The 71,769-nt window shown below is 48.2% G+C and overlaps 1 protein-coding gene across 2 annotated transcripts; it reads right to left on the bottom strand.

Moving 5' to 3' along the window:
* Positions 1-46,520: 46,520 nt before the first annotated feature.
* On the bottom strand, positions 46,521-71,508 carry CDRT4 (CMT1A duplicated region transcript 4). 2 transcript variants are annotated; one of them, XM_086358747.1, is made up of 4 exons: positions 70,830-71,508; positions 56,988-57,069; positions 50,485-50,559; positions 46,521-48,512 (listed from the first exon to the last, which is right to left on the bottom strand). In XM_086358747.1, the coding sequence occupies exons 2-4, from the start codon at positions 57,055-57,057 to the stop codon at positions 48,058-48,060; spliced, it is 600 nt and encodes a 199-aa protein (XP_086214873.1). In that variant the 5' UTR covers positions 57,058-57,069; positions 70,830-71,508; the 3' UTR covers positions 46,521-48,057. The 2 variants fall into 2 exon arrangements, with proteins under 2 accessions (XP_086214873.1, XP_086214874.1); XM_086358748.1 differs by having other exon boundaries at positions 46,521-48,509.
* Between the last annotated feature and the right edge of the window lie 261 nt (positions 71,509-71,769).

Below are 71,769 nucleotides of genomic sequence, written 5' to 3'. Positions count from 1 at the left end.
AACACAACTATATTTCAAGAAAGGTTTTCAAAAAATAAAACAAAACAAAATAGAAAAAAAGTACTCTATCTCATAACTATGAAATGTAGGACAACATTGCAGTTGAGAAAGAAGAAATAAAAACTACAAATAACTAGAAATAAATAACTAAAAATCATCATGAATAATCAATCCCGGTACAAACTGTACAAATTCATTAGTTAATTTTCAGTGTACCTTAATCTGAAAAAAGCAGAATTATCGATAGTATCAAAATCGTGTAAATCACCAATGTAACCAAGCTTATTAACATCTAAGCTGTCCCCAAGGTAGGAGGAGAGCAAGACAGCTTGGAAGACGGCACAAGGGTTGTGGTGGCTTCAGCACAGGGACAGGAAAAGAGAACCATGTTCAACCGGAGCTTGCACTTTTATTGTTTGAAATGACACCATCAGAGCATCTAGCGCAGAGATGGCAGATAAGAGAATCTGCCGTATCAGCTCCAGTTCATGGTGGGGGTGGTCCCTCAGAGCCCTGTTAGGGATGATTCTGCCATCAAGGTTAGTGGGAAGCGGGACCACACATGCAGGACATCCACTCAGACTTCATCCAGGCTCTGTGCTAAGTGCCTTCTACGCACCGGCTTGTGGATTCCTCCCAACAAGCGCCATTAACATAGCCATTTATGGATGAAGGAACTTGTACAAGATCCATCGGCGAAGAAAGCTGCCCGGGGGAATTGCCAGAACCCTCTAGCTGGGAATCAGTGCTTTTATGTGTACAGCACTTAGAAGCAATGAGGCTGTGGGCATTTCTTCAATCTCTCTATGCCTCCATTTCCTAAGCCACCTCATAAAGGTAGTAACAGCACAATAGCATCATATTACAGGATTGCTATGATTGGGAGAGTATCCGGCAGACAAAAATATGAGATATTATTACTGTTGTTAAAAGTCTGCCAGCGAGCACTGTCCATGGTGACTGGGATACTACCCCCCCCCAGCCCCACTCAAAGAGTAAGTCTCTGGTGGGAAAATTATATATGTGCATGCTAAGTCGCTTCAGTCCAACTCTGTGTGACCCTGTGGACTGCAGCCTGCCAGGCTCCTCTGTCCATGGGATTCTCCAGGCAATACTGGAATAGGTTGCTGTGACCTCCTCCAGGAGATCTTCCTGACCCAGGGATTGAACCGGCATCTCCTGCATTGCAGGCGGATTCTTTACCACTAGGGAAGCCTAGGAAAATAATGTAAATTCATCCAAAAAAGGATGAAGCTGCCTCTTACCAAATCGAATTTGTTCTCTCACTAAATAAAAGAGATCGACTAAATAAAACTGCCCGGCAGGTACTCTGCCTTTATGGCAAATCATCAAACTATGCCAGACAGTACACAATCCTTTTCCAAATACCCTAGAAGTGATGCCATGTATGTAATCTGAATCTGTTTTTATCACTTCAGTTGTGTCCAACTCTCTGCAACCCTGTGGACTGCAGCCCTCCAGTCTCTTCTGTCCATGGGATTCTCCTGGCAAGAATGTTGGATCAGAGATGATTGTAAGACCTTGTAGGAAAGAGAAAATGCCAATGAACAAAAAGACGAAACTAAAAACCACCCACCACATGCCCCCGGGACAACTGCAACCAACAAGTTTGCATATATCCTTCCAGACTTTTCCTACCTCCATATGTGTATTTATTTTCATACACACACACACACACAAATGTGATCATCCGGTTTTGATTTAATTTGCTGTATTCCACCTTTTTGTGTGACTCGATTGCGCCTGCCTTTTGGGGGCCCTGGCAGCCTGCCAACAGCCATCCCAAGCTCCAGTCAGATTTTCCTGACCCAATGAGGTTAGAATCATTAAAGTCACTCTCAAAGGGGAAAATTAATGTTTTGAGAGCTTAAGTAAACTCGTCAAATTCCACAGCGCCGGCAGGCATCAGCGCCAGGCTTTGTTGCCAGCACCAGGCCTGTTCCGCAGCCAGTCTATGCTTCCACAGGGCCTTTGCAGCCCCGAATCCACCGGGACAGAACCAGACTTTATTTGACCTGCCTCCACTACCTTCCAACCCCTTCCGCACCCCTGCCATGACTGTGCACATAGAATTGTTGTCAGTTCTTTTCACTGTGATGAACAGTGTGGCACAAAAATATCATTATACCTCCTCTAGTTATCTCTTTGAAAAAAAAAAGTTTCTGGAACTGGAATTGCTGGATAGAAAGGGCCGAATGTTTAAGGCTACTAATTCATAGTCCTAGGTCAGCCTCCAAAATGCTGCACCATTGAAAACCCTCATGGTCTCTTTGCCATGTGATTCATGTCATGTACCCCTTTCATCAACAAGTATGTATTAAGCACCTATTAGATGCAAGGCACTGATTAAGCACCATGTATTTATAGTCATTCAATTTTTATTATTTAATAATGTAACACTGGTCTTTCCAGGTGGGTCAGCAGACAAAGAATCCACCTGCCAATGCAGGAAATGCAGCTTTGATCCCTGGGTCAGGAAGATTTCGTGGAGGAGGAAATGGCAACTCGCTCCAGTATTCTTGCCTGGGGAATCCCATGGACAAAGGAGCCTGGCGGGCTACAGTCCATGGGGTCGCAGAGTCAGACATGACTTAGTAACTAACAAGAACAATAATATAACATAGCTGGAAAGGTATATATTTGTTCCCTGGCCCCGACAATAATCCAGGGGAGAGGCAGAAAAGGGAAAACTTCAGAAGAGGAAATGTTAATACACACCCGCGGAGTTTCAGGAGCCCACCCAAGTCACGCAGCTGGCGAGGGACAGAGCCAGGACCAGGGCCAAATCCATCAAGCCTCAAAGCAGAAGTCTTGCCTTTCTGCCACTGGCCAACCCCAGACAGCGAGGCTCATCTGAGGGGTTTTGTGCAATTTCCTGTCTTTTCCCCACAAGCTGCATATTTTGAGCAAAAATCATGAAAGGGAAATGCAAAAGAGCTGACTGAAAGAAAGTTGAAAATGGGTGACACTTCCTGAACTTGGAGGCTGCCTGGCGTGGGGAGGTGTGCCCCGGTTCTGCCCATCAGAAGAAAGCCAGCAGAGGTGCAGGGCAAGATGACAGCTACACACACCAGGTGCAAATAATGTTGACCCTGGAAGAGACCCTAGCAATCGTCTGGATGAGACGCTTTGTTTACCTCCTTAGCCGGCAGCCCTGCTCTCTTCCCATAAATCTTTTCTCAACAAGCCCAGATGGTTCTGAATCCTTTTCCCCAGGATCCAGAACCTCCTCTCATCTTTGTGGACCACAAGTACCAAAGGAAAGTGTCTGGAATATGTGCCTTCATCTCTCACCCTTCATAATGCTGCTGGTAAAATTTTAAATTCCTACACAGACCTACAGAACAGACTTATGGACACGAGGGGCAGGGAGGAAGGAGAGGATGGGACAGATGGAGAAAATAACATGGAAGCATATACATTACCATATGTAAAATAGATAGCCGGCGGAAATTTGCTCTATGACTCAGGGAACCTTAACTGGGGCTCTGTGACACCCTAGAGGGGCTGGGATGGGGTGGGAGGTGGGAAGGAGATTCAAGAGGGAGGGACATGTGTATACCTACGGTTGATTCATGTCAGTGTATGACAGAAACCAAACAATATTGTAAAGCAATTATCCTTCAATTAAAAATAAATACATTTAAAAAAATTTTAACTCCTATGTGAAAAAACCACCAATAGAACCTAATAACAAACTGGCAAAAAAAAAACCTGCGCTTCACATGCAAATATATATGTAAATATTAGCTAACAAACAAGATTGTACAAATCAACAACAATAAAAAGACAAACAATCCCATAGAAAAATGGCAAATAAAAATGTACAGGCGTTTCAGAGAAAAGTGAAAGTGAAAGTCACTCAGTCATGTCCGACTCTTTGAGACTCCATGGACTGTATAGTCCATGGAATTCTCCAGGGCAGAATACAGGAGTGGGTAGCCTTTCTCTTCTCCAGGGGATCTTCCCAACCCAAGGATCAAACCCAGGTCTCCCACATTGCAGGAGGATTCTTTACCAGCTAAGCCACAAGGGAAGCCCAAGAATGCTGGAATGGGTAGCCTATCCCTTCTCCAGGGGATCTTCCCAACCCAGGAATCGAACCAGATCTCCTGCATTGCAGGTGGATTCTTCACCAACTGAGCTATCAGGGAAGCCCTGAAAGCTTTTTCAGAGAAAAAGAAATACAAATGGTCAGTCCACTTAAAAGATGTTAAATCTCACTCATAATTAAAGTCAAACCAAAATAAAGGCAACTATTTAATGAATAACAGCAAAAAATGTAGTGAAAAATAAAATGATGGCATTTCATTTCAAATGAACTAGCAAATGTTTAAACACATTTCTCAATCTTTGGCTTATCCTTACTTTTCTTTTTATCATCCCAGTAACAAGGTGGGATGTTTCCATTATTTGCTATACTAACTGAACAATTTTTTTTTAAAGTTATACTTACCACATGACCCAGCCAGTCTGTGTCTAAGTATTTATCCCAAAGCAATGAAAGCATATGTTCATACAAAACCATATACCTAAATGTATATAATAGCTTTATTTCTAAGAGCCAAAAATCAAAAACAACAGAAGTACCCATCAATAGGTGAATGAATAAATTAAATATGATCTATCCATCTGATACAATGCTGCTGCTGCTGCTGCTCCTGCTGCTGTTGCTGCTGCTAAGTCACTTCAGTCGTGTCCAACTCTGTGCGACCCCATAGACGGAAGCCCACAAAAAGGAGTGAACAATTGTTAAATATAGTGATATGGATGAACCCTAAGATAATTGTCTGGCAAAAAAAAGACTACAAACTGTACTGTAAGATTCTCTTTGTATAAAATTTCAGATAATGCAAACAGATAGGTGATGGCACCCCACTCCAGTACTCTTGCCTGGAAAATCCCATGGATGGAGGAGCCTGGTGGGCTGCAGTCCATGGGGTCTCGAAGAGTTGGACACGACTGAGCGACTTCACTTTCACTTTTCACTTTCCTGCATTGGAGAAGGAAATGGCAACCCACTCCAGTGTTCTTGCCTGGAGAATCCCAGGGATGAGGGAGCCTAGTGGGCTGCCGTCTCTAGGGTCGCACAGAGTCAGACACAACTGAAGTGACTTAGCAGCAGCAGCAGCAGGGACAGGTAGGGGCAGGGAGAAATGAGAGGGAGAGGCAAGGAAATTTTAGTGGTCCGTGAATATGTTCATTACCTTGATGGTGGTGATTGTTTCATGAATATGCTATACATACACAAACACACACACACAAACACACACACACACACACACATATATACAGTGGCTCTATCGGTAAAGAGTCTGCCTGCAATGCAGGAGACTCGGGTTCAATCCCTGGGTAAGGAAGATCCCCTGGAGAAGGAAATGGCAACCCACTCCAGTATTCTTGCCAGGAGAATCCCATGGACAGAGAAGACTGGCAGACTACAGACCATGGGGTCACAAAAAGTCAGACTTGACTGAGTGACTAACACACATACACACACACACACACATATATATATGTATGTGAAAAAACTTAAAATTGTTTATATCACACTTAGAACTATAATTCAAAAAGATACATTCATCCCTGTGTTTGTAGCAGCACTATTCATAAGAGCCAAGACACGGAAACAATTTAAATGTCTATCAACAGAGGCATGGATAAAGAAAATGTGGTACATACCTAAAATGGAATACTACTCAACCATAAAAAAAATAAAATAATGGCATTTGCAGCAACACGGTTACACCTAGAGATTATCATACCAAGTAAAGTAAGTCACTAGATGAACCACAAGCTGGAATCAAGATTGCCAGGAGAAATATCAATAGCCTCAGATATGCAGATGACACCACCCTTATGGCAGAAAGTGAAGAGGTATTGAAGAACCTCTTGATAAAAGTGGAAGAGGAGAGTGAAAAAGCTGGCTTAAAACTCAACGTTCAAAAAACGAAGATCATGGCATCCAGTCCCATCACTTCATGGCAAATGGATGGGGAAACAATGGAAACAGAGACTTTATTTTCTTGGGCTCCAAAATCACTGCAGATGGTGACTGCAGCCATGAAATTAAAAGACGCTTGCTTCTTGGAAGAAAAGTTATGACCAACCCAGACAGCATATTAAAAACCAGAGACATTACCTTGCCAACAAAGGTCCATCTAGTCAAAGCTACGGTTTTTCCAGTAGTCATGTATGGATGTGAGAGTTGGACTATAAAGAAAGCTGAGTGCCGAAGAATTGATGCTTTTGAACTGTGGTACTGGAGAAGACTCTAGAGAGTCCTTTGGATGGCAAGAAGATCAAACCAGTCCATCCTAAAGGAAATCAACCCTCAATATTCATTGGAAGGACCAATGCTGAAGCTAAAGCTCCAATACATTATCCACCTGTTGCGAAGAACTGACTCGTTAGAAAAGACCCTGATGCTGGGAAAGATTGAAGGCAGGAGGAGAAGGAGACAACAGAGGATGAGACGGTTGGATGGCATCACTGACTCGATGGACATGAGTTTGAGCAACTCTGGGAGTTGGTGATGGACAGGGAAGCCTAGCGTGCTGCGGTCCATGGCGCAAAGAGATGGACATGACTGAGCGACTGAACTGAACTGAAAGTAAGTCAGAATGAGAAAGACAAATACCATATTATTGCACAAATGAGCTTATCTATGAACAGAAACAGACTCATAGACATAAAGGACAGACTTGTGGTTGCCAAAGGAGAGAGGAGTTGGGGAGGGGAAGACTGAGAATATGAGATTAGCATATAAACTACTATATATAGGACGGATAAACAATAAGGTCCTGCTGTAGAGCACAGGGAGCTGTGTTCAATATCCTGTGATAAACCATGTTGGAAAGAATATGAAAAAAAGAATGTCTATATGTGTATAACTGAGTCACTTTGATATACAGCAGAGGTTGGCGCCACACTGTAAATTAATTGTAAAAGCAAACATTGTACAATTTAAAAGTTTAAATTTGTTTAAATCATACCTCCATTAAACAAAGGTTAGCTCTTACATGACATGGTAACTCGCCTTGACGTTCTCTCTGGTATACGGACCTACTTCTTGCTCCTCTGTGATTTCTAGTTTCTCCTCTCATTCTTAGGGCTTCCTTTTTTTTTTCTTTTTTTTTTTTTTTACAAATGTTTGCACTTCTTCTTTATTTGTTGTTTGAATATTTAAATACTCACTGCATGGATTTTCTTCATGTTCCTATATTTTCCCATCAGCTTCTGTCTCTTAGGAATTTGAACCAAGGAAAAAAAAAAAAAAAACCTGTAAATAACAGTAAGATCATCATAACACTGGAAAGGTGAGGAGAGCAGACAGGACTCTCAGCTATCCTGGAGAAGGAGACTCAAGTTCAGAGCAATTCGATCATCCAAGTAAGATCCTGGTGAAGTGCCATTTCACGCCACCCACACACTTAAATGCTGGCAATAAAGGAAAATACTTTGTCCTTATACTTCAGTCTCAGCCCAGAGGTCAAAGAATCATTGAAACCTCCAGCTTAGATCTGACAATCCCCAGGGGAGGAAGCGTTGATGGTCTCATGAGGGAGAGTCTGAGCAGTTCACTGGGTCAAGTTCAATGGGGGAGGTGGAAATGCATCCATGCTCTGGACTTTCCATTCCCAGTTCTCTGGCTGGATGAGTAAGTCCAGTCTGGTATGCTCTGCATGGACCACCTCAGACTCCTAGTAATCAGCGTGGCCTCCTGATGAAAGGTACAGCCACCCTTTCAGCTTCCCCAGAGAGCTCTGTCCTGGGACGGGGGCGTAGCTGCCATGTCCCTCCGTGTTTCACTCTGTCTCAGAGGGGAGACAGCATTCATCAGAATTCAAGCACCAAAACCAGTTTGCAGAGGCCTGACTACAATCTCCACCACTCTGCCCACCCCTACCTCTTCCAAAAGCCCAGTCTTGACACCTTCAGCTCAGCATTCCTGCCTTTATGGGGCAGGAACATGGAATCTTAAGCAGTGATAATTTTACAATAAGATGGACTCCCCATGAAAAGAGATTTTGTCATTCAGTCACTACGTCATGTCCGACTCTATGTGACCCTGTGGACTGCAGCACACCAGGCTCCTCTGTCCTTCACTATCTCCCAGAGTTTGCTCAGATTCATGTCCGTTGAGTCAGTGATGCTGTCTAACCGTCTCACCCCCTGCCACCCCCTTCTCCTTTTACCTCCAATCTTTCCCTAGTGTGGCAAAAAAACGCAGGTTGATCACATTACCATCCATTCTCCCTTCCCTCCTTGGTAGAGGAGCCCTAACTAGTACATGGAAAAGATTGGAAAAGAAAAACGACCAAGTGTCCAGCCACCCTCACAGTTAGGTACCACCAGGAGACAGGAGCAGGAATGCCATGTGGGACTTCCCGGAAGGAAGGCTGCCTAAAAGAGCTGCCTGAGGTGAGAGGGGCTTGTTTTTCTACCGGGAGGACAGCCCCAGAGGACCAGAGGACGAGGAAGCCGCAGATTGATGATGACAGAGCGCAAGACAAGGGCCTGGGTTCCTGATGCCCAGAGCCTTCACACCAGCTCTAAATTACCCACTTCTGGGCATGTTTTATGTGCAGGAGAAATACACTTCTAACCAGTGTAGGCCACTGGTATTTTGAGGGTTTCTGTTCTCAGCATTGGACCTTGAGCTAACCGATGTAGTTTGTCTTCTCTCTGTGTGCCCACAGCACTTGGTGACTTATTGAATTCTACTGGGGTGATCACCCTGTAATAACATTTCTCCACTAGACTCTGACTTTGCTAAGCGCTCAACTCCAGATGCCTGTGTGTGTTAGCCACTTAGTCATGTCCCACATTTTGCGACGCTATGGACTGTATGTAGCCCACCAGGCTCTTCTGTCCATGGGATTCTCTAGGCAAGAGTACTGGAGTGGGTTGCTGTGCCTTCCTCCAGGGGATCTTCCTGATCCAAGGATCCAACCGATGTCTCTTATGTCTCCTGCATTGCAGGCAGATTCTTTACTCATTGAGCCACCCGGGAAGCCCCTCTGGGTGCCTGGTACCTCCTTATGGAACACAAGGCAAGTACCTGGGGTATCTTTTTAAATATGTGAAGGGATGAATGTCCAAGATAAGATTCAAAAGCCACCTAGAGCTGGAAAGCTCTGTAATCTTCACCCCTGGGTAACTCCAAATCCTCTACGGATGACTCACACTGTCTGGCCCCAGAGCTTTCCTCCCTGGCAAACTCCACTCCCTGCAGACCAGAATATGGGTGTAAAAAAAGCCATTGTCGGCTCCCCTCCTCCTCCCCCAGCATCCTCCCCCTCATTTGCAGATGACAAAACCAAGGCTTTGTTTAGGCAAAGTACAGTGTTACATTTCTGACCTCTCAGACCCCAAAACTTCAGGAATGGAGAAAAAAACAATTTTACCAACAGTCCTTGTATATCCAAGCCAACATTTATTTAAAATATTCAAACACTGTTTTAGTATATTTTTCTCTGTCTCAGATTTCTATCCAGTTATTGAATCCCACCCACCTACTCTTCTATCAGTGGCACGTTCAACATTTCTGTCTCTTTATTTATTACTCCCCTTTTCTTCTGTAAATGAGTTAAGAAAATATATTTGGGATTTCTCTGGTGGTCCAGTGGCTGGCTCCACACTCCCAATGCAGGGGGCCCAGGTTCAATCCCTGGTCAAGGAACTAGATGCCACATGCCACAACTAAAGATCCCACATGCCACAAGGAAGATGGAAGATCCTGTGTGCTGCAACTAAGACCTGATATAGCCAGAATAAATAAATAAAATAAAATATTTTAAAAAATATTGATTGGGCATCCATATATACTGAACACTGTGCAAGGTTCTGGGGAAACGAAAACAGATGTGACTGCAAGTTGGGTTTCTCCATCAGGTATAGACAACAAGCCACAACTTGGCAATCGATGTGATGAGGTGCCAGACACAGCAGTAAGCCTCGAGGAATGACCACCTCAGTTTTCCCAAGACAGTTGGGAGAAGCTGGACACCATGGGTTTGGGAGATCCTTGAAGGATAAGCAGGAAGTCAGCAGAAGAGCAGAGAGGGCAAGTATTTTGGGCAAATGTGAGTTGAGTGAGAAATATTCTAGACAGGACAAACACTCGTGAGGAGTGAGGCGGATGGTGGCACGGCAGGAGGGCACCTTCTCCACAAGCCATCTCCCCATTTCCTGAATTCCTAGAGTAGTTTACCTGGCCCTCCCTCCCAGCACACAGCTCTTCCTACCCTCTTACAGCCATTTGTGTTCTTTTATTATATCCCCGATGAACTTTGGTCACCCACAGGGCAGTATTCCGTGTTGAACTCACTGGAATTTCTCCTGTCCACACCAGCAGTGGATACAGCTGCGGCAATGTTCATCACAATAATCTGTGGTCCCCTGACTCCTGACCAGCCTCCTAACTTTGACCCAGAGTCTATGAGCAGCTTCTATGATGATAATGGTGATGATGGTGTTTCGGGCGTATATCACTGTAATTGCACATTTGTGTACACGAAACTGATCACCTCTAGTCTCACCATCCACCACCATAGGGTTAACCTCTTCACCCATTTCTCCCGCCCCCAACCTCCTTCCCTTCTGACTTTGTTTTTGTTTTGTCAGTGTGTCTTTGCTTTTTTTTTTATTCCACATATGGATGAAATCATACAATATTTGTTTTTCTCCATCTGACTTATGTTCACTTAGACCTTTAGGGTCCATCCATGTTGTCGCAAATAGCAGGATTTCGTTCTTTCCATGGCTGACTAATATTCCAGTGTGTGTGTGTGTGTGTGTGTGTGTGTGTGTGTGTGTCCCATGTCTTCTTAATTCACTTATCCATCAATAAGTCCTTAGGTTGTTTTGATACCTTGGTTATTATAAATAATGCTGCAATGAATACAGGGCTGTAGCTGTCTTTTTGAATTAGTGTTTTCCTGTTGTTCAGATAAACACACATGAGTGAATAGCTGGGTTCATTTGGGTTCTTTCTTTTCCTAATAGTTCATTATTAGTATATAGAAACACCATAGATTTCTGTATATTTATTTTATATCCTACCACTTTACTGAATTTATTTATTACTTCTAACAGCTGAAGAATTGATGCTTTTGAACTGTGGTGTTGGAGAAGACTCTTGAGAGTCCCTTGAACTACAAGGAGATCCAACCAGTTCATTCTGAAGGAGATCAGCCCTGGGATTTCTTTGGAAGGAATGATGCTAAAGCTGAAGCTCCAGTACTTTGGCCACCTCCTGCGAAGAGTTGACTCATTGGAAAAGACCCTGATGCTGGGAGGGATTGGGAGCAGGAGGAGAAGGGGACGACAGAGGATGAGATGGCTGGATGGCATCACCAACTCGATGGACGTGAGTCGGAGTGAACTCCGGGAGTTGGTGATGGACAGGGAGGCCTGGTGTGCTTCGATTCATGGGGTTGCAAAGAGTCGGACACGACTGAGCGACTGAACTGAACTGAACTGAACAGCTTTTTTGGTAGTCTTTAGGGTTTTTTATATAGTTTCATGTCATCTGAAAATAGTGACAGTTTTCCTTCTTTCTTTCCACTTTTGATGCCTTTACTTTCTTTCTTTCTTTCTTTCTTTTTTTTTTTTTTTTGCGTAATTGTGTGGCTAAGATTTGTGTTGAATAAAAGTAGTGACAGTGGGAGTCCTGGTCTTATTCCTGGTCTTAGAGGAAAAGCTTTCAGCTTTTCACCATTGACTATAATGTTAGCTGTGGGTTTGCCAAATATAGTCCTCTTATGCTGAACTATGTCCTCTCTATACTGACATTGCTCAGAATTTTTATTAAAAATTTTTTCAAATGCTTTTTCTGCTTCTATTGAGATGATTGTGTCATTTTTACCCTTCTTTTTGTGAACCACATTGACTGATTTGCATATACTGAACTCTCCTTTCATTTCTAGAATAAATCCCACTTGATCATGTTACATGATCATTTTAATGTATTGTTGGATTCTGTTTGCTAGTATTTTGTTGACAATTTTTGCATTTATGTTCATCAAGGACACTGGCCTGAGATTTTCTTTTTTGTGGTGTCTGGCTTTGGTATCTGGGTGATGCTAGCTTCATAAAATGTTTGCAAGTTTTCCCTCCTTTTCTACTTTTTGGAAGAGTTTGAGCAGGAAAGGTATTAAATCTTCTTTGAATGTTCATAGAATTTGCCAGTGAAACTCTCTGTGCTGGGCTGTTGCTTGTTGGGAGTCTTGTTTTGTTTTGTTTTGTTTTATTACTGTGTCAATCTCCTTACTAGTAATCAGTCTATTTTCTATGTCTTCACGATTCGGTCTTAGAAAACTGTATGTTTCTAGGAATTTATCCATTTCTTCTAGGTTGTTTAATTTGTTGGCTTATAATTGTTCATAGTAGTCTCTTACGATTTCTGTGGTATCAGCTGTAACATCTCCTCTTTCACTTCTGCTTCATTTGAGTCCTCTTTCTTTTCTTGGTTAGTCTAGTTAAAAGTTTGTTGATTTTGCTTATCTTTTCAAAGAACCAGCTCTTAATTTCTTTGATCTTTTCTTTTTTTTTTTTTTTTTTAGTCTCTGTTTCATTTACTTTCACTCTGAACTTTTTTATTTCCTTCCTTCCATCAGCATTTTTAATACCATATTTTTTTTTTGTTTTTGCTTTCAGATCCTCACTTTTCCTTGAACCCAGAAGTGTGTTCAAATACTGTTGTGTTCTGGGGGTGGTTTTGAGTGACACCCACACAGACTCACCCTCCCTCGAAATGACTAGACAGATCCTTATCGTACTTGGCTGCTCCTGCCGGGGGACCTCCCAGCATGCCCTTCACCCTCTGGTGAACATGCAGACTCCAGGGTCCACCCCATCCCCCTTCCACAGACACGTCTGAATTCCATCTCAGGCTCCTAAGCTGTTACATAATCATAAGCTGTTACAAAATAATCATAGTCGTTTATGTAAGCAATACCCAGACCCTCTAATTCTGTGCAAAAACACAGTGTTACGAACATTCGATGGGTGGGTGAGTATTGCCTCTGATTTACTGACTCTCTGAATCATTTAGTCCAGTTTAAGTGCAGAACTATTTTTGAAATGCAGATGGATAACCATAGACTCTCAGTTGGATGTAACTCTAGTGATAGTGGAAGGGGCCAGTTGCAGATTTTGTTGTTGTTGTTCAGTTGTGTCCTACTCTTTGTGACCCCATGGACTGCAGCATGCCAGGTTCTTTCGCTGTCCTTCACTATCTCCCAGTTTGCTCAGATTCATGTCCATTGAGTCTGTGATACTATCTAACCATCTCGTCTTCTGTCACCCTCTTCTCTAGTTGTAGATAAATAGACATTTCATCACCTGAGGGAAAGAAGGGAGCCCTGGGGATGTGAATGCAGGGAAGTCTTTTCTATCTTTAAACAAAAATGATGTCCAGAGTTTCTCGTGTCTCATGAATGATGTTGGATGTTTTCTGTGCATCATTTCTTAGCCTCACAACAACTTAAGGGTAAGATCCCCATTTTACAGAAGAAAAAACTGAGGCTCAGAGAAAAGAACTGATTTGCCCTGGAGCCCATCAATAGATTTTTAGATTGAAACTCAGATCCATCTGGCCACAGAGCCAGTGGGGTTTCTGCTACTGCATGCCTTTTCAGATATTTGACAAACTCTTGTAGAACAGGGAAGAAACTCCTGGAATGTGCTTAAATCGGCAGAGCAGGGGTCTGTGGGCAACAGTACAGAAGGGCCAGCCAGGCTCGCAGGCACAGGGGTGACCAAGGAGGAAAATGGTTGAGCTTCCTAAGTGATGAATTTCCATCAGAGTGGGTCAGAGAAGAGGTCTTGAGACCAGATCAGAAGACTACAAAGAAGGTTACCTCGGGTTGGAGGTTGAAACTTGATTTCTAAAGCTCTACCAAGTTCAAGACTGCAGCTAAAACGAGAGTTCTCCATCAGGGCAGAGAGAGTTGGCTGCTCATAAAGAATGTGGGCATGAGATGAGGCTTAAAATGCATGAAATAGGTTGCACAGCGATGTGAATGCACTTAATACTGCTGAACCGTACATGCAAAATGGTTAAAATGGTAAATTTTACATTGTGTGTATTTTACACAATATCAAAGTCAGTAAAAGGGAGGAAAAGGGACAGATCCACAACTAGACTGAAAACAGGTTCAAACACAGAAGGTTCCAATGTTATTGTAGATGTCATGGGCTCCCCGCTAGACTGGCCATATCTTGGAATTTTAATAAAGAGGGATGACCAAAAAATTAGTCAATAGCATTCTTTTTTAAAACTTTTCATTTTGTTTTGAAGTATAGGAGAAATATCAATAACCTCAGATATGCCGATAACACAATCATTATGGCAGAAAGTGAAGAAAAACTAAAGAGCCTCTTGATGAAAGTGAAAGAGGAGAGTGAAAAAGTTGGCTTAAAGCTCAACATTCAGAAAACTAAGATCATGGCATCCGGCCCCATCACTTCACAGCAAATAGATGGGGAAACAGTGGCAGACTTTATTCTGGGGGGCTCCAAAATCACTGCAGATGATGACTGCAGCCATGAAATTAAAAGATGCTTACTCCTTGGAAGAAAAGTTATATCCAACCTAGACAGCATATTAAAAAGCAGAGACATTACTTTGCCAACAAAGGTCCATCTAGTCAAGGCTATGGTTTTTGCAGTGGTCATGTATGGATGTGAGAGTTGGACTATAAAGAAAGCTGCTGCTGCTGCTGCTAAGTCACTTCAGTCGTGTGTCACTGTACGACCCCATAAATGGCAGCCCACCAGGCTCCCCCATCCCTGGGATACTCCAGGCAAGAACACTGGAGTGGGTTGCCATTTCCTTCTCCGAAAGAAAGCTGAGTGCTGAAGAATTGATGCTTTTGAACTGTGATGTTGGAGAAAACTCTCGAGTGTCCCTTGGATGGCAAGGAGATCCCACCAGTCCATCCTAAAGGAAATCAGTCCTGAATATTCATTGGAAGGACTGATGTCGAAGCTGAAACTCCAATACTTTGGGCACCTAATGCAAAGAACTGACTCATTGGAAAAGACCCTGATGCTGGAAAAGATTGAAGGCAGGAGGAGAAGGGGATGAGAGGATGAGATGGTTGGATGGCATCACTGACTCAATGGACATGAGTTTGAGTAAACTCTGGGAGTTAGTGATGGACAGGGAGGCTTGGCGTGCTGCAGTCCACGGGGTCGCAAGAGTCAGACACGACTGAACTGAACTGAACTGAATAGCCAATTAATGACATTGTGATAGTTTCAGGTGGGACCAACACCTGAACAGCAAAGGGACCCTGCCATACATAAACATGTATCCATTCTCCCCCAGACTCCCCTCCCATCCAGGCTGCCACATAACATTGAGCAGAGTTCCCTGTGCTATACAGTATGTCCTTGTTGGTTATCCATTTTAAATATAGCAGTGTGTACATGTCCATCCCAAACTCCCTAACTATCCCTTCCCCTATCCTTTCCCCTGGCAACCACAAATTCATTAAGTCAGTGAGTCTGTCTCTGTTTTTGTAAGTTCATTTGTATCATTTCTTTTTAGATTCCACATATAAAGAATGTCATATGATATTTCTCCTTCTCTGCCTGACTTACTCCATTCGATATGACAGTCTCTAGGTACATCCCTGTTGCTGCGAGTGGCATTATTTCATCCTTTTTAATGGCTGAGTAATATTAACATTCCATTGCATATAGGTACCACATCTTCTTCATCCATTTCTCTGTCGATGGGCATTTAGGCTGCTTTCATGTCTTGGGTACCTGGGGAAGTGCTGCCCACCCACTTGCTTGTGGAATAGGCTATGTGATGTCCGGCAACTCCAACTCCTATTTCCCTTGCAGGTCAGAGGTTGAACCATTAGCGATGTCAGGAGGGTCCCTGAGGTTTAACTGTAATGATCAAAAATACCAACTGGCTTTATTGAGCACTTACTACCTGCAAGGTATATCGTGCCCCCCTTACGGAGACCTGGGTTCAATCGCTGGGTCAGGAAGATCCCCTGGAGAAGGAAATGGCAACCCACTCCAGTACTCTTGCCTGGAAAATGCCATGGACAGAGAAGCCTGGTAGACTACAGTCCATGGGATCGTGAAGAGTCGGACATGACTGAGCGATTGCTTGCCTTGCTTGCCTTACGGGGTCAGCAGTAGAGAGGAGAGAGGTGGGCCCAGAAGGAAGGAAGGCGGGAAAGGATGCGTCCCAGAGGACCTCATGGAGGCTTCAGGCCTCATGACAGCAAGTGGGACTTCACTGCCTTCTGGATGTTCCCCTGTGTGGACAGTACATCCAGTGCTCTGGGAGTGGACAAAGGTTGCTAACGGATTGAAAAATCTCTTAAGAGAATTTTTTTTTTCTGTCTAAAGTCGAGTTCATTTCCTTTTTTGGCTGGGATTCCTTCAAATAATTCAAAGAGCTGGGGTTTTGCTTTTACAAATCTAGTGTTCTTCCCTGCCAAAAACCTCTTTGCATTTATGAAACTCGGCAGGGTCTTAGGCGAGCTGATGGGCAGGGTCACGGGAATAGACAAGCCTTTGCCTTCTGGGTTTGTGGGGTTTTTTCTCACTCCCATCCCACCCCTGTCCTCACCTATACCCTCCTACCCCTTAGTTAGCATTTTCCTGGATTCCCTGCTTCCCCAGGCCCCAGCCTAGATCTTCAGCTTCAGAAAAGTCTTTCTGAAATCCCATGTCCATCATTCCGTGTCTTGCTTGCTAAGCCAGCAAGGATCTTTCTCACTGAATCAGAGTCCCCAGTCTGACAGTATCACTGCCCTGAGAGCCCGCTTCAACTTCCCATTCTTGTGTGCCCCGTACCATCCCTCTTTGGCTCCAGCCAAGACCATCTCCTCCACAACTGGCCTCCCCTGGCCTTTGTGCTAAATACCTCCATCAGTTCAGAGCCACCAGCTTCTGCAGGATCCAGCTCAACGCCTGCAAGAAGAGTTCCAAAACATCCATTTGCGTTTTGTGTCATTGTGTTTAGTGTCCTCCTGTCCAGACACCTGCAGCTGAAGCATTTCCAGAGAGAAGAACTTCTGGTTTTGTATTAGCCTGTGGGCCAGGCGGTTACCTGCCAAACAGAGCAAAGGAGGAAAGGGGAGTTGGGGAAGGAATATCTCACTTCTTCTTAAACAGCTTTTCAAGGAATGATGTACTTTGATGTCCACTTTTAAAGGCACATGGGGGCTGCCATTCTTCAGGCTTTGGGGACTTCTGGGCTGGAAACCGGGCTTCATTTTTCTCACCCAGGATTAGCAGTGAGCCTCCCACATCTGCAAAATCACTTGCTGTGTGTCCCTATCTTTTACCTTCCAAAATGTCCCTGCAGTTGACTCTTCTCTCATCTTCTTTACCCTTACAGATGTGAGCCTTTTTACCCCAGGCCCTCCTCAGTGATGTTCACAGAATTTTGTGAATATGGGTCCCATCTGCCTTCTTGCACCAGAAGTCCCAAAGGGCCATACTTTGCTGAGGGGTGTAGAGAGCTATATGTGATCCCAGATGAGGGGTCGAGCGAGGTGAGTGAGGTTTAGAGAAACAAAGGGGGCAGATTCGGACCAAGCCAAAGGCACAACTCAAACCACCACCCACACGGCCCGGGGCTCACACAGGCTTGGAGGTCACCTAACAGTTTGGACTAACCTTGAAGAACTGTGGAGAGCCCTGGGAAACTCCCAGGCAGGGGAAGGATTCACATTCTGGAAAGATGATCATGAGGGTAAGAAAAATCCCAGGGGAGGGATCTCAGGCCAGGAGGGAACCCAGCCCCCACAGGTCCCCAGGGAGAGGCTGGAGCCTTGTGCGTGGTCCTGCAGGGCCCACGAGGCCTGCAGCAGGTGAACTCACTGGGATCTGGGAATGCATTCGCTCCAGAGAAAGCAGTTCAGGAGTCTGGGCGGTGGTCCCATTTCCAACTGGGCATCTGTGTGGTGACATTTACCAAGACAGGGAGCCCTAGGGACTGTTCAGCCAGATGTGGTGTATCTTTCTTACTTAAAGGAAGTAGAAAAGCATATACGTGGATCTATAAAAATGGTACAGATGTACCTATTTACAGGACAGGAGTAGAGATGTAGACGTAGAAAATGGACGCGTGGGCAGTGGGAGAAGGGTGAGATGAATTGGGACAGTAGCATGGACATATATACACTGCTGCTGCTGCTGCTAAGTCACTTCAGTCGTGTCAGTCTCTGTCCCCATAGACAGCAGCCCACCAGGCTCCCCTGTGCCTGGGATTCTCCAGGCAAGAACACTGGAGTGGGTTGCCATTTCCTTCTCCAATGCATGAAAGTGAAAAGTGAAAGGGGAGTCTCTCAGTCATGTCCAACTCTTCGCAACCCCATGGACTGCAGCTTACCGGGCTCCTCGTCCATGGGATTTTCCAGGCAAAAGTACTGGAGTAGGGTGCCATCACCTTCTCTATACCACTGTGTGTAAAACAGATAGCTAGTGGGAACCTGCTGTATAGCACAGGGAGCTCAGCTTGGTGCCCTGTGATGACCTAGAGAGGTGGGATGTGGGAATGGGGGGGAGGTCTAAGAGGGAGGGGGTATATGTATACATATGGCTGATTCACTTCATTGTACAGCAGAGACTAACACAGCATCGTAAAACAACTTCACCCCCCCAACCAAAAAAAAAAAAAGATGAAGGACTAGATTTGGCCCATAGGCCTTAGTTTGACAACTACTTGTTTTGAGCATTAATTCAGATAATCCCAATAAAAGCTTTATAATAATTACCCACACTTAATAAACATTCAATAAATATTAGCTGTTATTATACCAAAAAAAAAAAAAGCGTCAGTCAGGACCCTAGATGAACCTCCCCAGATACTCCACTCAACAGACCTGAGGAAGGATCTGGGTCTACCCTGAGCTCATCAGCACTTTATCAGCACCGCCCTCTGCCCTTTCACAGCCCAGCTCCGCATCTTAACCTCTGATTGGACTTTCTGTACAATGAGGAGCCAAGAGACCCAGCCCCTTGGGCCAAGTCCATAATGTCCCAAAGCCAAGCGGCAGCCACACCTGGGGATGTCAGCTGTCACTCTCTCACCTTCACTGCCCTGTGCTCACACACAAGGGTGTCCAACCACACCCCCTCACTTCTGAGACCCACATGCAAGCTGTCTGCTCTACCTGAACCTCTCTCCCTAACCCCAGGACCTCCTGCAAAGCCCATAGGACCCCCAGGCCTCCTGAGACTCTCTTCTAACTAGAAGCAGAGTGGGTGACAGTGATGCTCTGATTGATGACACACGAAACATCCAGGTAAAAGCAAATGACGTCACACATGCTCCTGCCATGCACAGTGACCCTCAGGCTGTCGTGGTCCAAGGCCCAGACTTGCTCAAAATCTCAAGTGTCTCCTCACAAGTGCTGAGCGGGATTTAGCACCGAGAGGGACTCAGGGCTGAATCAGGGTAAGTATCACCTATACCACTGCAGTCTAGAATTGACCCCGATCCTGCAGCTGTGGGCTGAGTCATGTCCCCAGATTCACATCTGGACGTCCTCCTCCTGCCACCTACATATGTGATGCATCTGGAGATGAAGCCAAGAGGGAGTAGAGATAAAATAAGGTCACAGGGATGGGCCCTCATCCAATCTGACCAGTGTTCTTCTGACAAGAGGAGAGCAGGACAAAGATGTGTACAGAGTGAGGTAGGGGCGAGGGAACACTGTGTGTGTTACCAAGACCAAGGTCACTGTGCTTACTGCACAACGGGAGAGGAGGCGTTGAGGCAAGGAATAGCGACTTTATTCAGAAAGCCAGCAGACCGAGAAGATGGCAGACAGGAAAGTGGTCCACTCAGGGGCCACTCGTGTGGATTCCAGAGCCAACTGACTGGGTTCCAACTCCCTCACCTACCCTCCCTGGGGGACAGTCCCACTGGGTGTGGTTGTCTGCAGGATGAAGGAAAACAAATTGGTTACAGACTAAGCCCACAGTAAAGGGTCATGACTGTGGGGAATTCCAGGCCATAAAAGCTAAGAACACAGAGATGGGTGGGATTCCAGGGCTGGAAACTGGAGGAAAAGGCCTTTCCAGCAGAGGGGATCCTGGGCCAGGACACAGGGCTGGGCTGGATGGATTTGGGGGGTGTAGGGGAGGGGAGCCTGGGCTGGGGGAGGGGCCAGAGCAAGGGAGCACCCAACACCAGACCAGATTCTGCTCCGGAGAAGGAGAAACAGGTCAAGGTATGTAAGGCAAAGAAGCGACCAGCAGGGAAGGAAGTGATGACCGGCCAGTGGACTAGGGGTCTGCAGAGAGGACTGAGAAACACGTACAGACAGACATGGGTTTCTTCTAGCCCTTCTCTCTGCTCATCTTAAATATTTATTTCAATGTCTGCATGCATAAGCAAGAGCCCAGAGGCAGCCACCCCCACCTCCAGCTCTTAAAAGACTGCTGGAGGAGTGTTTCTGGAAGAGGTGGTTAATGCCTGTGCTCCCGGCCCTGAAATCCATTTCTGAGAAGCAGTCCAGGTGTTCACGGGCTGGCCGCCAGTGGGGTTTCTCAGATACATCCCCTCTCCTGGGTGGGTTTTTGATGGGACTCAGGGAGGTCAGGTTTCCAAAGAAAGAACTGTCCTCGGGGAATTCAGGGGGCTTTGGCTAATGAATAAATAAAAGCTCCCGAGATGCCCCTGACATCCATTCACCGACACTGTGCTATTTAATCTTTGATCTGAGAGGTGAGTGTCACCCCTAACCTGCAGGAACCGAGACAGACTGGGCCAACCAGCACTGCTTCCCAGTTCACCCACATTATTTGGGTAGCAGAAAGTGTTCGTCGCTCAGTCATGTCCGACTCTTTTGCAACCCCATGGACTATAGCCTGCCAGGTTCCTCTGTCCATGAGATTTCCCAGGCAACAATACTGGAGTGGGTAGCAGAGAAGTGGAAAAGAATTGTAGGAGGCTCAGATGTTAGCTAATTCAACTCCCCTGTTTCACAAAAGAGGAAATGGAGGCCCAGAGAAAGGATTTGCTCGAAGTCTTTTATTTGGGGAGGACCCATAGGTGATACATGAGTTTGAGTAAATTCCAGGAGTTGGTGACGGACAGGGAGGCCTGACATGCTGCAGTCTACGGGGTCGCAAAGAGTCAGACACGACTGAGTCACTGAACTGAACTGATAGGTGATACTGGAACTCAGACATCATGATGTCATAACACCCAGCATCCACCAGGCACACGCTGCCCGACAGAAGAAAGATATGAGTCCCAGTTGTGCTTTTTAACTTTCGAGCGGCCCCATTTAAAAAGTGAAATGGGCATCTAGATCACAAAAGCGAATTATGCCAAGTTAAAAAATTTTTGAAGATATGAAACCAACCTGAACACAAGCTTTTTCTTTTCTATGATTGAAGTCTGTACTGAGTTGTTGAGACTGTATAATAAGATTATATCCAAACACATTAGCAGAAGCAAACTATTACATACTACATATAGGATGGATAAACAATAAGGTCCTATGGTATAGCACAGGGACCTATATTCAATATCTTAAGATAAACCATAATGGAAAAGAACACATACATGTATAACTGAATCAATTTTCTGTATGGCAGAAATTAACACAACATTGTAATCAACTGTACTTCAATTTAAAAAATTATACCCCTAAAAAGGAGAAGGAAATGGCAACCCGCTCCAGTATTCTTGCCTGGAGAATCCCATAGACAGAGGAGCCTGGCAGGCTACGGTCCACGGGGTCGCAAGAGTCGGACAGGACTTAGTGCACTGTCTCTCTCTCACCTCTAAAAAATAAAAATAAACATTTTAAAAAGTGAAATGGGGATTTCCCTGGTGGTCCAGTGGTTAAGACTCTGATCTTCCACTGAAGAAGGCACAGGTTCAATCCTCAGTCAGAGAATTAAGATCCCACAGGCCACATGGCCAAAAAAATTTTTAATAAAAATAAATAAAAACTGAAATGAATCATAATATATTTCATCCGGTCGATGCAAAATATACGGACTCCTCTGCACACACCTCTCCTTCCACCAGCTCAAAACACGCTCTGCACCTGCCAGGACTTGTGGGGGATGCGGGCAGAGAGTAGGGGGCCGGGCTCTGAATAGCAGCCTCTCCAAGGAAACAGTAGAATGGAAGCCCAGTAAGCCACAAATTCTGCAGGAAATCTGCACTTCTGTCGGGAGCCTAGAGCAGAGCAAGAAATGTCCCCATTATGGAAGCGTGGGCAGTCGTGGACATTGTCCCCGCCCATGGCACACAGAAGACTTTTTATCCAGCCACCCATCTCCAGGGCTCTTTTTGCTGACACAGGAGGCCCGTGGGCTGCTGGCATTTCAGCCATCTCCAGAGGTGGCTGCATGGGGGCGGCACTGCCAAGTCCTGGGAGGAATGCTCCGTCTGGCCCTGATGCTAGAGGCCCGCAGGTCAGCCCAGAGGACTAATGCAGAATCCCCAGTCCCTCCAATCCAGGCCACTGGACCAGCTTCCAGAGCTCCACTCCCTTCCTACCGCCTGGAGTCCATTTCAGGTCCTTTAAAAGCTGCTGCTGGCTCTGCTTGTCCAAAGAGGTCCACGTGCATCTCGGGGCACGTGCTTCTTCCCTGACCCTCTAGACAAGCTCTGATGTGGGAGCCACTGAACAGGGTTGGGGAGGCAGCTGCTGACCAAGGACTGGTTCCCAAGGTCACAGAACCCTGATATCGAGGCTGGTATATCCCTCACTCTCAGCCAGCCCAAGGTGTGGCCCACCTGAGTGCCAAGGGGTGTGGAATTAGCCAGTTCCTTGGACAATAGGTTTTCGCAGAGGTGAGCTGTAAGGTTTGATTTAGGTCTGAACTGACCAATACACGTGGCCACTGAGCAACATGGCTCATCCAAGCCAAGATGCTGTAAGTGCAAAACACACACAGGTGTCAAGAGCTTAGTGTGCAGAAACGGTGTGAAAGATCAAATTGAAAACATTTATGTTGCTGCCATGCTGAAATGAGCATATTTTGCATCTATTAGGTGAAGTATAATGTGCATGCGTGCCTGCTAAGTCATTTCAGTCGTGTCCAACTCTGTGAAACCCCATGGACTGTAGCCCACCAGGCTCCTCTGTCCATGGGATTGTCCAGGCAAGAATACTGGAAAGTGTTGCCATGCCCTGCTCCAGGGGATCTTCCTGACCCAGGGATCAAACTCGTGTCTCTTTAAGTCCTCCTGCATTGGCAGGCAGATTCTTTACCACTAGTGCCACCTGGTAAAAGTCACTCAGTCTTGTCCGACTCTTTGTGACCATGGACTGTAGCCTGCCAGGCTCCTCCATCCATGGAATTTTCCAGGCAAGAATACCAGCGTGGATTGCCGTTTCCTTCTCCAGGGGATCTTCCCAACCCAGGGATCGAACTCAGGTCTTCAGCATTCCAGACAGTCTATTTACTGTCTGAGCCACCAGGGAAGCACCACCTGGGAACTGCCCGCCCCCCCCCAAAAAAATGGTTAAGATAGTAAACTTCATGTACATGTCTTTTACCACAGTGTTTAAAAAGTTAAAAATCAGGGCCTTTTAGCCTAAAGATCAATGTCTTTCTTTCACCAATCACCCTATTCAAGGCGGCAGAACCAACAAGCTGTTGGGCATGTGAGCAGGAGCCAGGCGGCCAGCTTTGGGGTGATCAGCCTTCGAGAGGAGCAGAAGCAGGGCGTGCGCTCAGCAAATGGGCTGGGCGTTGGGGCAGGTGGGGCCCAGCTCGTGCCAGGCCTCACCTCAGGCACGTCCCATCCCCAGACGGATCTCGTGTGCCCCCTAAAGGTGGAACTCAACCTGTTATTACATAGGTGGCTGTGATCAAAAATGTTTATACTGTCAGGGGCAGGGAGCTGAACATCCAGGTGGAAATATGCATGCCTGGAGTTGGATGGGGCTGGGAAGGTAGGGGATGAAACCTGAACTGGCAAATTAGATCTACTTTAACGTGGCGGTGGGGGAGGTGGTGGGATTGGCATTTGGGGGTGTAGTTTTTCATACCAGCTCATAAAGGTGCCAGGTTTGTCCTGTACAAACTAAGGGAGGAGCTTGACCTTTTGAGCCCAATTGTGCAGTTGAAGCAGCCATGTGCTTCCTGGGACAGGGCACATGTAATCCAACCTGCTGAGTCAGGCAGGGCAGGGCGGGGGGTCCCTGCACCCCAAGAAAGTGGTCACCCAGGGCTGACTTCAGTGTCAATGAGGAGGAGGAAGGAGCTGCCGGGCCGGGAATATCTTTCTTATCCAATCATGAATGTGCACAGGTATCAAGGGTCCATTTCTGGGAATGGGGGCGTCCCAGAAGGTGGATATTTCTTCCCTCTGAAATTCACCCAGGCTGATCCAGGGTGACAGATGTCTCACTGTTGCTCCTTTTCAGCCACTGGGGTGTTAAGACTGTCTGCCTCCATCGCAGCCAGTGGTCACACACAGTGCCAGCAGCAGTTTTGGTGGTCTTGCACCTGACCTTGGCAAAGGCAGGTGGGCATATATGCATGATTCTGCTCCCCGAGCAAAAGATTCAACTGTTTATGAAAAACAGTATTGTTTTCCCTCTTGGTCGTCTAAGTCATAGGAAATTTTTGTGTGGTGATGCAAAAATCCCAGAAAGTTTGGTTTTTAAAAGTTCCCTCAAATGTGGGTGGTTCCTCAAGTTTGCCCAGATTTATTGACTACCCTGCATCCATAAATCAAGCCTGACGCTTTCACCCCAACACCCTCCAGAGGCCCCTGGGATCCTCATTAGTGAGTTTTGGCAGCTGGCGGATGCATGCAGGACTTTTAAACTTGAAGTTAGAATGACTCTACAAGCCTAAATTAACAGTCAGCAGAGAATATGGTTTGAGTTCAGTTAAAGACAATGCTCCCAAGATTCAAAATCCCTCTAATAAAGGCATCGTAATTAGTCCCAAATAAGTTAGCTGTTTTCCTTGAAAAACTTGTCTTTGTTGTTTTACTCAATCCGTCACCTGTGCATGGTACTGTAGGAAGCCTACCCAACCCAATTCCTTCTCCTGCCCTCCCTGCCCCCACCTCCTCCCCACCCAGACAATGACTCCGCTAAGATGCCCCCTCAATGTCCAAAGCAGCCAACAGTGCATTGACACGGAGAGATGGGGGCTGACAAGGCAGCCCTCGGCCAGTGCTGCCTCTGTAAAAACATCAATGTTGTCGTGCTGTGTTCAGTCGCGTCCAACTCTCTGCGACCCCATGGACTGTAGCCCAACAGGCTCCTCTGTTCTGCAGGAGGAGCAAACAGTTGGCATGAAAACCCAAATTCCTGGGGCTTCCCTGGCGGTCCAGTGGTTAACACTCTGAGCTTCCAAAGCAAGGGGCACAGGTTCAATCCCTGGTTGGGGAAATAAGAGCCCACATTCTGCACAGTGTGGCCAAAACAAAGCAAAATAAAGTAGGCCTGGACTTCTCTGGTGGCCCAGTGGTTAAGAATCTGCCTGCCAATGCAGAGGACACAGGTTCAGGGAAGATCCTTCTTGCCACAGAGCTGCTTGGCCCAGGAGCCACAACTACTGAGCCTTCATGCTCTACAGCCCGAGCTCCACAAGAGAAGCCACCGCAGTGAGAAGCCCGCACACCGTAACTAGAGGGTAGCCACCACTCACAACCAAAGAAAGCGCACGTGCAGCAACAAAGACCCACCAAGGTCAAAAGAAAATAATTTTAAAAAAATAAAAATAGCCTATTTGTTCTCTCATAGTAAAAAAAAAAAAAAGGCAATATAAAGTTTAAAATAACAATTTTTTAAACCAAATTCCTGGTGTGGATATGGGTGGGAGGGGGTGATGAGGGGTAGTGTAGCTCCTGACAATAGCAATTTACATTTGGGAAAGGTTTTAAATCATGTGTTAGAGGATCGTAATTGTAGGGCTTCTTAGAACTGGTGGTTTGCCTACTGAGCTCCCAGCATGTGCTCAACCTCCTGCAGGGAAGGGGGTGAGCCTGACCAGCTCCAGAGCCCCTCCCTCCCCCTCAGCCCCAGCCTTCTCCCTGCCTCCAAGCAGACCACCCAGCTTTCACCTGCTTGATTTCACCCCAAAATCATTTCATGGGAAGAAAAGTCTCTATGATTACAAAGAGTATATAAAATAAATATTCTATATGTAATATCAATACACATTAATTATAATATACTACATTATATATAATGGTATATAATTAGTATAATATTATATGTTGTATGGGAGCTTCTCAGTTGGTGCTAGTCATAAAGAATCTGCCTGCCAGTGCAGGAGCCACAGGAGGCAGGGGTTTCATCCCTGGGTCGGAAAGATCCCCTGGTGGAGGAAATGGCAACACACTCCAGTACTCTTGCCTGAAAAACCCCATGGACAGAGGAGACTGGTGGGCTACTGTCCATTGGGTTGCAGAGAGTCAGACACGACTGAGCCACTGACTACCACCACATATATAACATAGGATAATACTATAACCCTGGAGGAGGAAATGGCAACCTGCTCCAGTATTCTTGCCTGAAAAATTCCATGGCCAGAGGAGCCTGGTGGGTTACAGTCCATGGGGTCACACAGAGAGTCAGACACGACTGAGCAACTGAGCACACATATAATAAATAATGTATATGTGTATTATATAGTATTACACTGTAATATATATAGCATAATACACTAATTATATATATACTTATAAATATGTATATATGCCACTGATTTAGCTGATTTTGACATGCATATAAAATTACTCAAAATACAAATATCCAACAAAAAGTTTCTATGGTGAAATACAGGGAACTACATTCAATACCCTGTGATAAGCCATCATGGAAAAGAATATATGTGTGCATACCTGAGTCACTTCACTGTGCAGAAGTTAACACAACATTGTCAATCAACTATATATCAATAAATATTTTTTAATTTTTTAAATATAAATATTCCTCTTGCCTATGATGCCTTTTCTGAATCACATGGATTCGACACGTGTGTCTACAATTCATTCCTAATGAGAAAGAGCTCTTCAGGCCAACAGGAAACTAACTCTGAAGGAGATCTGTCCCTAGGGAAGATGCTCAGACGTCAAAAACGAGGACTGTTTGGATGGAGATGATCTCTGGCAAGAATGCCTTTGGCGGGTCTTGTGTGTCCCAAATTAACGCTTCGAAGTCAAGCCAGCCGAGAGAACCGGCTCTTCCTCCCCAAAGAGGCCGTGAGCACCGAGATGTTGTACAGATGTGGCTGCCTCTGTGGAAGCCCCTCCTGGGAAAGGAAGGGCTGAGCTCGCCAGGTGGCTGCAGGGCCTGGCCTCAGAGGTGTGTTGTGCAAGAAGCAGGCCCTGGACCGTCATCCTGACTTAAGGTCCTCACGGGTGGGCATGGGGTGCAGCGAGCAGAGCGGCTCCAGGACAGACATGGGTGCTGCCTGCACTGTGGGCTCAGTCACTCAGTCTCATCCGACTCTTCGCGAGCCCACGGACAGAGGAACCTGGCGGGCTACCGTCCATGGGATTTCCCAGGCAGAATACTGGAGTGGGTTGCCATTTCCCCCTTCAGGGGATCTTCCCAACCCAGGGATCAAACCCGTGTGCCCTGCTTTGGCAATCAGATTCCTTCACCACTGAGCCACTTGGGAAGCCTGTACTGGACCTGCTCTCATTCTGTCCCCAGTCCTTAGTGGGGCCTTCTCTCTGGGAAGCATCGAGCTCCATGCTGAGGGGACTGAGGTGGGGAGGAGGGTTCTTATTGTGAGGTTGGGAGAGGGGCCCTACGTACAGGTGATGGAATGTCCTGTGTGAGATGTCTCTGCTCCAGGGCCCCAGGGTGAGGCAGGGCCTGACAGAAAACCCAGAGAGGCTTTCGGAGCTCCGGGCAACCTCGCCAGCACGCTCATTAAAGGACTGTCTTTATGGACTTGGGGTCTATAAATATCTTCCAGTCACAGCAAATGCACTTGCTCAGAGAGATAGAATTTCAGCCTTAGGAGCAACCCCCATCTCCATGAACCCACACACTGGTCTGAGGCAGGAAGCCCCTCCAGGATGCCCTCCATGGATTGGCATTTTTGATTGCCCTCAGGACGGGGTGCTCACTCCCACCTGTCAGAGGCTGGACTAGCTGGCATCCACTCAGAGGCACCTACTCTGTAGAGCCAGCATCCATTCTGGGGTGTGCAAGGCTGAGTTATGCTGTTCCCTGGGTGTCTGGCTTGCTTGGGTACGCCCAGGGCCCCAAGCTTGGAGATGCCAAGCCTTGGGTTACATCCCAAGTGGGGCGCCCAGCTGCCCACAGTCCCTCTGGAGGCTCACAGCTCCTTCTCCAGCATGCAATGTGCCTCTCAAGACAGTCGGTCTGGCCAGAGGTCGGGGGCACAGTACCTGATGCCCCCCTATCTGTACCCCTGCTCTGTACCCCTGCTCAGCCATGGGGCCTACAGTGACCTAAGCCTTCAGGGCTCCACCCAGCCTGGCGGCTAGCTCAGTTCATTCACAGTGCCCTGGGCTCCACTCGGATGTGCTGCCTTCCTGGGTTTCAAGAGTTCTTTTGTCTTTTAATGGGGATATAGCTGATTTACACTGTTGTGTTCATTTAAAGTGTACAACAAAGTGAATCAGTTATACATACACATATATCCACTCTTTTTTAGATTCTTTTCCCACGTAGGTCATTACAGAGTATTGGATAGGGTTCCCTGTGATATACAGTAGGTTCTATTATCTATGCACGCTCAGTCGCTCAGTCGGGTCCAACTCTGTGCCACCCTATGGACTGTAGCCCACCAGGCTCCTCTGTCCATGGAATTCTCCAGGCAAGAATATTGGAGTGGGTTGTCATTTCCTTCTCCAGGGAGTGGTATGTATATGTCAAGCTCAATCTTAGCTTTGGAGAGTTTTTTTAAAAAGCAAGAGAGTGGGGTTTGTTTGGGTTTGGTTTTTGTTTTTTTGTTTTTTCCCCATTTATTTTATTTGGCTGCATCGGGTCTTCATTGCTATGCGGCATGTGGGATCTCAGTTTCCCTACAGGAGACTGAACCTGCATCCCCTGCATTGGAAGGCAGGTTCTTAACCACTGGACCACCAGGGAAGTCCCTAGAGGGTTCTAACTTCCTGCCTTTTGTTTCTGCTGTGGCTCAGGGGTCCCTTTTCACTATCTCAAGTGCATCAAGTTCCCTGTGAGCACAGGGGCTGTCTCTCTTGTAAGCTCTCATCAGCCACGTGGCTGCCAGTTTCAGTCCTAAGTCCTCCACCTCAGAGCTTCTTCTAGCCCTGTCTGTCACCACCCGCTACTAACCTCACCCTTTCTCAGCATCTTCGGCACCTTCAAGCTCCACCTGCCCAGCCAGGGTCTCATCACATCCTGCCTCCGGTTTCTCTCTGACTCCTCCTCCCAGTGAGCTCCTAACAGAAGAATTCCATGTCATCTTCTTTAAATCCCCTTTGAAGCATGTAATAGGCTTTTAAGAATGTTTGTTGAATGAAGACATGAATACAATTTGAGCCCTGCCCTTGAAGAATCTCATAATCTGGGGATGGGGAGGGGAAATGATAACAAAGGACAGAAAAAGCAGCAGGAGGTGGGGCAGCAGGTTGCGATCACCCCAGGTGCTTGGCGAAAGTTCGGTTGCTTGATAAGATGTGCACACCGTCTGTCTCTTTCTTCTCTTAAGTCTTTGCATTCAAACCTCCGGTCAGCTTTATTCCTTACAACACACACTTGGGTTTGTGCTAAAATAAGGAGACCTGTTATCATGAAAATCGTGGTGATTACACTTGGGCGATGATTCACAGTCTTCAGAATTTTCTGTGAACAGAGAGTCTGTATGGAGCAGTGATGGGCTGGGTGCTTCTGGAGCTCCTTCTAGATCAAATTCCCTTACTTTACGGAAAAGAACAGACATTCCAAGTGGCTTTCCTAAGTTCCTGCAGGGATGTGGGCTCCCGGGCAGCATGTTTGCTTTCAAGGACCTGTTCAGAAAAACGTGTGGCAGGGCACCGTGACACCCACTTATCTGTCCCTGACATCACACCTGTACCTGGAGGTTCCCCAAACCGTTTGCCCCTGAGCACAGACCCCTCGAAGGTGTTCTCCTGCCCCTGAGGCTGAAGACCACAAGAGTAAAATTCTTTCCTGATTGAAATTTATCATCAGTATGATAAAGATGTTCCCACCACTTTAAGCCATTTAGGCCGGTCCCCTCTTTCAGTGCATTGATTTTCTCCAGGGGATCTTCCCGACTCAGGGTTCAAACCCAGGTCTCCTGCATTACAGGCAGATTCTTTACCATCTGAGCCAGGAAAGAAGCCCATATTGATTTTAGTAGGGGTCAATTCTAAGATAATTTCTAGGTCATAGGAGTATAATCTTAGTAAGTAGTCATGGTGCTGAAGCGGGCTCTTTAGGAAAAAAAACAAAAACCTGATTTGTAGTATCTGCTGATTTCTGTGGTGTGAACACTCCCACCCTGGTCCATTTCAAGCTGCCAACATAATGTCGCGGAGTCGGCAAGGGGCCAGCTGTTCTTGGCATTGGAAGTATTCATACAGTTAGCTCTTATGAGCCCCTGTGAGTGGCTGTTCCAGCCACATTAACCGAGATTTGTCTAGGAACTAGGCATTTCTTTAGGTTCACTGAATCCTAGCATTTAAACTATGATTTATCTATGACAATAGGAACAATTAAGAGTACTTACCTCTCTGGTTTTGTAAAGTCTGAAGTCATACAAGGTGACTAAGCCCTGCCTGGCTCATGGGAAGCTCTCAGTAAACAAACACAACCATAACTGTCCTTATTACTCCATACATCATTTTATTCACTCTTTTCAGTAGCTGAGTGCAGCCGATGTCTGTCTGTCAGGCACAGGGAAGATGATGCCACAGTTCCCCTTGTGACAGACCTCCTTGGGGATAAACTGTGACAGTGTCAGCTGGGCTGGGCTAAGGGATGCCCAGAGAGCTGGTAAAATGTTATTTCTGAGTGTCAGTGGTGAGGGTGTCTCTGGAGGAGATTAGCCTTTGAATCCATGGATAGAGTAAAGATCACCCCCGCCTGTGCAGGTGGGCCTCATCCAACATGCTGAGGGCCTGACTAGAATAAGACAGAGAAAGGCAAATTCTCTCTCTCTCTGCTGGAGCTGAAACACTCCTCTTCCCCTGCCCTCTAGCACTGATGCTCCTGGTTCTTGGACTTTGGGATGCAGACCAGCTCTTATACCATCGGTGCCCGAATTCCCAGATCTTTAACTCGGATTCAGTTACACCACTCAGAAAGTGAAGAGGAACTAAAGAGCCTCTTAACGAGGGTGAAAGAGGAGAGTGAAAAAGCTGGCTTCAATCGCAACATTCAAAAAACTAAGATCATGGCATCCAGTCCCATCACTTCATAGCAAATAAAGAGGGGAGAAGTGGAAGCATTGACAGGAGACAGTGAAGGACAGGAAAGCCTGGTGTGCTGCAGTCCACAAAGAGTCAGACGTGACTGAGTGATTAAATAACAACAGTTAGACCACAGGCTTTCCTGATTCTTCAGCTTGCAGAGGGCAGACCATGCGCCTTCTTGGCCTCCATCACTGCATGAGCCAAGGCCTATAATAAGTCACTCTGGAGCTGTCGAACAGCATGAAATTTTCTTAAGGGTAATCAGTTTTAGATGGCAGGTTTACAATTTTTCTACAACTTGTACTATTTATGTTAAAATGTTTTGTAATTACTTCTTTACATATTATGTTCATGCTTTCTTCTTAAAAAATTTAAAAATTGTTTTGTACAAATGTAACTCTAAAACCAAAAAACCAAAAGTCTCTAGCACCTGTTGATTGAGCTGAACACTCACAGAAGTACAGGGGGGTGGGGCTTTACTGGGCACTGGGCTAGAGGCAGGGGCCCTTCCCTCACTTGACCTGTACTCAAAGCTTATTAAAAAGCAGAGACATCACTTTGCTGACAAAGGTCCGTATAGTCAAAGCTATGGTTTTTCCAGTAGATATATACAGATGTGAGAATTGGATTATAAAGAATGCTGAGTGCTGAAGAATTGATGCTTTTGAAGTGTGGTGTTGGAGAAGACTCTTGAGAGTCCTTTGGACTGAAAGGAGGTCCAACCAGTCAGTCCTAAAGGAAATCAATCCTGAATATTTATTGGAAGGACTGATGCTGAAGCTGAAGCTTCAATACTTTGGACACCTGATACAAAGAGCCGACTCATTAGATAAGACCCTGATGCTGGGAAAGATTGAAGGCAGGAGGAGAAGGGAACAATAGAGGACGAGATGGTTGGATGGCATCACCGACTTGACGGACATGAGATTGAGCAAACTCTAAGAGATGGTGAAGCCTGGCGTGCTGCAGTCCATGGGGTCGCAAAGAGTCGGACACAACTGAGCGAATGAACAACAATGCAGCTCCTTCACTCTCCCTCCCTGTTATCCTCATCCGCCCTTCTCCATCTAAGACACACACCAGCGTGGTCCTCAAGAAACGGATGAGCCCAGTTGTACGTGATGCTCATCAGCTAGGTATGAGGACCCACTAGTGGGCTCATCTCTGAGTGTCAAGCTCTGGACTCTTCCTGAGTTTTGAGTGATTCTGCAGGACAGATGCTGGTGGAGAAGGGGCATGCTGGGAGGGGGGGTCTGAGCGGTCTTGTAGCTGCAACTCTGGAGCCGAGCTCTGCCCCCCAGGGCCCGGCACACTCTCTCCTGGGGCGGGCTATGGCACCCTGGCCAAGCTCCCCAGGGTGGGCACGCACAATGAAAGCCTGTTCCTGAGGAACCAGGAATAGTCTAAGAGAAAGAAGCCGAGAAGGAAAAATGTCTTCGTATCTGTTTTGCTTCCCACGCCTCACCCACTGCGAACATTAACTTCATACCAAGCTCCCACTGCTGGGGACCAGAGACAGGAGCTGTCAGGGTGGGGGCGGCTGCTCTGCACCACTTCTAGGTCCGCGGCGGCCCCAAGGCCTCAGCCCCATGCTCTGTGCTTTCAGTGTCCTTAAATATTTGTCAGCATCATCTGCACCAGTCCTTTTCCAAGGGTGACGAAGGAGGAATTTCCTTCTGAACTGCGTTTTCCTTCTATTTTGGTATCACTTTCCCAAGTGGAAAGGGCAGGCCTTCAGACCACTACGTGAGTTGGCAAATTCAAGTTCTGATGTTCCCATCTCACCTGCTGGAGGTGAGTCAGCCCCAGCACACCATGGTTATCACTGCCTGGAGGTGAGGGAATACAGGCACCTTGCTGTCACCTTGTTATGGAGTTCAGCCTTTCAGCAGGAACAAGAGGACTGTCAATTACAAGGGTCAAGGAGCCTGCCTTCTAGTCACCAGTCTCATTACCTAAGAGAAAAGAGGGCAATTTTACTACCTGAAAATCACTTTCATTCTCACCAAGAGGCTTAGTGGTCATCAGGAAAAAAAATTCAGAAAGATTCTCTGGGCTTACTCTTATCAAACAATAAAAGAGATGTTAAAGCTGCCATAATGGAAGCAATCTGACTCTGGCAAACAGGCAGATCAATGAACTGAAATAGAAAGTCCCCAAAGAGACTGGAAAATGTAGAATAATTTAAGGTATAAGAAAGGCAAGTTTCCAATCATTGAGGGAAAGATGGATTGTTCCATAAATATTGTTGGGAAAACTGGCTGACCGGAGAGGGAAAGTTCAACTAAATCCTCCTTCCTGCCTTTATACTAAAATTAATTAATTACAATTTATACTAAAATTAATTTAAAAAAAAAACAGAAAAACTGTAAAAGTACTAGAAAAGGATATGAGTTAATTTTTTCATATCTGATTAGGAGAGGAAAAAGCTTTTATAATTAAGACAAATTTTTTTTTGTCTGAATTAGACAAATATTGATGAGGCTGACTGTATAAATATTTTAAAGTTTATGCATTTCAAAAGTACTAAAATGGAATCAAAATACAAAGGAAAGGTTGGGAAATATTGGAAAGATGGGTTATGAACAAAGGACTGAAGAGCTTAATACAAAAAGAGGACTTGAGAGCCACAAGTAAAAGGCCAAGTTAATTTTTTTTAATCAGTAAAACATATTTTACAAATGGTTCACACAGAGAGAGCATTAGAAATGGTGAATAAACAAATGCAAAGAAAGAAAAGGCACATTAAAATCTGTAAAATTTTTACTAATTAGGTCAAAAATGAAAGTATTAGTCGCTCAGCTGTGTCCTCCTCTTTGCGATCCCATTGACTGTAGCCCTCCACGCTCCTCTGTCCACAGGATTCTCCAGGCAAGAATATTGGACTAGCCATTCCCTTCTCCAGGGGATCCTCCCAACCCAGGGATCAAACCCTGGTCTCTGCATTGCAGGTGGACCCTTTACTATCTGAGCCATTAGGGAAGTCTTTTAGTAAAGACCAAAAATTTATTAACACATGTGCCGATTAGGAAGTGGGGGAAACAGGGCTTCTCACAACTGTAGGGGGAGTGTGAATAGGTGTGACCTTTTCTGAGGTCAATTTGGTAATAGTTTCTGTCCAGATAAGAATGAACCAGGGCAGCTGCACTCCAGGAATTCACCTTGCTGATGTGCCCCTCGTGTGAGCAGACACACAGCAGCTCTGCGTCCAGGAACCACCAAATGTCCACTATGGGGAGGCCGGCTAAAGAGCTATATTCATGGTGGACACACAACAACATTACACTCTGTGGCTGCTTAAAAGGATGCAGTGATTCTATGTGCCCAGAGAAACCACCTCCAAGATGGCTAAGTGCGAAAAGCACCAAGCAGGACGATGCGTATCATACAACATGTGGGGGGGTGGGGGGAGTGTGCGCATGCACGCACATGTGCCTTCATTCAGCAAAGCTTTGCCAAGCAGCTGCCTGATACGGAAACTGTTCCAAGAGCCGGGGACCCAGCGGTAAACACAACACAGATCCTCTGCTCTCCTGAGAATGTATCCTCCTGGGAGAATGACAAGCAGTAAGTAGGTGGGGGGGCTGGCCACCAGGTGGAAAGTGATGTAGAAAAAAACGAAGAGATATGAGGGATGCAGGGGACAGGTTGGAGCTTTACCAAGAAGAGGGTATTTGAGCCAAGATTCCTACGATGCGGGAGAGAGAGAGTGAGGATGGGGTGGGAGCGTTTCAGCCAGGAGGGCGCAGAGAAGGAAGCCTGACAGTCCAGGCAGGCGGGAGCTGCCAGTTGGAAGGAGAACGTGGAGAAGAGGCACAGAAAGGAAGCCAGAAGAGCTTGCTGGTTGTACAAAGGATTCTGGTCTCTTACTGAGAGGAGATGTGACGTGACCTGACTTCAGGGTTTAAGAGCGCACAGAGAAAAATCCCCCAAGGAATGCACACACACACACACACACACACACACACAGAAGTCACTCAGTCATGTCCGACTCTTTGTGACCCCCATGGATTGTAGCCCACCAGGCTCCTCGGTCCATGGGATTTTCCAGGCATGAATACTGGAGTGGGTTGCCGTTGCACATCCACCCGTTAATGGTGGTCACCTCCAGGCAGAGGAATGGCAGGAGGCCGGCAGGGAGGTGGGGGCGGAGAATGATTTCTCATCATATTCCGTAGATGTCTTTTTTGTTTCTTGACCGCAAACATGCACGCCTTGCTTTTTTTTCACGTTTCAAAGAGCCCTTGTGCCCTGAGTGAAACACAAAATAAAGAACTTCCCCCGCAAAGGGCCTCCTTTATTCTTGGGTGGCTGGATAAGCCAGGGGTTGCCTGCATGATGTTTTAGCTTGGGTTCCCCAAAAGCAGACTCTGAGATGAGGATTGGAGAACAAGGAGCCTACTGGGGGGTGTAAACCCAGAGACACAGGCAGGGGAGTGGAGAAGTGGGCAGAGGAAGAACACAGGCTGAGGTACAGGGCATCCTTGAGCAGATGGCCACTCAAATACTCAAGTCTTTCACCAGCATGGGACTCCCTCACTTACACGCCCAAACTGGGGAGTGGGGGAGGGGTAGGAAGCTGGGCTATTTGTCCTCCCACTCCTGTTGGCCATACTGAGGGCATTTCCCGGGACCTGAACTCCTTGTCCCCTCCAGGGCATCGAGAGACAGCTCCAGGTGGAGAGTTATTGGTGCCTGGAGTGCGGGCAGGGGAGGGGACGTGAATGTTGCCTTTAAAAAGTCCTGGCAGTGGTTTGCCCCATGGGTATTTTCACCCTGTCTTTTGTAAAGGATGCTGGTCTTTAACTCATTCCACATGAAGATGAAATCAGTAAAGGAGAACCAGGTGGGCTTGGAAATGTTTCAAAAAACTCTCCTGGAGCACAAGAATCTAGAACCACCTTGGAAGGAGGGTTTGCACGCAAACATGACTTGCCTGGGGCGCTCTGCTGGGAAAATAAGTTTCAACAAAATCTCTGGGGAAAACTATATTTGGTGATTTTCTTAAGAAAAGGAATTGCAGATAGTGGTCCACCCACCCCCTCCACAAAGAAATTCCAGCCTCGCACTCAAGGCTATCTGGAGAGGCCCCCTTCCCTGATCCATGGCAGACGTCAGCAGTGGATCAGGAAGACCAGGATGAACTGCTTTCAAATCCTCCAGAAACCACTGGGCCTCTCTAACCTTGTCTTCTTATCTTCAGAATGACTGGGGGAGATTAAAGGAGCCACTCTTACAGGCCCCGCCTCTTTCTGTGGTCCTAGAGCAGCTGAGTTTTGCTACAGCCCGTGAACTGAATCAGAAAATGACAACGAAAGTGGAGCTCAGAAGGCTCCAAGCAGAGCCAGCTTTTTGAACAGGACACAACTTCTCAGGTTGAGGACACGGCATCACATGGATGACTTGGAGGGGATAGCCCTCACTTGAGAACAAAATTCATGTATATATAATACTCTTTACTCCTCAGAGGCGGGCCTCATATCCCTCTTTTCCTCGCCTCTTGATGTTTAAGGTGGTTGGTGAGCTCATGTTCATGGTACCAGGCCAGGGAGCCAGGAATCCAAACAGAGTTTAGCCTCTCATAGATCTCGCTATTTCCCTGCCTGAAACCCTGCTGTAGCTGTTGGTCATTCTTAGGGGGAAACGGTCTTTCATTTTTGTGTCCTGAGTTGACCCACTCTTACCCCCTTACTTCCCAACCTCTACTTGGATCCCTCACCCCACCCCACCCACTCATACTGGGGCTTCTCAGAATGCATTCTTCAGTCCTCCTTCAAACATTTACATGGTATTATTAGCTATAATCAGCATCCTGTACATTAGGTCTCATCAATCTTATAACTGGAAGTTTTACCCTTGGACTAATATCTACTCCTCCCCCACACCCAGCCCCCGGGGAACCACCACTCCACTCTCCTGTTTCTGAGTTGAGCATTCTTAGATTCTACCTAAGGGCTTCCCTGATGGCTCAGGTGGTAAAGAATCTGCCTGCAATGCAGGAGACCTGAGTTCGATCTCTGGGTTGGATAGATCTCCTGGAGAAGGGAATGGCAACCCATTCCAGTATTTTGCCTAGAGAAGTCCATGGAGAAAGGAGTCTGTGGGCTGTAGTCCATGGGGTCCCAAAAGAGTCAGACATGACTGAGTGACTAAGCACTCACACACTGTACAGTATTTGTCTTCCTCCGTCTAACTTATCAATAGGCCCTTTAATGAGACTGTGTCTTTGCTGGTTTCATAATTGTTCAATAAATAAGGGCTGCACTTTAATAAGTTTGTTCAGAGGTGACGTGGCCTGATGGAGGTGGTGAAGGTGAAAGCGGTGGTGGTGATGGAGACGATGACGGTGGTGGAGATGGTGGTGGTGGTGGTGATGAAGACGATGACGGTGATGGAGATGGCGGTGGTGGTGGTGATGGAGACGATGACGGTGATGGAGATGGTGGTGGTGGTGGTGATGGAGACGATGACGGTGATGGAGATGGTGGTGGTGATGAAGACGATGACAGTGATGGTGGTAGTGGTGGTGGTGATGAAGATGATGACGGTGATGGTGGTGGTGGTGGTGGTGATGGTCACGGTCGTGGTGATGGATTTGCAGGTGGAAATGGTGGTGGTGGTGCGGTAGTGTGTGTTCTGCCAGGAGCTCCCCACTCTGGCACATCAGAAGGCAAAGTTTGCCCAAATTCTGCCAGCAGGACCCTAAAGAGGACTAGACAAAAGCCCCCTGCTAACCATTCTGAGCTATTAATTGCAGTGTGTTCTGTTGAACATTGGGACTGCCTTCTCCAGGTCAGAACTACTAAACCTCTTCTTAGAAATGGGGCACCTGGTATCCTAGCAGCAATTCTGTGATCAAGAGGGAAGCTATTGATGCAGGAAGGGAAGATGAAGGATTCAGGGGGAACTGGTTCTGGAATCTGAGTTAACGGAGATGCCCTGAGATCCGTGTTGGAGGTGGAGCTGGTCCTCACCAGGGAATACCACTCAGAATTAGGCTGTGGGCCTCCCAAAATACACACTTCCAGTAGAATTGTAATTTATTCTGTTGAGTTTCTGCCACCCCCAGGCCTTCAGGGCAGATTTACTGATGTGTGTCAACCTGGAGGAGCCATGCCCTGGGAAACCAGAGGGGGACCCAGTGGAGAAGAGGGACAGCAGTGGCCTGGGACCTTGGAGCAATGGATCTGGAGAGAATGGCCAGGGTGACCTCAGGTGACACACAGTCCTCAGAGCTTCCCAGGGGGCACCTGAGCACATCTCACCTCCTCAGGATGGAGGCTCAGACCCAGGATCTGAGCACAAAGGGACCTGCTTCTCCCAAAATTTGTGCAGCCCAGGCCATCTCAGTCACTTCTACCGCAGGGAGATTGAGTCACAACAAGCATCATTTCATTTTGCAATGACAAAAAAATAAACAACAATGAAAATCAGATGGAAAGGAAGGAGGAAAAGGGAGGGAGACAGGCAAGCGGAGAGGGAGGGCTCTGCAGGTATGACCAGGAGGACGACGAGGTGGAGCCGGGGACCACGCCTCGTCCCTTTGTTGAAGGGCACCCCTCACTCTGGTCTACAGAGGGGTCCCCCAAAACCCAGAAAGGCAGGTAGAAACCATGGAAAGCCAGACCTGGTCTCTTTGCTCTGAGACCTGGGGAAGTTCAGGTGAGGCTCATGTGCCTGGGGGCCCAGATGCTAAGGGCTTGGCACCACCCGGTGGGGAAAGTACAGACACTGGATGTGGCCCCCCATATCTGAAGCTGCCTCGCCCAGCCCCAGCCCTCCAGCCAGGAAGGCGAGAGGTAAGAGTCCTAGGGAGAGCAGCCTGCAGATGTGGGTGCTGCCTCTGTTCTGCTGCGAGGGGCCGGGCCGGGAGAGAGAGGCCACGCCCCGGGGACAGCTCCATGGTGCTACAGAAACAAACACGGCAGCCGGGTAAGCGTAAACTGAAGGCAGCTTGGCAAAGCTCAAAAAACTCACCAGGCCGCCAAACTTCAGTTTGGCCAAAAATTCAACATGACCTCACCCCCTTTTATAAGCAGCTGTCCTGATACTAATCCTGCCTCTTCCCTAATCCCTTTCTCATGAGCCTGGGGGAACACACCAGGTGCTTCAAGCAAGAGCACTCCACAGAACCCCAAGCTTCTCTGTAACATGCAAGGGCGACGGACCAGGGTCTGCACCGCCAGACGGAAGACCAAGTGTCTGCCGTGCTCACGCTGGGCTCCCATGGGGTCCCTGGCACAAGCCAGCACCCAGCACATATTTGTCAGGTGCCCATTGGATGGCTGCTGATGTCAGAAAGGGAGATGGCATTAGGTCTGTGAATTTACATCCCTTCTGATAAAGGATGGAGAAAATACATTAACTTGGAGTTCCATCAGACGGGCATGGGCTGGTCATTTTAAGAGGACAAAGTAACTAGATGTTGAATTTTGAGAAACTGTGCCCACTGCTCCTCCATGTCCTTCAGGGAAGGGCACATCCAGGGTACTGCCTGGGTCTTTATTCAAATCACACCATCAGGACCAAAAGGAGCTTTCCAGCGAAGCTGCCTGCCCCTTGCCTCAAACCTTCTACACAACCCTGGCCAAGTGGTTTCTCCAGCCTCTGCACATTACAAAAGATACCACCACATCGCAATTCATTCTGTTTCAGGTGTTGGGAACTGCTGTTGAAAATTATTTGTAATTGAGCTCAAATCATGTGTCAGGCCATGGGCCATGTTCTAGGAAGATGACCACGAGCATGGCTGACCTTGTCCAGCTCTCACGACACTTTCAGAGCCTCCTTCCCAACTTGGCTGGTCCGGCAGCAGGTGAGCTGGCCTTGGGGAATGGGCCATGAAGGACGGGCTTCTGGTAAAGCCACTCTCAAGGAGGAGTGGATGCCTTCCAAAAGGATGCCTGGCACTGACCCTGAGGGTCAAAGCCACAGGCCAAGCTCACCTGGCCCTTCTGAGGATACACCAGCAGGACTGCCAGTGATGAAAACAAGGAGGAAGAGAAGGAAGAGGGGGGAAGGGGACCCAGGTACAGGGAAGGTAGCCAGGAATTAGACCTGAGGGCTTGGGTCCAGTCCCAGAATGGCTCCCTTCTAGCCAGGACAGCAGACAGAAGCCCCCAGGCAGTGAATGGACCTGGACGAGCTGGAACACACAGAAGTGGGCACAGAGGGCCTGGTGCACTCAGGGCCCACAGGGCAATCGTCCTTCCAGTGGTCACTTCCCCTGGGACCAGTTCGCCTCTCTGCAACACCCCTCCTGACTGGTGGACCCACAGAAACCATTCTGACTTGTCTGAAATGCAGAAGCTTCCTGCCTGCCTTATCTACCAAAAAATGATGGAGGTTACTGGGTGGCTGGAAACTGGACCTGAAGGGGAAGTGTGTTACCTGGAAACTTGCTGGGCCCTCAGAACTAGGAGCTTCCTAGAAAGGCCTTGGGTGGGGTGGAAATTCTTTGCCCTGGAACAGAGAGCCTAGGAGAAGAGACGGGGCTCTCGGCACCAAGTCCAAGGTCATCTCCATATCACTGTTTTTCCTGCCTGTCCCATGCGGAAACTGGATGAAGGTGGGGACCAAGGCACAGAATGTGGGGGCAGTGGTGGGCTCCACCTAAAACTGGGGTGTTCCCGCATCCCCTGCCTGCCCCCCATGCCCATCCCAATGCCCCAGAGGAAGCCCCCTGCATATGCCCAGCCATGCCTCGCTGGTTTAGGGCAGCACAGTGTGAGTTCCAAGTACCTAAGCAGATGGCACTAGTGGTAAAGAACACGCCTGCCAATGCAGGAGACGTAAAAGACACAGGTCCACTCTCTGGGTCAGGAAGAGCCCCCGGAGGAGGGCATAGCAACCCACTCCAGTATTCTTGCCTGGAGAATCCACTGGACAGAGGAGCCTGGTGGGCCATAGTCCGTGGGGTCGCAAAGAGTCAGACACAACTGAAGCAACTTAGAAGGAAAGCAGGTGGCTGAGGCTTTGGGTCCCTGGTGAGAGTTGGGGCTGGGGAAGGGGGTAGTGAGCAAAGAAGAGGGAAGATTTCCTGATTGTCTGAGCTTCAGTCAAGGCTCAGCGACACTGCTGCTGCTGCTGCTGCTAAATCGCTTCAGTCGTGTCCGACTCTGTGCAACCCCATAGACGGCAGCCCACCAGGCTCCACTGTCCCTGGGATTCTCCAGGCAAGAACACTGGAGTGGGTTGCCATTTCCTTCTCCAATGCATGAAAGTGAAAAGTGAAAGTGAAGTCGCTCAGTCGTGTCCGACTCTTCGCAACACCATCTCTCAAATATAGTCCTGAAGCTACTGCTTATCCAACATCTCCCAAACTTTGTTAGCCAAATATTGCAAACCAACTAACCATCACACTTATTTTTACCTTGTTAGATAGTTTTCAGTCCCCTTAAATCCCAGGATCAATGTTATTCTAGCCAGCTCTGTCTATCATTAACTATGCATCTCTACTCCTTTATATTTAATACCTTATACCTGACTCCATAATAGCCATGTAATTAATATATATCCAAACAAAAACAGAAGACCTACTTACATGAATTCCACTCTATAGGATGGTCATAAAGTCTGAAAACATAGGTATTATGTTAACATATTCTATAACATCAATAAACCATTTGTCGTGTATGGTTTTTTATTGTTGTTGTTTCCAGATTTGGTGGCCACCCTGTACTTAAAAAAAAAAAAGCAAGTAAGCAGAGACAGAGGCAGAAAGAGCAACATAAATCAAAAGCCCAACAGCAAATAAACTGAACTAAAATACAAACCTATCACTGAGAAAAAGACTCAAGATGTTAAGAGTAATAACATCCTAAATTATCACTAATCCTTAGAAGCCTCTACTTCCCTTACAAACTAGAGTCAGATTTTATAAAACAAAAACAAAATGAAAGTATAACTGAATCTATTATGTCTTAAGCTAAAAGTTACTATTTCACTTTCACATTCTGATTCAAAACACTCCAAAACAGTTGACTAGAAAGAAGCTAAACTCAATTTCCTTACATTTAGGACCTAGAGTCACCAACACTTTATAAAAGATAATTTTAGAAATCAAGTAAGGTTATTTTTGCTTCATTTTTCAGTCCAAAATATAGGCACTCAAAGATGTCCAGATGTTGAACAGCTTAATGAACCTTGTCTGAATTACAGTCTTAAATTTAATATATTCAAAAGTTCAAGTTCTGCACGTCAGAGTTTTGATAAAAGTGATAAATACAGTTACAAAAATACATTAAAAGTGAAACCAGTACTCTGAAGGCTTATTCGGGTGTTATAAAGGGAGTCTCTTAGGTCATGAATGGAACTAGTGTTCATTTTCATATTGGAGCACTGAAATAAACAGAAGTTGATTTGCTTTAAAATAAAAAAATCATTAAAAAATCTATCTCAATTCACTACAGCAGGCAAGATCACATGAGACTCTGACGGAATGACTCATAAATGAAAGCAAAAAACAATTATGCATTAAAACAAAAACAAACATCAAAGATCTCTCATGCTTATCTTTAAAAGTGTGCAATGTATTGTGTAAACTCAAGAAGAGACTTCTTTACCAAACTGGATGGTCACTAAAAAAAAGCTGTAAACAGAAAGTAGAAAACTAAGCACCTGCTTTGTCTCTTAAGTACAACAGGACATCATGCAGAAACTTACAAGGCAGGAAAACAAAGGCACAACTTCAAGTAATACATAAACAGCTATGGAATTAAGGGATGCAGTTCGATATACAGGGCAATTTGAGGACAATAAACTAAGAGATGGATTGACTCCATCAGCTAACCTCAACAGAACTGTCAACTAACCAGAGACGGATCAGCAGTCACAAATCAGGGACAGTATTTCAGACACTACTGGCCAACCACTAATCTTTCAACTATGTTCACAAAAGAAAAGGAAAAGGGTCTTTTCCAAACACAAATAACATATATTTTATAGGAACATCCCAAGTTACTTAAACCAGACTTGTTAAAAGCCCTGTCTACCCTTCTCCCACTATTCCATCTTTTCGCCCATTCTCCTGTCCAAGAACTCCTCTATCTGAGACTGGACAGTAAATGGTGTTTTCCCCAGCTTCCCACATGCCTAATGTAGGAATCTCTTTTTTTTTTTATCTTTGGCTCACATTTTAATCTTAGGTACAACACTATTTCCCCCTTCCTACTTCCTCTTTTCATATTTCAGTTTTTGTCCAGTTATAGAAAACCTCCTCTTCCTTCTCTCTTGTTAAAAATAGTAAAGCTCGAATCACAGCTTCTAAGCAAAGTGTAGAAAACGTCACACATGCCAAATCCCACTCATAATTCAAGTCATCCATGAAAGGAGCACAGTTGTAAACTAAGGAAGAGTCTGTTATCAGAACATAAGATCTCTGTGGTCAAGGATTTTGTCTGTTTTGTTGGGCCTCCTGCCTGGAAAGTAGAAAATGGCAACCCACTCCAGTATTCTTGCCTGGAAACCTCCATGGACAGAGCAGTCTGGCAGGCTGCAGACCACGGGGTTGCATAGTCAGACAACACTGAGCACTGAGCACACACACAGGAGCAGGGCAGCCTACAGACTAAATACTATTAAGTTCTACCAATTTTTTTACTTCTCACTGGGTTGGTAACCTAAGACTAAATACTATTAAGTTCTACCAATTTTTTTACTTCTCACTGGCAACCTAAAGTAAGCAAAAGTAACAGGAAGCTCCTCATATCTAAATTTTATCTCCCTTACATTCTATCTTTTTAGAGTCGCTTTGAGTTTATTTCCTCTTTGTAAGAGACTAAGAAGGGCCACCTGTGTTCAACAGATAACACCAGTTCATTAACTCAACTACTGTTTTAATCTGAAGAAGGAAAAACTCTTTGCCAAGACAAGTTTAAGCACCTATGAGTTATATGAACACTCTTAGATTCTCCTACTCATAAGAATATCTATTAACCATCCCTTTTCAAGGTTAGGAGTACACTTATACATACCTGTATCAAGAAAATGCCATTATACTTAAGAATCAGTAACATTACTCTCAAGCACTGGATCCTGGTAAATCCCAGGCCCTTGTTTACTGCCCCTCCAGCTCTCATTCAGTCTCATCACTGATAAGGTGTGGGTTTTGCACACACGCCCGTCACTCCAGAAGGGTGGGGATTCCAAGAAGCTTCTAGGAGTGACTGACTCAGAGCTGGAGAGAGCCGCAGGGGCAGGACAGGCACAATGGGCGCACCCACATCCCACAAAGCACTTTACAATCTTTTCTAACACTTCTGTGGACATGCGGAGTGAGGCTGCAGGGCTGGGGTTCCCGCTGCTGGCTTTCCGTCTCCAGGGACGTGGGGCTGGCCCTTGGTTGGGATTCCTAGGCTGTGTCCCCTCTCCCTCCCAGGGCCCCCACCAAAGCCCAGGGGTCCAAACCCCTACCTCAGGGAACCCATTATTTTATCTCTGTCCTGAAAAAAAAGACTAGGGGGACTGTGAGGCATTTATGCCTCCCACACAAGGCCCTCAGGCCCCCTAATGGACCAGAAGGATTTGTAATCACACGCACTGTCAGTTAAGTCCATGGCTCCACCAAGCCCCTGGCCTTAGGCCCCGCCCTGGCCTCCCTTTCCAATTGGAGGATCCCTGGGCCACCCCCAAACATCTGGCTGGCACACACCAGCTCCAGAACTGCCAGATCGTCTGTCCTTACAGCCCACCTTCCCCACCCCCACCCCTCCGAACCCCTGAATGGTAAGGACCACAGGCTCAGCTGAAGGTAAACGTCAACTGTTTAAACACCGACTGTGGAATCTGCAAACAGACAAAAACCATATCGTGCACGGGAGCCAGAGAATTTGCTCAAAAACAGCTACTCAACGTGTCAGAGGCAGAGGGGTCCTTAGTTACTGAGCAGCACAGAAGGGCTAACAAAAGATACACTCTGGTGTTTCACACACCAACCAGAGTGGGGAGACAAAACAGCTCCCCTGCCAAACAGAACTTTCCAGATGCTGTGGAGATAAAGAGGCGGCGGCTACGGGCTGTGGACTCCCAGCGCTGAGTCCAGCACATCCAAGGGAACCTGAGCTCCCCCAGGCCCTCTACTCAGAAGGCGGCTGAGGTTGCACTGGAGGTTGCACTCCGAAGAATCCACATTCCACTCCAAGCCCCGCCCACTGGGCCGACTCCAGGCGGCTGGAAGGCTGCTTGCGGGCCCTGGGAGCACGGGGAAGTCTCCCAGCTTCATGAACAAAGCTGTCCAGTCCTGCCAAGCATCCACTGGGCTCTGCAGACCCACAGTTTCATGTCCACACCCAGGGCGGGGACCTGCACGTGGGTGCCTTGTGACATCAAGAAGTCTCTCCCCAACTTTTTGTTGTTACTTCAGGGCCTCCCAGGATTTTAGCAAGAGTCCTCCACGAGTTTAGCACAAGTTCAGCTCCAGGGCCCCCACCTCCATGCAGTCAGGCATCTGGGCCTGGAGACAAATTTAAGCAACCGCCGCTTTGATACCTCAGGGTCACCCTCCTTCCTTCAGTGATGGAGGCTTCATCACTGGTCCAGCTACTCTGTCCATCAGCTGCCTCCCCAGGAGAACCCCTTCCAGGTAGCCCCCTCGGTCCTCAAGCCAACATGGTCAAGTCCTTGAAGTGGCTGAACCCACGAACCCAGTTTGGCCTTGAACAGACTCCTCCCTTTCAAAGCAATTAATAGTTTTTCTTTCTTAAAACAGCCCCAGAAGGCAACACATCTGTACTGCAGCCACAGACACAAGCCATTCTCATCACAGCGTAAGGTGCTTAGCTCCTGCTTGTATGTTATAACAGACTGAGAATTAAATTAATCTAAGCAATGTTATCTATAAAACAACCATTAATTTAGAGTATATATTTGTAAAAACTGTGAAACACCTAGAAATTTAAAAAGCAACAGCCACCAAAAACAAAACAAAACATTATGTAACAACTCTGCCTTCAAAGGAATGGAAAGAAATCAGCCTAAACCCCTGCAAATACTGACACAATGAAAATCTATAATCCATCACTGCCCAAGTATACTCTAGCTATGAACTCCCATAAAGGGATAGAGAAAAGAAAACTTTTCGTTGGGAATTCATCACTTGCCTCCATGTCTGTAAATGTTCCATGGACCCAAAAGACAGTCATTCGGATTCACTGTAAATCACATTATTTTTGTTAAGAATTCATTCTGGCCAAGAGCTGCGGACCCAGGAATGGATCTGGAGCTCCTAACTTGTGCAGCTCTCTACACAGCTTACGGCAGCCAGAGTGCAGCCAAGTGTTTCTGCAGGGCTCCTGGGTGGAGAGGGCACATTCGCAGGGCAGCTTCCACCTTTTCCAACAACTAACTCATTGCATCTTCTGTGTCTCTGTGAGAAGCTGGGTGAGTATTAACCATTTCACTAACACAAGCTGGGTGAGGCAAAGAAGAGAGATGCGATCAGTGAAGCCACGCTCAGTGGAGGAGCCCCACAGCTGAGACCGGGTGGTCTGCCTGTCACATGGGGTCCCTCTGTGACTAAACACGTAGTGTGTCTGCCTCCAGACTGAGGACAGCATCGTTTGCTCTGGGGCCAGCTGGGAATAGCCCAAGCATGGGTGGACCAATTCCAGCTGTCTGACAAAGCACAGCTGGGGGCCAGCTGGAGCTGTCTCCCCGCCAGCTCTGCTCCACAAGCCTCAGAGAAGTCCAGGGGACAGAATCCCCCATCTTTCAGCAGCGGACACTTGGACCCCCATGGCGGCTTTGTAAGCACTTCCAAGGAAGAAACCTCCCAGTACAGGTTCAGGAACCAAGTGGGATGGCAAGGTGGGATCTCTTGGAACCCACTGGAAAGGGACTCAAGCTTAACTCCCTGGCTCTAAGTCCATCCTTTCACACTCTGCTTCAAGACGCAGGGTTTGAGTTGCTGCAAACCACATTTCTATTTCCCTCCCAGTTAGGCTCCGCCTATCAGGAGACCAGAGGGAGCGTCAAGGCTGGAGGAGGAAGAAGAGACTTGCTCCAGATTTGGTTCCTGCTGGCTTCCTCTCCTCAGCAATACTCATTCACTTGGGCGGTGTCAACTCCTTCCAGAAAAATCTGAGTCCCTCTTGGGTTTCCCCAACACTCTTGGAACCAAGCTTGGGGCGTCCATGAGCCAAGAGGTGGGGGTGCCACCCCACAGGGCTGTCCTCCGAGCTCAGGACACCAGTGTCTGCTGAGAAGCATTTGTTAGCCCACCTCAGGAATCAGAGATCAGCCCACCTGCCCGTCACCAAGCGTCTAACTTAATATATTTGCTTCTTCCCTGGGTGCATGCCCCAGGCTGCTTCCTGCAGGTGCCTCTCCATCCACGCCCTCTGAACCCTCTTCTTGCCTTTTCAGTGGCCTGCTTAGGGATTCTTTCTATTAATAGAAAGAATCTCTGGTGTGGTTTCTGTCTGCTGCCTGGACCAGAACTGATTCATCCCCAGCTGGGTCCTAAGCATCTACACCAGGAACTGGAGCCTGGCATTCCCAGGCCCACTTAATTGCACTGCCAGAGGGAGCGTACCCGCCCACCCATGGCCCCCATCCCGTGGGGTTGATCTCAGCCAAACTCTGCACCAGCAGGGGCGAGTTCCAATGCAAGGGCCGCCACATAATGTGTGGCAAACGGCACTTAATTGCCATACAAGCTCGGGGGTCGGCTGCGGGGACTCTGGCTAGAGGCAAAACATTTCCGACGGCCGCCCGGCCGTGTAAGGGAGCGTCCTCATGGTGGGTGCCCGGGCAAAGATGATCTTGTTGTAGCTGGCGGTGGGACTTGCCCTGGAGTCCGAGTGCAGGTGGAGGGGCTCTGGGACCCCCGAGGGCCCCATGGCCGACATGGTGAGGGGGCCCCACACAGACAGCATGGTTTCGGACCTCAGGTCCTTGAAGGTGGTGGTGCCCGAGGACTTGGAGGACTTCCTCCTCTTCAGCTGGATGAGGCTGGCTGGCTTGCTCTGCTTGCCCACCCGCCGACTCTCCTCCACCGTTTGCAAGCACTCCAGCTCTCTGGCCTTGCTCTTCTCGATGAGTCTCTTCACCATTGGGGAGGTGTACGTGACATAGGCTGGCCACGAGTCGTGTTTCTCAAGCAGATTCACTGGGAGCCCGATGTTCTCAGTGAGTTCTACTGGCAAAGAGAAACACGGGCAATTTAGAGGCACTCGCGGCAGTGGTTCCATTCTTTAGGGGTCAGAGGAATCAGAGTTTGGATTTCTCCCCATCAGGCATGATAGCGCTTCCACCCCCTGTATTCAGTGGGAATAAAATGGTGGGCTTGAACTCAAGTCTAATGGGCTCACACATCCATAAACTTCTCACTCTAGCTGCTGGTCAGAAGTTTTGGGTGTCTGAGGTGGGGGGAACTTTACTGGAAAATCTGTAAAGTTGGGATACAGAATCACACTCCACGGAGTATATTAGTTAAGGAAAACAAGAGTGGGACCTTGGAGTCCAATAGGCTTGGTTTCAAATCTTTGCATACATCAAATTGTTTAACCTATAAACCTGCTGGTTTTCAGGTGTTTTTTTTTTTTTTTTACTGGTCATTTCACCAGTAAAAATGGTTACCATAAGGCTATAGGAAGGATGAAATAAAGTAATATAAGTCAAGGACTTGTAACAGTGTAGCTCAGGGTTGAAAGCATGGGCTTTGCACTTGGACTGCTGCTGCTACTGCTGCTAAGTCGCTTCAGTCATGTCCGACTCTGTGACCCCATAGAGGGCAGCCTACCAGGCTCCCCGGTCCCTGGGATTCTCCAGGCAAGAACACTGGAGTGGGTTGCCATTTCCTTCTCCAATGCAGGAAAGTGAAAAGTGAAAGTGAAGTCACTCAGTCGTGTCCGACTCTTATCGACCCCATGGGCTGCAGCCCACCAGGCTCCTCTGTCCATGGGATTTTCCAGGCAAGAGTACTGGAGTGGGGTGCCATTGCCTTCTCCGTGCACTTGGACTATCTGAGTTCAAATTCATTCTCCACCCTGTCTTCTTATCTGTGAATCTCGAGCAAGTCTCTGACCCTCCTTAACTTCATCGGCTTTGTGTGTAAAGCAGTGATTAGAAAAAGACCAACCCCAAAGAGCTTTCTTGTGGATTAAAGGAAGCAATATATGTAAAGATTTTATTTAGCACAGTACCTGGCATAGAGTAATCAGTGAACAGCAACTATGAACATCTTGGCTGAGTCTCACTGCCTTTTTCATTTAATCCTTGTTACACCTGATAATGGGTGTCATCTCCCTTTAAGAGAGGACAAGCCCACGGCTGTCCATCCTGCACAGCTAGCACATGGTGGGTTTGAACTCAAGTCTCACAGGCTCACACATACATAAGCTTTTCACTTTGGCTGCTGGCCAGAAGTGTTGGGTGTCTGGGTTGGGGTGAGCTTTACTGGAAAATCCACCCATTAGTTTGCCAAGCAGCCCATCCCTCTGTGAATACCAAGTCCTTCCAGGTCAGATCTTCTTTCTTTCCTTTGCAGCTTCACTTGGTCCAGAAGAAGGGCCTCCAAATTTCCCTCCCGCAGCTTCTCCTCCCCCGTTTCCTCAGGTGTTGCCTACTTGCCCTAATTTTATAGTCCTTTGGCCATTTTGATATGAATTGGAGAGGCAGGGGACTTAAAAGGTTCATCTTGCCATCTCCAGCCTGAATTCAGTGAAAAGCACTATAACTCAAAAGAAGAGGCAGATACTAAAGTGATTCTCAGGCTCCCTTGTGGGGAAACGAGAGCTCCTCGGAGACAGGGCCATGAGGAAGAGCATCGTGGAAGGTTCCAGGTCCCGACAAGGGTGTCACTGTGCCTGGGGGGAGACAGGATGCGTGACATCACCTCACTCTAGAAGAAGAGCATCCAAGCTTCCAGGCACAGACGTGACCACCCGTCCTTGCCTGCCCAAAGCAGACGCAAAACTCCAGGGTCCTGCGGGTTAGGGCAACCACTGTACAGGACAGAGATTAAACTACCCAGAGACCTGCCCCTTCTGTCTCTCCAAGCCACCAGATCCTCGCACCAGTGTGACAGAGCGGCCACCTCAGTGCCTCCCCTGCCCCCACCACCCCCTAACCTCGGCCAACCCCGCCCGCTGCAAAGACCTGAGCTTTACCTTCTTCCATCTTCATCTTTCTTGCATCGAGCCTCTCCATGTTTACCAAATTCTTCACAGCAAAGGCCTGGATACCTTAGGAGAAAAACATCTGTAAGCCTGGACTCCCAACAGAGAGTCCTGGAAGAAAGCAACGAGCAGCCTCCCTGGGAGCCTGAACTCAAGGGCCTCTGTCGTCTCAGAGACAAGGAGGAGCCTCCGGGAGCCGGAGAGAGGGGCTGAACCCAGGGCATGCTGGGAGGGCAGGCCAGCTCCAGGCCTCCACCTTCTGACTGCCGCCGGCTTTTGAGGACCCAGTGCGGGGCTGGCTTGGGGGCTGCATCAAGGCTGGACTAGGGAAAAAGTGAAGAAAGAAACGCTCCCACTTCAAAACCACGTCTTCTTCTCCACCAGAGCCCAAGTGAGCACATTACTGCCGTTGGGCGGAATACCTCTCCCCAGCAGCACCCTTGGCCTGCTATCAGGGGAAGGGGCAGCAGAGATGGGCAGCTGCCTGGAGTCAACCTCAGGCCCGCAGGCAGAGGCTGCAATAAGGCTGCCTTCCTGCCCAACATGACCATGTACATGTGGGAATCCGATGGTAACTGTAGTCTACGAACTCTTGAGCCTGAGGGTCCATCCGCCTGGAGGGTTGTTAAAACATCCCTGGGCCCAGGTCCAGAGCCACAACTCAAATCTTCAGCAAGGAAGATTGGTGAGATTTTATTATTAACCACTTAGCGACCTTTTCCAGAGAAGGCAATGGCACCCCACTCCAGTACTCCTGCCTGGAAAATCCCATGGACAGAGGAGCCTGGAAGGCTGCAGTCCATGGGGTCACTAAGAGTCAGACACAACTGAGTGACTTTACTTTCACTTTTCACTTTCATGCGTTGGAGAAGGAAATGGCAACCCACTCCAGTGTTCTTGCCTGGAAAATCCCAGGGACGGGGGAGCCTGGTAGGCTGCCGTCTATGGGGTCGCACAGAGCCAGACACTACTGAAGTGACTTAGCAGCAGCAGCAGCAGTGACCTTTTCAGCTCCTTTCTACTTCCAAGCCCCAGAAATGCACATCGGAGAATGGATGACTTTATAGATTCATTCCTTGAGCATTGGGAGGGCCCAGGGAGCATGCCCACTGCCTCCTGTCAACACCCAGGGACTAAGAATTTGAGTGGCTCTGAACAAGCTTGAGGGTAAGTCTGGAGCTGTGTCCAGGAGACCCTGCTTTGAGAACCATGGGTCCAGGGCAGTGCCACTCCATGGGAACCCTGGGGGGTGGGGCTGGGAAAACACAGCAGCAGGGTCCCGCACCAGGGATGCAGGGTCCGCCGCCTGCTCTGGGGGCCTGAGAATGTGCATGTCTAAGTCATGCCCATTGGAGAAGGAAATGGCAACCCACTCCAGTATTCTTGCCTGGAGAATCCCAGGGATGGGGGAGCCTGGTGGGCTGCCATCTCTGGGGTCACACAGAGTCGGACACGACTGAAGCAACTTAGCAGCAGCAGCAGCAACAAGTCATGCCCAGGTGCCGCTGCCAGTGTGAGGACCTACTCTTAGTGGCCCTGTTAGAGGCTGAATGATGATTCTAAAATCTTTCTTTCAGCTGCAACATACACGAGGCTTGGCTTGTGCAGGTAGGAAACGCCCCTCAGGTGAGCAATTCCAAGACTGTCTGCCCCTTTTCCCTCCCCATTGAGGAGCCACTGGGGAAGGCAGGGAAGGGAGCTCTCGACAGGGCCACCATCAATCCTACTGTAGTTATAAAGTAAATCATTTCCAAGGTCAGAGCTTTATTATAACATGCCTCACAGCCAAATAAATAAATAAATAAAACAGAAGCAATATTGCAGCAAATTCAATAAAGACTTTTTAAAAATTCCACATCAAAATAAAAATCTTTAAAAAATAATTTTTTTTTTAAATGAAGGGCTGTAGAGCATTCCCACCACCACCTGCTAATACTGGAATCAGGAAGATTAAAGAACCAGTGTCTCAAAGTGGGGGCTAAGGATGGTGCTTTCATGCAGAACTGGTTCACACTCTGTCCATGGCCACCAGCCGCATTCTTATCTCAGGAAACCATCCTGCAAAAGGATTTTGTGGGTTCCAGGCAAGACTGATGAATCAGTGGGTACAAATCCACCCCGAACACTCAGATTGTTTGCCCCACAGACACTGTGAAAATAGTGCTGTATGCACACCCCTGATGGGCAGGACAGTGTCTTAATCCAGTGTTTCCCAAGCTGTGCCCCACAGAATGCAGAAGAAACAGTGAAAAAAGTGAAAGTGTTAGTCACTCAGTCATGTCCGACTCTTTGCGACCCCAAGGACTGTAGCCTGCCAGGCTCCTGTGTCCATGGGATTTCCCAGGCAAGAACAGGGTTTCTCCAGGCAAGAATACTGGAGTGGTTGCCATGCCCTCCTCCAGGGGATCTTCCTGACCCAGGGATCGAACCCACATCTCTATGTCTCCTGCATTGGCAGGTGGGTTCTTTACCACTAGCACCACCTGGGAAAGGCCAAGCCAAATGGAGGGCTCAGTGCTCCCTGGAAAGTAGACCCGCTTCCTTCCTTCTGCCTGGCCTGCCCCCTTCTCTGCTTCAGACTGCAGGCATCTTGTCTTGCTTGCATCTCATCTCCCTCTTCTCCCTGAGCCATCCGAGGAGTTTGTCTGACCTCCCTCGGTCCCCCACCCCCAACGGATGGAGAACCATATTTTCTCCAGCAGGAAGCTGGTGCAGAGTTTCTTTCCACCTCTGCACTTACCCTTCTCAACCTCCGGTCTCCTCCCTGGCCTGCCCGTTTCCTTGTCTGCCTTCTGGTTACTCTGCATTTATTTTGGGCTGAAGAGGAAGCTTCCACTTAGGGCAGAAGTGTCCTGGGAGTCTTATCTCTAAGACCTGAACCAGCCTGGTGCTGCGTGGTGTTCCCATGCTGACCTTCATCCTGAGCGGACCCTCGTCTTATAGGCTGAGAACACTCTCTGACACCCCGCACTTCAGACCTAGGGAAGCACTGGGCCCCCCGACAGACTTACCATGAGCCCACCGCCCACTTACCAAGACTCCCTCCACCTCTTCACGCTGCCCCATCCCCCCACCCAACACTATGGAGCTGACAGGCTCCAGAGGGCACCCAGGAGATCCTGATATGATACTGGGAAGCCCTGAGAATTCCAGAGCTAAGACAGAGGGGACAGAGGTGGGGAGGGGCAAACTGGCCTCCGCTCCCCACTCCCTATGAGACAACTTGCTGGCCACCTTCTCAACCTCAAACACACGCCTACTCCAAGAGAGGAGAAACAAGCCCATCACTGAGCTCTGCTAAAAAGCCTACTTGTACACGATGGGCAGCTATGGTAGCTGTCAGCTGGTCCTGATCGAGATCACACCTCTTTCCAGGGCAGGGGATGAGGGGGGTGGGCACCACCCTGGGGTGGGAGGCAGGAGTCTCATCGAAGTGCCCATCTTCTGACACAGGCCTGGCATCACTGACTCATCACAGTGGCAGGAGGGAGAAGGGGGGCACGCTGCTTCTTGAAGACGCTTCTGCACATCCATGTTCTCTAGTGATTACACGTGGACTTTGAGGGACACCAGAAGTGGAAGCAGAGTTGAAGTGCCCACTGCCACACGTATCAGTTCATGCACAGGTGCAGGTGTTCACCAAATCCATACTGAGCCCCAAACACAGCACTTCTAAGAGGTGTGGGTCCCACCCTCCCCGAGAACTCACAGTGGATTCTCCATGTTCATCTCTTGCTTTCGGGGGGTGGGGGGGAAGGGGTCTACCCTTCACAGCGCCAAGGGTCCACAAAGCACGTTTGTCTCCCATGCCCATAACACATCAAACACAACCGGCCCATGTCATCCGAGTCATCAAAAATAAAAGAAGAGAAGTTCCTACAGAGACCAGAAGCAGGCCCCTCAGCCACTCTGCAGGTGGGGGGGTCCACTGTCACCACGCACCAGGCCTGGAGCTTCGGTTCAAGGAGCACACGGCCCATTGAGGAGCCAGACCACAAGCTTCCCAACTCAACCCAGGTCAGGATGGGAAAGCATGAAACAGGTTCAAGAAGAGAAGATGGTTGTGCTGAGTCCTGATGGACTGGCGGGGGAGGGGCAGTGAGTCCTGAGGAGTTCAAGTCCCGAGTGAAGTGCGTCTCTACTCGGGCCCACCTTCCTCTCTGGGTGCAGCTCACACAGGCTGCAGGGTTTCTGCCTATGAACCATGATGCTGAATTGGCAGAATAAACACTTGACAGATGCGCTGCAGGAAGCAGAACTGAGCCTTGGGTAAAACTACGAATCTAAATTTCATATTTATCTGAGGACTGTTCCATGATAAATAGCAAAATTCCCAATTTAAATGTAATATGAAGACTCATTCAGCAAACAGCACCCGTGGCCATACTGTCTAGAGATCAAGGTTCAAATTTTTAAATAAAATTTCCAAAATGAGCCAAACAGGCACAATCAGAGGAACACTGTTCAACCTTTTCCTTCCGTGGATGTTTTCAGTAGCCGGGTACACAGACAGGCAAGACGGCTAGGAAAGATGAAAAGACAGGCAGCAGGAACCAGCCCTGCCTTCATACTCAGGAAATCAGACATGAAAGGCGTGAAGCAGTTGTGCCCAGGGACCTTCTCTCTGCCTGACAGCTGGCTCAGGAGTAAAGGGACCATGAAAACATGTGGCTTCACATAGTGTAATCAATCAGAGAGAGGAAGCTCTGCTCCACTGGAACAATGGGAGGACAGACTGGCATCTCCAGGGTGGCTGCAATCAGTGGGCCCCACCACCCGATTCTACAGTGCTCAAAGCACCAGGAACCCAGGGTTTGCTTTAAAGATGGTGACTTGCTAACAGCTAACATTGATTACCCTTCAAGTCAGGGACCAGGAGACCAGAAAGAAGTCAAATTTCATTTCATCCTTAATGAACACTGTGAATTTTCAACCTGGCATATATTACTTACATTTAAAATATCTTTAAGAAAAAAATAATAAATAACAAGCAAATCCTAGAAATAATGCTTTCTTTTTCAAAAGTTAATATTTTAGATAATAATGATGAGCAAAATTTTATGTATCCTTATACAATATTAATTTGATTTTTTTGCCTATTTACCTGTATATTATTCTTAATTGGAAGATTTTTATAAGGCCATGTTTTACCTGATTTTTTTTAACTTCACTTTAATCATATTAAAAGGATAAAATATGAGGAGGCTTCCCTCATAGCTCAGTTGGTAAAGAATCTGCCTGCAATGCAGGAGGCCCTGGTTCGATTCCTGGGTTGGGAAGATCTCCTGGAGAAGGAAACGGCAACCCACTCCAGTACTCTTGTCTGGAAAATCCCATGGATGGAGGAGCTGGTAGACTACAGTCCATGGGGTCACGAGGAGCAGGACACAACTGAGCAACTTCACTTAATCATATTAAAATCCCTATCTTGTTTTGTTTTTTTTTTTTTTTTAAAGAAAAATGGTGATTGCATTTGAGACTCTGCCTGGAAGCAAAGAGCTAATGTGGCCATCTTCTTCAGAGGTCAGTTATCCCAACATACACATAACCTATGGGCTTCCCTGGTTGCACAGTGGTAAAGAATCTGCCTGCCAATGCAGGAGAGAGGGGTTCGATCCCTGGGTCAGGAAGATCCCTTGGAGAAGGAACTGGAAGCCCACCCCAGTATTCTTGCCTGGGAAATTCCATGGACAGAGGAGCCTGATGAGTTACAGTCCCTAGGGTCTCAAAGAGTCATATACGACTGAACAACTCAGCATATACATATACATACACATATACATGCATGTGTGCCAGATCGCTTCAGTCATGTTCGACTTTTTGCAACCCCATAGACCGTAGTCCACCAGGCTCCCTGTCCACGGGATTCTCCAGGCAAGAATACTGGAGTGGGTTGCCATGCCCTTCTCCAGGGGATCTTCCTGACCCAGGAATCGAACTTGCATCTCTTGCATCTCCTGCAAAGCAGCAGAGTGAGGGGAGGAGGATACACTACCAGTGGCACCTGGGCAGCCCTGCCCAGAAATGAGCCCAAGACACTGGCTTGAAGCCAGCAAGTCCAGGATTCAGGCTTCACTGAAACCCTGTCTCACACAGAAAACCACAGGGCCCAAACAGACTGAATTCCAACCCCGCTTTTCCTCGGAAGCCGCGTTTCCTTTCGTCTGGTCCAGCACGCACTCCGTCCCCTGCACGCCCACCATACACAGGGATGCCACTGCTACTAGATGCGGCCCCGGGCGGCCTCCCATCTGCTCTTAGAGGATGGAGTGGCCTTTTCTTCCCTCCGAACGATGATAAATTCAGACACCCCTTCATCTCTCCTTCCAGGACTGTTTTGACTCTTCTTTTGGGAGGCCGATCAGCACCCCCAGCGGCCTTATACCTGCTCTAACCTCTTCTCTCAAGTGTCTTATCTGTGCCTGGTCTACCAGGGCCCTTTGTCCCATTGTGCATGACTTGGTATTGGGGTCTCTCTCCCCAGGTTTGCTCACCTCGCTCTGACCGTCTCTGGTTTCTGTTTCTCCAGCGTGCGAGCTTCTGAAAGTCTCTGGTGTGGCTCATTTCAAGAGGTTTCTGAAAAATACAGAATGAGGAAGGTAAACTGGTAAAATACACTATCATGTAACTACCATGGATGCTCTAGGGGAAACGGACAGCTGAATATGCAGGAAAACTGTTGCCTGCAGTTAAAAGAGAAAATAGCAAAGATTGAGTACCCAAAGATCAAGAAAGGGGTCTTTGCAATTGGAGAGAAAAACTGAGTTACTCATTTTAAATGAATTTTTCTAGGCACCGATATACAAACAGTCCACAGCGACACATTAGCATATAGGAAATATGTGCGGTCATGTGCCAGGAAGTTCTGAGGCTCTGACAAAAGGAGTTTTTGTTGAGTCAGAAATCCAATTCAACAAGGGTTTTAATGTGTCTCTCCTTAGCACAGTAGAGGGGTGCACAGAGCAGTTTTACTCTCCGGGAACGGGCCCTCCACGATATGTGCTGGGGGGACATCCTCTCCTGACAGAGGCCCAACCTTCGAGACCCAGCCTCGTGCAGCCCTGCATGAGAGCCAGCTCTCTCCTCAGTGCTCCCACAGTGTTTCTGTGACCTAACTGTGTTTGTATTTCAACAACTCCAAGAGGCAACATACGAGAATGTACCTAACGGGACAAAGATACATATGAAGCAGTTGTATGGAGTAAAGTATACAATCAAGGGGCTTCCCTGGTACCTCAGTTGGTAAAGAATCTGCCTGCAATGCAGGAGACTCTGGTTCGACCCCTGGGTCGGGAAGATTCCCTGAAGAAGGGATAGGCTACCCACTCCAGTATTCGTGGGCTTCCCTGGTGGTTCAGACGGTAAAGAATCTGCCCACAATGTGGGAGACCTGGGTTTGATCCCTGGGTTGGCAAGATCCCCTGGAGGAGGGCATGGCAACACACTCTAGTACTCTTTCCTGGAGAATCCCCATGGACAGGAGTCTGTCAGACTACAGTTCATGGGGTCACAAAGAGTCAGACCTGACTGAGTGACTAAGCACAACACAGCATGTACAATTAAGAGCATGAGGGCAGGACAGGCCAGCTGCTGCCCAGCTGTGTGACCTGCAGTGGGATCCTTAAACTTCCTGAGGCTCAATGACCTCGTCTGTAAACTAGGGGCAGTAACAGGATTTCTCTGGCCTTGACGGCTCTGTCGTGAGGTACATTATGTGAAGCAGGTGGGAGCCCAGGTTGGACCACCCTCACCCTCCTTGGGTGACTGTCATGCAGGACTGTGACATCCAGGAAGAGGCTGGAGCAGGGGGAGATGAAATGATGGGCTACAGGAGTGGGGGCACACTTCTGTCCCCAAGTCCCACCCATCCCGCACATCAATGCCACTCTCAGTTCCCAGAAGCCCTGCTTATATCACCTGCTTGTAGAAACGACACCCTCTGGAGGTGACCTGAGCCCAGCAGGTCTGAGGCATCTCAGTCAATCTGTAGCCACTGGAGTCCAAATGTACAGATATGCGCATGGCCCTGATCCCCAAGGTGAAGGGGGGTTCTATTATCTACACACACACATGTGCACATGCACACGTGCACACACAAGCCCCATGCAACTCCCTGATGTCCCCAGGCATGCCTCTGGGAAACCCTCAGCTTCAACACCCCTGGTCCCAGCTGACCCCGTTTCTCCTCTCCTCAGGCCACTGCAGCTCCAGCCTGCGATGACTTCATGAGCAAACCGGGCCAAAAAGTCTCGCCAGATTCCTGCTGGAAACAATCTGGAGACTTGGGTATGTGAGCAGCTTAAAGGGAACGTGGGCTGGAGGAGAGTTCTGAGACCCAGCTCTGCATCTTTAGTCCAGTCTTGAGTAGGTTACTCGGTCCTTCCAAATTTCAGTTTCTCCATGAGACACACCCTGTCCCATGGATGTTACTCCAATCCAGTTGATTCAGGGAGAAGGATGTCATGATCAGTAAGTTCTAAACTGTCTGCTTTTGTAGAGAAGATCAGGAAGCCTGAACTAATGGCATGAACATACCTCTCTGATGTGTGACTGGGGCGCGTGTGGGTAGCAAGATGATGACGTAACATGGGCACCCAAGACAAGAACTAGATGAATTCCAGAGAGAGCAGAGGGTGGAGGTGGGACGAGAGGAGAGAGTGGAGGGCAAGTGTAACCAGTTCAGGAGCTCAGAATCACCAGCCCCAGGTGGTCTTCAGAACACTGTGTCTTACTCTCTGGTGACCGCAGAACTCGTTTATCTCTCCCCTCACAGCCACGGGCTTATCAGAACCACCAGGGTTCCAGGGCCCACAGACTGAACAGACTGAACAGAACTGGGCCCAGAAGCCTTGGCAGAAGGCCCCCAAAGATCCTCTGCCCACCAGAACTCACATCCTCTGAAACCCACCCCCCCACCAGTATCTAATGTCTCCTTTCTAACAGATAGAATGTGATCAAAGTGATGGGACATTACATGGCGATTAGGTTACACAGAAACCTTGGCTTCCTTCTTGAACTCACTCTCTGTCTCTGTCTGTCTCTCTTTGTCTCTGTACATCAGAGGGAAACCCTATTATAAGCCACCCTAGGGGGAAGCTAATGGCCAGGGATATTTCTAGCCAGCAAGGAACGGAGGCCCTTAGTTTCACAACCTGTGAGGAACTTGATCTTGCCAGTAACCATGCGAGTGAGCTCTGGCAGGGACCCTCCCCAGTTAGCCTCTTGGGTAGGACCACAGCCCCAGCCAAAACCACAACTGTCCCCCACAGAGAGGCCTGGAGACAGAGGCACAGTTAAGTCCCACTCAGATTCTCAACCCACGGAGACTGGGAGGTACATGTGTGTTTTAAGAAACTAAATTTGGGGGTACTTGTTACACAGCAAGAGGTAACTGATACAAGGCCCATCCCATATCAGACTTCCCAAGGAAGGATCCTACTCCTGATACTGAACAGAGACGTGGACTCCGCCAGCCGTGGGGGTAATTCCCCTACATGGTTCCTCCTTCCACTCTGCTCCCATCTCTGGGGAACAATGCAACTCCTGCTACAAGGGAGCATGTGTATGTAAAGAATTCATGGCTATCAAACACCACAGAAATGAGGCCATCATCTAACAAAGCCAGTTGGACAACGCCATCTTGATGCTGTGGACACACTGCTGTGGCTGGAGGGGTCAAGGCAGAAAGGGGACAGGGAGGGGTGGAAAGGGGTGGAGGTGGGGCTCAGAGATGATGCCAGGGTGCTTTCTTCACATGTTCCTTGAGAGGTTCAGAAAGCTGAAGCTTTAGTGGTTTAAGACCAAGTAAAAATGACTTTGGCATCAAAATGGCTTTGTGAAAGCGGCCAGATTATAAAGTCAAGTTCTATCACGCAATTATTTTACGCATACACCCCCTCTACAACATAAGGGCTGTGTGGGCTCTGGATCTGGGTGGCCGGCCAGCCACCTTTCTCTCCTGCTGTGTATACATGAGTGCATGTGTGCACTCGCACACACACACACATACACAAACCATGAAAGGGATTCAAAAGTAGGTTTTCAGGGTCTGAGAGCACAGGATAAGAAAACTGGGGGTTTCAAGGCCCCCATCTGCCCCCTGCCTGAAGTGGATCTAGGCTGTTCCTATCCAAAAGGCTGAAGGGCACCTGCCCCCAGGGCTGAGGCTTCACCCAGGACCCCACAGAGAGCAAATCATCACTGAGAAAAATCCAGGAACCAGGTTATTGTGTTCAAGGGAAGGGTGCCTTTATCTTTGAATTGATCCCACTGGTTTCCGAAAGGTCTCTATATCGTTAATAAAGAGAAGAGGGTCTCCGTGGCCCCGTTGTGTGATCATCCTGCTAAAGGACATCCTATTAAAGGACAGCAACAATCACAGATCATCACAGGTACCGACCAGCATGGTTCTGAGACCCAACCAGCTATGTTGGGGTTTTTCTGGCCCAACAGTCTAGCCCTCCTGTCACTAGATTTCTCTGTGAAAATAGGGTTGTTGTTTTTTTTCCTCTCTCTCTCTCCAGCTCTGACCTCCTCCCCACACAGCAGCCCAGGACCCAGGATGCACGCCAGCTTCCCAGCACCCCACCAAATGAGTTCCATGTGAGCCCAACTTCTGAGTTTATCGCAACCAAGAAAGCACAGCAAGCCCTGACCTTCAGCACTCGGCCCCCTTTCTGCCGTGTTCCAGAAGAGAAAGCTCACTTTGCCCTCTAGGGTGGGAAATGTGAAAGGCAGGGTGCAGAGCTGGGGTGAGCCCCACCACCACCGCCACCAAACAGCCAGCAGTCTTTCCATCCACCCATGGAAATTCTAGACGCACGAGGTACAGGAACCGACCCTGCGTTCCCACCCTTGCCAACTGCCGTAAACCTGTTTCTCTCCCGTTGGAGTTACGACGTGGAGCCAGAAATCTGGAAGAATTTACCGCCCAGTCAGTACAGACAGAGGAAAACATTGTTCGGAATAAACACTGGGATCCCTCCCTCAGCATCCAGGAATGTGGAGCCAGCGGGGTGGAGATCAGCAGCTTCTCAGCACGGCCCTCCTGGGCCACGGCGGGAGGGCCGGCTGAGGCTGCGGTCCAGCCCAGAGCCCAGGCCTGGGGCTTCCCCCTTCCCTCCCTCGATCCTGGCCTTGGCTCCAGAAACCCTGATTCTGGGCAGGACCCTGCCCACCTGCAGAGGCCACGCCTCCCTGTCCTTGGGAGGGGCCAGAAGAGGCAAAGGGACCCAGAGGGGCTCATAGGCTCTGTCTGGGACTTTCCACTTCCTTCGACTGCACCGCCTATGAAATAGTGGCTTCTCCTGGAGGAAGAAAGGAGGCTCTGTATATGCAGCGGGGACGCAGCGCCTGCAACCAGGAGCCGCGAGGGCCGGGCTCGCTGTGACCGCCAGCATCTACCTGGCTTTGAAGGAGCCATGGGCCCGGCCCCACCCCATGTTCTCCAGCCCTGGGGTGGGGAGACGAGGGGCTGGCTTTTCCTGGGGCTATGTGGGGGTCCCAGGAAGGTGTCTTTGGGTCACGGCGTCCCTCTGCCTGAAGTGCCCCTGCCAACAGGTAGGCCTGACCGGAACTGTTGACAGTTTCTGACAGTCACAGTTCAGGAGGAACTCTGCAAGTCAAGAAGGCTTCAAGGAGACGGTGCAGACAGAGCCCGAGGATGGCTGCTTTGCCCCAGGACCTCCAGCAGGGCTGCCAAGCAGTTTAGGGGCAGCAACAGAGGTGCACGGCCACCCTGTGGGCCCTGACCCTCACCATGGCTCTCACCCTGTCCTCAGCCCCAAAGGATGCACAGAGGGCGTATTTAAGTGGACTTATTGATGCCTTCCACTGGGCTTCCCATGTGGCACTAGTGGTAAAGAAACTGCCTGCCAATTCAGGAGACGTAAGAGACTCAGGTTCGATCCCTGGGTCAGGAAGATCCCTTGGAGGAGGGCATGGCAACCAGTATTCTTTCCTGGGAAATCCCACGGACAGAGGAGCATGGCATACAGTCCACAGGGTCTCCAAGGGCTGGACATGACTGAGCACGCACACATTGATGACTCCCACTGGGACTTCCCTGCTCAGTGAGCATATGACCCGGACCAGAGGTCACCAAGGTGGTCCGGGGACCAGCCTCAGCATCACCTGGCTGCTTGTTGGCAATGCTTTTCCTCTGGTCCACCCAGGCCTGCTGCATTGGAAACTCTGGCATGGGGCTGGAACCTGAGTTCAACAAGCCTGCCAGGCGATGCTGGTTCACAGGAGAGCTGTCCTCTGCCATCTCCCCACCGGATAGCAGAGAAAGCCTGAGAGGTTCATGTTGGCTTCCAAGAAGTCACAGAAATGGTGTGTGAATGTCGCCTGGACTAAGAACTGCTGTGCCAAAGTCTGGTGTCAGTGGAAATTTTTGACTCCAGCTTCAGAAACACTTTTTCCACCTCAGTGTGGTCACCCTTGACGGGTGGTTTCTAAAACTTTACTTTGAAGCCAAGGGGCGGGCAAGAAAACGGCGAGATTTCTTGGCTCTTGCAGCAGCTGCCAGCCCTGGGCGCATCACAGCTCTGCTTGGAGGCCCTGCTATTGCCAGGGCTCCCTCCTCACCTAGTGCTTCAAGGGGCGATGAGGAGAGGATACAGCCAGACTCTCGGACTGAGCTGATTTGTAAAGAAAAGTACTGGCCGAGGAAGTAAAATCTCATTTGTCCCTTTGGCAAATGATGCTGAATATTCATTGCAAGGACTGATGCTGAAGCTGAAGCTCTAATACTTTGACCACCTGATGCAAAGAGCACACTCGTTGGAAAAGACCCTGATGCTGGGAAAGATTGAAGGCAGGATGAGGAAAGGTATGACAGAGAATGAGATGATTGGATGGCATCACCAACTCAATGGACATGAGTTTGAGCAAACTGTGGGAGATGGTAAAGGACAGGGAAGCCTGGCGTGCTGCAGTCCATGGGGTCACAAAGAGTCAGACACAACTGAGCAACTGACCAACTGCACGTCACCAAACTCCATCTGTTCCATTTGGCTGTCCTGAACTGTATCCTCTACAATAACCTGGTGAACATTTCCTGTAAAGTAACAGTAAAGCATTTCCTGAGTTCTGTGAGTTATTCTAGCAAATGAGCAAATCTGAGGAAGGGGTGATGGGATCCCCCAAATTTATAGCCAGTGAGAAGTAGAGGAGGCCCTTGGGACTTGAATTGAAATGGGGGCAGTCTCGTGAGACTGAGCCCTCTATCTGACGCTCTCCAGGGAGACAGAAGCTGAATTGAATTCACGTGTAAGCACCCAGCTGGTGGTGGAGGAGGGGAGAATCAGCTGGTGTCAGAAGCTATACATTTGGTGTCAGAAAAAAGATGTCATGGACATGGACATGTGAAGGCCACAGAGGCGTCAAGAAACTCAAGGACCAAATGAATCCGTTGACATTGACACTAGGAGCGTGTATGAGGCTGATTCCATAAAATGATGGGGTGAAAGCCAGAACTGGGAGAGCTACAGAGTTCATGGGGGAGGCGGCTGTGGGGACAGGGATGGGAATAATGTAAATGGAGACCCGGGAGGGCCAGCAGTGCCACCAGAGGGACCCACTTCATGCCATTCATTCCTTACCACTGTCCACCTATGACATGGTGTCCCCATTCTGTAAAGGGAGTAATGAGCCTCAGAAACACCAAGCAACTGTCTCAAAGCCCTGCAGTTGGCAAATACTGAGGTTAGAATTCAAAAGCAAGTCAATTTGATTCTAAAACCTGCTTGTAACTAGCGGACAGTTGCCCCTCGGAGCTATAGGTGCTGAACCCGCATATATGGGACCAACTGTAAGGGATTTGAGCATCCGTGGACTTTGATACCCTCAAAGGGTCCTGGAACAATCCCCCAAGGACACAGAGGGAAGACTCTGACTATATCTATAGATACCCAAGTGAATCTACAAATAAACTATTAGAATTACCGAGTTTAGCAAACTTGTTGGAGGCAAAGACAACATACTACTAAATACCAGCCAGAAACAAACGTCTGAAAAAGTTACTGTTTACAATTACTTCAAAAATGCCAAAGTCAGTAAATAAATCCAACAAAATATGTGCAAGTCCTCTCTGCAGAAAATTATACATTATTAAAAAATCATGTTTCAGTTCAGTTCAATCGCATCTGACTCTTTGCGACCCCATGGACCACAGCACGCCAGGCCTCCCCGTCCATCACCAGCTCCCAAAGTTTACCCAAACTCATGTCCACCGAGTCAGTGATGTCATCCAACAATCTCATCTTCTGTGGTCCCCTTCTCCTCCTGACTTCAATCTTTCCCACCATCAGGGTCTTTTCAAATGAAGTCAGTTCTTCACATCAGGTGGCCAAAGTACTGGAGTTTCAGCATTAGCATCGGTCCTTCCAATGAACACCCAGGACTGATCTCCTTTAGAATGGACTGGTTGGATCTCCTTGCAGTCCAAGGGGCTCTCAAGAGTCTTCTCCAACACCGCAGTTCAAAAGCATCAATTCTTCAGCGCTCAGCTTTCTTCATAGTCCAACTCTCACATCCATACATGACCAATGGAAAAACCATAGCCTTGACTAGATGGACCTTTGTTGGCAAAGTAATGTCTCTGCTTTTCAATATGCTATCTAGGCTGGTTATAACTTTCCTTCCAAGGAGTAAGCGTCTGTTAATTTCATGGCTGCAATCACCATCTGCAGTGATTTTGGAGCCCCAAAACATAAAGTTAGCCACTGTTTCCACTGTTTCCCCATCTATTTGCCAGAAGTGATGGGACAAGATGCCATGATCTTAGTTTTCTGAATGTTGAGCTTTAAGCCAACTTTTTCATTCTCCTTTTCACTTTTATCAAGAGGCTCTTTAGTTCTTCTTTACTTTCTGCCATAAGGGTGGTGTCATCTGCATATATGAGGTTATTGATATTTCTCCTGGCAATTTTGATTCTAGCTTTTGCTTCATCCAGCCCAGCATTTCGCATGATGTACTCTGCATATAAGTTAAATAACCAGGGTGACAATATACAGCCTTGATGTTCTCCTTTTCCTATTTGGAACCAGTCTGTTGTTCCATGTCCAATTCTAACTGTTGCTTCCTGACCTGCAAACAGATTTCTGAAGAGCCAGGTCAGGTGGTCTGGTATTCCTATCTCTTTCAGAATTTTCCACGGTTTATTGTGATCCACACAGTCAAAGGCTTTGGCATAGTCAATACAGCAGAAATAGATGTTTTTCTGGAATTCTCTTGCTTTTTCAATGATCCAGCAGATGTTGGCAATTTGAAGTCTGGTTCCTCTGCCTTTTTTAAAACCAGCTTGAATATCTGGAAGTTCACGGTTCAAGTACTATTAAAGCCTGGCTTGGAGAATTTTGAGCATTACTTTGCTAGCATGTGAGATGAGTGCAACTGTGAAGTAGTTTGAGCATTCTTTGGCATTGCCTTTCTTTGGGATAGGAATGAAAACTGACCTATTCCAGTCCTATAGCCACTGCTGAGTTTTCCAAATTTGCTGACATATTTAGTACAGCACTTTCACAGCATCATCTTTTAGGATTTGAAATAGCTCAACTGGAATTCCATCACTTCCACTAGCTTTGTTTGTAGCGATGCTTCCTAAGGCCCACTTGACTTCAGATTCCAGGATGTCTGGCTCTAGGTGGGTGATCACACCATCGTGATTATGTGGGTCATGAAGATCTTTTTTGTATAGTTCTTCTGTGTATTCTTGCCACCTCTTCTTAATATCTCCTGCTTCCATGAGCTCCATACCATTTCTGTCCTTTATTGAGCCCATCTTTGCATGAAATGTTCCCTTGGTATCTCTAATTTTCCTGAAGAGATCTCTAGTCTTTCCCATTCTATTGTTTTTCTCTATTTCTTTGCACTGATCATTGAAGAAGGCTTTCTTATCTCTCCTTCCTATTCTTTGGAACTCTGCTTCAAATGGGTGTATCTTTCCTTTTCTCTTTTGCTTTTCGCTTCTCTTCTTTTCACAGCTACTTGTAAGGCCTCCTCAGAGAGGCATTTTGCTTTTTTGCGTTTCTTTTTCTTGGGGATGGTCTTGATTCCTGTCTCCTGTACAATGTCACAAACCTCTGTCCATAGTTCTTCGAGCACTCTATCAGATCTAATCCCTTAAATCTATTTCTCACTTCACTGTGTAATCATAAGGGATTTGATTTAGGTTATACCTGAATGGTCTAGTGGTTTTCCATACTTTCTTAAATTTAAGTCTGAATTTGGCAATAAGGAGTTCATGATCTGAGCCATAGACAGCTTCGGTTTTATTTTTGCTGACTGTATAGAGCTTCTCCATTTTTGGCTGCAAAGAATATAATCAATCTGATTTCTGTATTGACCATCTGGTGATGTCCATGTGTAGAGTCTTCTCTTGTGTTGTTGGAAGAGGGTGTTTGCTATAACCAGTGCGTTCTCTTGGCAAAACTCTATTAGCCTTTGCCCTGCTTCATTCTGCACTCCAAGGCCAAATTTGCCTGTTACTCCAGGTGTTTCTTAACTTCCTACTTTTGCTTTCCAGGCCCCTATAATGAAAAGGACATCTTTTTGGGGTGTTAGTTTAGAAGTCTGAATAAATGGAAAGAAATGCCATGTTCACTGTAAAAATATCAGTTCTCCTACTTTGGGCTATAGATTCAACGTCACCTCAACCAAGTTGAAAGTGTCTATAGAAACTCACAAGCTGATTGTAAAGTGTATTAATGTAAAGGGGCTTCCCAGGTGGCACTAGCGGTAAAGAATCCACCTGTAAATGCAGGAGCCTCAAGAGATGTAGGTTCAATCTCTCGGCTGGGAAGATCCCGTGGAGAAAGGCATGGCAACCCACTCCAGTATTTTTGTCTGGAGAATCCCATGGACAGAGGAGCCTGGCAGGTTACAGTCTATGGGGTCACAAAGGGTCCATGACTGAAGCAACTCAGCAGACCACATACTAATGTAAAATGTTTTAAGGATGTAAGGATGGCAGGGGCCAGAAAAGGGAGGCAAGAGTGTGGGAAGTGAAAAGAGAGATGAGAGACTGTGGAGCCGAGTCAGGGGGACCCTTACATCCCCCACTGTCAGCACCACTGTAGGGCCACCAGCTGGGGGTGCATCTAGATATGGAGAGGGGATTCTCTTTAGCGTCAGAGAGGAGACTTGGTTTGAAGAAGTTGGGAAGAAGAAAAAAAGGATCAGATGTGGTGGAAAAACCAGTGGGCTACAGAGTCAGGGAGGGTCAGGGTCTCGATGAGCAAGAGTGAAATGATGGTTCCAGGGTGGCTGGAGAACAATACAGGCTGGAGACATCCTGCAGGTGGCCCCTCCAAGAAGCCCTGGCTGACAGCCCATGACTGTGATTAGCTAATTGGCTTCTGTCTCTCTGCGACCAAAAGTCAAGAGTCTAAAAACCAGAACAAAGTCATTCTCTGGCATGTTCCTAAAAACTTGAAGAATTACAACGGTGAAATAAACATTTGTTAGAAATAAACAATGAAAAATGAAAACCAAAACGGGCCAAGTATTTCCCAGGCTGCTGGCCTGACCTGCTGCACATTCCTGATGCCTAACCTAGACCAGACACTCGCTTGTTGTTGTTCAGTCGCTCAGTCAAGTCTGACTGTGACCCTGTGGACTGCAGTGCATCAGGCCTCCCTGTCCTTCAGAACCTCCCAGAGCTTGCTCAAATTCATCATTGAGTCAGTGATGCCATCCAACCATCTCATCCTCTATTGCCCCCTTCTCCTCTTGCCCTCAGTCTTTCCCAGCATCAGGGTCTTTTCCAATGAGTTGGATTTTCACATCAGGTGGCCAAAATATTGGAGCTTCAGCTTCAGCATCAGTCCTTCCAAAGACTATTCAGAGTTGATTTCCTTTAGGATGAACTTGTTTGATCTCCTTGCAGTCCCAGGGACTCTCAAGAGTCTTCTCGTGAGCATTCCTCACAGCAACTTGGCAAACTTTTCCTTCCTTTCTGTTGATTTCTGGGCATTTTCCCTGCAGCACCAGCCTCCATGAGCTGAGGAAGCAACTTCCCATCTTCTCTCTGCAGCAGACTGCCCACCACGCAGTTTACCAGGTGCCATCAGACCTGACACTGACCCATCCGGCTGGAAATGCCCTGTTATCAGCCCCCTCCTCAGAGCCTGACTTCCCGCACACCTGTCTGTCCCATCACCAGAGACCTGGTGGCCTGAGGAAAACGGGAACTGGGAGAAGAAGGTCCTGAGGTCCTGGAGAAAAAACAGGGGCCAGTAGTTGGTGGGAAAGTCAGAACTGGCACATGGACTGGCTGAGGTCTGGACAGTGAAGGGCCACGCCAGGAGTGGGCAAAATGACAGGAGGTCAAGCAAGCAACAGAGTCAGGGTTGCCAGAGGGGCTGGGAACCCAGTGCTCTACACTCGCCCAGAGTGCGAACACGGGTCAGAGGGCACTGGGTTCCTGTCCTAGTTCTGTTTTTTGCCAGCTGTGTGACTTTGGGCAAATTACCAACCTCACTTGGCCTCATTTTTCTCTAGTGAAGAGAGGGTGGGGTGGGGGTGGGGCAGGGGTGAGGGTAAGGGTGGCAGAGAAGTGAAGACCCATGGGCCAGGCAAGCCCTCAGGCGCGGGAGACTGATACGTCTTTGTCCCAGGAGATGCTGAGCCTGTTAAAGGCAGAGACCAGCTCCCGGCCTGGGCATGGTGTTTGGCATCCTCTCTCTGCGCCCTTTGCTGGTCAGCGCCCACTGGGGACATCGACAGCATGGATGCTGGGGGTGTGAGCAATCTGGGCGCATGGCAACTGGCCCGAGACAGACCGCAGCAGTGCTGACGTCCACTGTCCACGCTCGGCCCCTTCCGCCCACCCCGCCCATTGGCCTCACTCCTCGCCCCCATCACCAGCATTTTCCAAATGTCCCTCCCTCTCTGCTTCAAACGTTCCCAAGTCTCCCCTCCTCTAGAAAATTCTTCCCTTGACCCCAAGCTTCTCTGACTTCTATTTTCCTCCTTCTTCTGCCAAAACTCCCCAGGGAGTGGCCTGTACCAGCTGCTATTCCTTCCTCACTCCCCCAGGCCCAGCTGCCTGGCGCCCATCCACCAAGCCCCACGGCCCCACTGACAGGCTGACGGGGAAGGACAGGGGGCACGGCCATGGAGGGGCTCGAAAGTGCAGGGGTTGGGCCCATGTGTGCACACACACACATATACACCGATGCACACAGAAACACATATGCACATAGGAACACAGATATACACAAATGCACACGAACATGTACACACAGGCACACACACAGAAATACAGACATGCACACCCAGACATACACCGACACACACAAATACGTAGAGGCAACAGATGCACACACAGACACGAATACATACACCCATGCACGTGTGCATGCTCAACCGTGTCCATGGGCGACTGGAGTCCACCAGACACACACAAGTACATAGAGACAACAGAAATGCACACACAGACATAAATACATGTGCACGCTCAGTCATGTCTGATTCTTGTGACCCCATGGACTATAGTCCACCAGGCTCCTCTGTCCATGGAATTCTCCAGGCAAGAATACTGGAGCGGGTTGCCATTTCCTCTTCCAGGGAATTTCCCCAACCCAGAGATCAAACTCACATCTCCTGAGTCTCCTGTATTGGCAGGTGGATTTTTTACCACTGAGCCACCTGGGAAGCCCCCAACACACACAGAAGCACATATACACACATGCCCACACAGACACAAAGACACACACACACTAACCCATTCCAATACAACAACCAAGGGCCCCCTGCTCTGACTAGGGGAGGAGGAGGGATCCCAGGGCTCCAGACCCCTCATGGCAGCACCAGGAGGGCAAAGAGAAGACACCGGAATGGCTGTCCTGCATTCCAACCCAGGCCATGTGGGCCTGACCATTCATTACTAGGGAGGAAGCGTCCCTGTACCCTGCACAGGTCCCAGCTGGGAGCACTCAGAAAACACCCCGAACTAACTCAGCTGAAAAGGAAGGAGGGAAGTGCTGGTTGGAGGCCTGAAGGAAGACTGTGACCTTGGAACGCAGCAGGTGAAGTGGACAGGACCAGCTCCCTGACCCTAGGCTGGCCAGTGACACCTAGGCTCTCCCGGACACGGGGCAGTCTGAACTGAACCTGGGACTCTGGCCCCCTCATCCTTGCCCCTCCCTTCCTGCTTCTCCCACAGCAGCTCCTCACACCTCGAGCACACGCAAAACCGAAGCTGCTGGCACAGACGGTAGCCTCTGGGGGCCTGGGTTTGAGCCCAGCCCCACCTCCCTCTTCCCCTCCCCCATCCACACTGTGTCCACGCTGATCAGAAAGCTTATGGACTGCTGTGTTTACGTACTCACCCTTTTTCCTCCTGTTCTTTATTATTCTTCAATAAGCAACTGGAATATTCATCATCACTTTTTCTAAAACCTGCTGTCTGTGTGGCTGTCACGACCTTCTCCCCTCCGGGTTCCTATAGGTCCTTAACTGTCAAGGCCTCCCCCAATCCCGGTGTAGCATGTCCTGGGTGCTGAGCTCCTGGTGGGTGGGGAGGGAACGTGATAGGAGCCCCGTCCCCCACCCCTAGGGAGGAAACGGGTGTATTTCGTGTGTTTGTTTTGGTTTCTTAGACTTGTTGCCCTGGCTGCCTTGTGGAGTCACCTGACCATTTTAAAAGACAGGCCTAAGTTCCTGCAAAGTTAATCCAGACCTCAGTAGAGTTAGAGTCCAGGGGTGGACGGCATGGAAGGAGGAAGACCGAGGCTCCGACGTCCAGCAAAAGGGCTCCTGCTACTGTGACAGGCTGGCCTTTCTCCACATTCATCCCTGACTGTTCTCTCTGGAACACCTGGTGCTCCAAGGCAAGACAGGACCTACCCCCAAGTTACCTGAGAGGTTTCTGTGCTTCTCCATGCTACCTTCAGGAGCCTGGTGACTCTCCCTCCCGGGGCTTATTTTCGCCCCCAAATGTCCCCGTGTCCTTGACTCTACTTCCCCGTTGGTCCTCTACTCATGGCCGCCAGCCATCCTCTCTCCACTGCCCCAGGTGGTCCAGGAGCCTGCGGCCAGAGTAAATGGGCATTGTGATGTCAGCAGGTGTTATGGTCACCACCCTGAACAGAAGAGGAGCAGAAGAGGCTCCTGCCCTCTTCTCTTCATCTCCCTGGAGCTCAGCCTGCTGCAGGGTGCTGTCCTCAAACCCTGGTATGGGATCCCCCGACCCCTGGCCCGGTCATAAACACCCACTGGGTCCTGGGCCTTAGCCCAGGTAGCAGGGGGGTTCTCTGCCCCAGAGAGGCA

This window comes from Bos grunniens, chromosome 19 (genome assembly GCF_055505025.1).
Source record: "Bos grunniens cultivar Pamir isolate PY7600 chromosome 19, Bosgru_T2T1.0, whole genome shotgun sequence".
Lineage (NCBI taxonomy): Eukaryota > Metazoa > Chordata > Mammalia > Artiodactyla > Bovidae > Bos > Bos grunniens.
Note: the sequence above shows the minus strand (reverse complement) of the source record. Positions and strands in the feature narration are given on the sequence as shown.

Coding starts and splice junctions, on each gene's coding strand:
- CDRT4 (XM_086358747.1), bottom strand. CDS start 57,057: ATGAGCCACACCAGAGACTTTCAGAAGCTCGCACGCTGGAGAAACAGA. Junction 50,560..56,987: donor CCAGAGACGGTCAGAGCGAG/GTGAGCAAACCT, acceptor TTTTCTCCTAAG/GTATCCAGGCCTTTGCTGTG. Junction 48,513..50,484: donor AAAGATGAAGATGGAAGAAG/GTAAAGCTCAGG, acceptor TCTCTTTGCCAG/TAGAACTCACTGAGAACATC.